Source organism: Ylistrum balloti, unplaced genomic scaffold (assembly GCF_031769215.1).
Source record: "Ylistrum balloti isolate Yb309-2 unplaced genomic scaffold, AGI_CSIRO_Ybal_v1 Utg370376, whole genome shotgun sequence".
Taxonomy (NCBI): domain Eukaryota; kingdom Metazoa; phylum Mollusca; class Bivalvia; order Pectinida; family Pectinidae; genus Ylistrum; species Ylistrum balloti.
This window is the reverse complement of record NW_026782263.1, coordinates 8,235-80,323: the sequence shown is the minus strand read 5'-3', so window position 1 is coordinate 80,323 and position 72,089 is coordinate 8,235. Positions and strand designations below refer to the sequence as shown.

The following is a 72,089-nucleotide window of genomic DNA, read 5'->3' as shown; positions in this document are numbered from 1 at the left end:
AATAAACATTACTTTCACCGCTGGAGACAACATGTATGATGCAATGCAATTTTGTCAACGTGATAGACGACCCAATTTCAATAACTATTTATATGTCAACTCATTTGCATATCTTTGACGTAGTATTGATAAAGAGATTTCCCTCATCAGATATGATCAATATTCCCGAAACGATATTAATTAATAATAAGTATTTCCACTAAGTGCCTTTTGGCCACTTTTTTTTTCGTCTGATGTTCGCTACATGAAAAGGAGATCAATCGAGACGTTATCTTTAGAGCCAATCAACGCTCTTTAAAAGCACGTAATTAACATCCATCCATCCAGATGAATCTTTAAAAGTGCCTTGCTTAAAAGCTGGTCATTTGGAACAGCCTTCTACAGTATCAGAGGTTTTCCTTCTTACATTAAGGAATTTCTAATGTCAAATTTAAAAAAAAAATACTATCGGAAAAAAAATTCATTAAACTCTTCAATCAATATATCGCAAGCGATAATAATCTCATCTACGAAATTTTATATCCTCGAATCTGGAAATGTTATATGATGATGGAGTCCAGGAAGATCCTGCCGAGAGACTTTAGGAATTGTGTAATTAATCCCATATGCATGATAGTCAGGGATGACTGACTTTGGGGTCGATATTTCATGCTTTGAAAATCTTTCCTTTTGACCTACGACTTTAGTGTTTGCGAATGTGTGCTCCATGTACCCAAATTTTAAACAATGGATAGAGGTTTTAAAAAGGCCGTCTTCACTCGTGTTTTAAGCAATCTGAAAGACCAATATATTCAAATTTCAAATATTAAAAAGAAAAAAGAGCTAAAAAAAACATTTTGGACCATATACAATGTAGACTTGAAAAGAAGAAAACTACACGTTTTCAGTTAATCAGAAGCTGTTGTTCGAGTGATATGATGGATTCTGGAAGTGTGAAGAAATAATGAAGTTGTCGTTTATTACTACAAATTAGAATTTTCTTTTTGGTTCTGACATATCTACGATGACCAAACCAAAGATAATGTTCTGTAACACGTGTTGCAGGTGGACAAACAACAAATTTGCTTCTTTCAATACATATTTATAAGTAAAAACAGTAGACTCAAATAATGAGTCCATCCAGCTGTTTGTCTCATCACTCGTCAACGATACTAAGGACCTGAAGTATTGATACCAAGGATTTCGACTAAGGAAATCATAATTAGTCGAAATAAATGTCAACAACAAGATGGGTAAGCACAATAACCTAAAACTGTCACGTCTCTATTGCAAGGAAGGTGTTGTAGGGCAGTATGATACATAATACCTTTCTGGCCTTAACAGTATAGGTAGAGGTCATCTCGTTTATAGTATTTTACAGAACACTTAGCTAGTCAGCAAACCGTCGGCTATTGTGGTTTTGGGTATCTGGGTTAATCAGATGAAATTATAAGATTGTGATAACATATGTGACCAGTATTTTTGTACATATTAGAAATAACCAGGTTGGTCGCCATGCTAGGAAATCCGCTGACAGGGTCATTTGACAAGTTGAACAAACAAACATGAAAGTTAAAATACCTTCAAAATGAACATTACAACACCACAACGAATACGCTTCCGATAAAACGCACCTCTCCTAATTGACAAAACATTCTTCAACTGTTGAGGCCTTGAAATTTAAGCCATCTTTGTAGCTTATTAGAGATTGTCGCTGGAGGTATTTTGGGCCAGTAGCAAATACCGAAATCATTAATAATAAATGTCAGCCTTGATGTGACAGCACACACATTTCACTTCTTCTTTAATGATGCGAAAGCCTAAAACAGAAGCAAATAAAATATTTCCATATGGGAACTATTCTTGTTTGCCAATGACGATGAAAGAATTATTTTAACGCATATGTCTGTGTATCAGCTACGAACCGGTCCTCAAAAACAACAATAAGACCCGAGGAACTGAAAACAAAAATGCATAAAGCCTTTTATAAAGTAAGGTGCTACTGCATTTGGAGGTTTCTAAAACAGAGAAATATAACATTCAATATTGATTTTCCCAAATCGCCTCTTTTGTAACAATTTACGCACTTATCATTGCTGATAAGTCCTGCGAAAGACGAAACAGATGTATGATGCAATTCATGACTTGATTAAACTGTATATAACTCTAAATTTGTTTACCACCTCTATCGTATAAACCCAACAGAATTTGACACCAAGGAAACAAAAGACTCTTCTACATCAGTCACTTATCTATATCTTTCTCTGCAACGAAACCGAAATGAACAGTTTCAAACCAAGTATAAATGGATGATTTCAATTTCCCTACTGCAAACTGACCATTTCTGGATAACAATATCCCTTCATCGCCAAGATATGGTGTCCATATGTCGCTGTTGATTTGATATTCAAGGGGATATTTCAGAATCACGAATTTCGTGCAAGATGTCAACAAATGACAGACAAACTCACGAGACATAGTTTCGAGAGACATGTGGTTACTAACTTGGTTTGACCATGATTTACACGTCGTACGAAGCAGAAGGCAAGTACTCTTAATGGACACCTGGTCTTATTTTCCTTGAACTTTTCCAAAGGTCTCCGTGTAAATATTTATATTTTGTAATCTTCTTGTTTTTTTGTATTTGAAAATATCCTTGTACACGTAACTGTATACAAATGACTAGGTATCACATACTGAACATTTTGGGAACTTATATTTGCTATAAATACACTTCATATTGACATGCAATCTTCCCTGTATTGGACTGGACATAAGATTAATTTTAAACACTCAACAAGTTTATCTCCCTACACAAGACCATGTAGTATGAACAGTTTAAATGCATTATGTCTAGGACATTAAGTTGAACCGAATGTCCTTAAGTACTACAATTATCCGAAACACTTTTATTTCATAAATAAGGTCATCAAGTACGAAAACTGTTTACAATATCGGGATATCTTTTGTACGTGAAAGGATAGAATGGATGATGACGTTTTCGCCCTCATTAGTCGTAATGCACTCGTTTAATCTATTTGTCACGTGAAATGTTTACGCGAAGTAGAGTGTGCTAGTAACCTTGGTTACCTGACAATATCTCTATCTGGACGATCATTATGCTGCCAGATTTTTTTCATGGGTTCGGATTTCTGCCAGATACAGCAATGAAAGTGTTTGGCGCAGTTCGCGTGAGAAAGTCCCCGAGGACATCCGTTCGTAGATGTCAAGACTACTCCAGGACGAGCGAAAAATATTCATTCTGTAGGATTTATCTAACAGTTAATTCAGTGATAAAAACAATAAATAGTAGTTTGGAGTGTTGCAGATTTTTCTTGCAACGTAATATTTATTCAATATTTCCTACAATGACAAATTGTCGATATGATACAAAATTATACAACTCTAATTTCTAGGAATATTTTATTAGGCGGTATTATCCATGCAACAAGTGAAAACATATTGATATTACATATTGATCATATAATTGGTTATCTTTAATAAGTGAATAAACAAAGGATAAAATAGGAGGTGAACGGGCAACAACAAAGTACAATACAAATAGGCAGGTGAAATGTTAAAAGGTACAACAAGAATGGTGAAATTCTGATTTGGAAAAAGAAAAGGTGATGTACATTTAAAAAGCATTCATGATCATTTAAGGATGTGTCATAGCAAAAAGAATTTTTTGGTGATGGCAAACCAAAAGACAATGAGTTAGAAATGAAATTAAATGAGACAATAATAGAATGGCGGGGTATTGGTTTTAGAGTAAATACTTTGCACTCGTTCGGAAAAGTAATGTTGATGTACATTTATGAAGTATTCACGACCATTTCATAATATGTTTATGTTTATTTTGCAGTGTCACTCCTGAAACCAATGTTGATATGGTCCAGTCAGAGAATGGAAAACCGCGGAACAAAACATATATGCATTTATAAACAATACTGCCGCATGCTCTCATTTCATATTAAATATGAATGAATATTGATTATATATTTTATCTTTCACAAAATTCCTAGTATCCTGTCGGTGAAAGCATTACTCGGAGAACATGTCCATCAGTGCCGTACCCAATTATTTAATTTTACTATATTTATGAGATACATATATGGATTAGAGCCGATATACGCTATGATATCAGCGAGTTGTGAATCGACAAACACAACATTTGTGACGGAGTAGAATTCGTTTCGACCAATATAATCACTTCCTGGTACAGATAAATATGAACTGATATCACGTGTTTATGAATAATGTTTTATTGGTATGTACTTTTATTACACTATCATATTGCCATAGTTAAACAGTCTTTATATATTCTGACACTAATTGTAGATCCGGTTATGTGGTTAAACATATCGCTGAAACCAGAACAATAACAACATTTCTATTCTGTTTTTCTTTTAACATATGTCATTTTGTACTTAAATGCCAATCAGCCAATATGTTGTATCCATCAAAAATCATGTCTGTTTATATGTGAAATGATATTAACATATCGCTTATTTCATTTCACTTATCAATCCGTACGTTTTGTTTGAAACATCCTTGCAAGCACGCCAGAATCATACATGTCTACAGCTACTTAAAGATCACAAAAGTGAAAAACAAGGCAAGCAAAGATGGAGAGCGAAAGCAAAAAAAACCCCAGAGATTTCGTGATTGCAGCACTTTAATTTTTGTCTCTTTAATTTGTCCATACTAGGAGAAATAAGGCAGATTTTTCATGAAGGTGAAAAATTCGATCGTCTTAAATGATTACATCCAGCAATGCAACATCTCTGATTCCTCAAATTCGCCCTGCACAAAACACGTTAGAAAGTCATTTCCATCCTGCAAGAAAGCCTCGCAATTAGTAGCCTCAAAACACATGCAATGAGATACGGCACATTGTACGGGTTGGTTGTGATTACTTTATCGAGTGCCGGATGTACGTCAGTATCTGACAATATCAACGGATGTATGACTTCAGTAAATATAGAAGGAAATGTTCATTATATAAACAAAGTTGACATAGTTTTTGTTTTACTTTTTAAATACAGATTTAGATAAAATAATATGCAATTTTGGGTGAATGAACGGCATAATTGCACCTAAAAAGAAACCTACCATTGGATTTCGTATGTATTGATGGGATATTGGTGTTAGTTTTCGGCTGATAACACATAGGTCAACATATGCATATATTTCAATTGCTAACAGTCAATTTCTTTCTATTTTGTATTTGGTATATGTGTGTAACATTACATGTATTCTTGCTTGATAAGAACACTTTGAAAAGATAAAGATATATACAAATTCTATAAAACAAAAAACAAATATTCCATCGACTGCTTGTTTGCCAATAGACAGTGAAACCAACAGATGGATATTGACTACCCATTCAGCAATAAATTTCCCACCTGTTCATGAAAAAGGAATTGCTAATGGAAAGTAAAACAAGTGGAACTAAAACATTAAACACATAAATTTGACTGGTGTGTTGATTGTGCTGTTAAAGCTATTTCCATATGCAAGTTACAAATGATAGAAACTCAACGTGGCTATCATTAGCACAATCTAGTATAGAGCGATAACTGTGATTTATATTTCCTCCAGTATCTATTCTTCATTGACGATATATTTTCATTAGGCGAAGCCAAACAAGTGATTCAAGTGTTCATACTAGACTTAAACATAACAAGGAGGATATTTTTCATATACAAAGTGCCTTTGACACTGCTAACGTTTTGATTAATGTCATTTTATGTCGTTTACGTTTGTCATAATCATACACGGTAGAATAAAGAAAGATGACTGTATTGTCATTATGTTAAAATGTCCCATCGCTAACACGGTTAAATGGCATCTTAGTCACACCATAATGACACCAGGCTATCCGATGCTTTACGCAAGCCCAATTTAAGAACACATTAAGTACGTACCAAAGCTTCAAAAGAATTTATTATCTATCATGTGACAGCAGTCATGCCCGTCCTCTCTCAGCAAACTCTTTAAAAATACTGAAGTATAAGAATTTCACGATTTAGAAAAACATACTGAAATCTCAAAACCATCAATAGGGAGATGTGCGCTAATCCAATTAAAATATAAAATTTATGTTTTGAATGTCAATTGCATTCCTGTATACAGGTTATTTGTGAAATATTGCAAGTAAATCTAATATTGTAATAAATTCAACCCAAAAGATGCTCGAGCTGTTATGTAATGGAAGTATACCATATATCATATCTCAAAGTATAAACTTTGACAAATCCTGGGATGTAAACTCACGTTCAGTCAGATAGATAAAACATTATGCGCACATTGCGGAAACTTACAACATGATGTCGATTTCCTGATATTGTTGTTGGTATACGACTGAAGCGGTGTGTCATGTTTGTATCGACTGTAAATTATGCGACAGAGAGCTAATAATCTCAGCATAAGATCGCTTGCTTTACGTTACAATGTATGGTTTGGTATTTGAATATATTTGCCTAGTTCATCAAGATTCATTTAAAACACGCTGACTTGCCTGTCTCAATTTCCATCAATTTGGTACTAAACAGTAACTATTAATCAAACCCGAATACCACTTTATTTTCTGTCCTCAATACTGATTCACTGCTGATTCGTTTCTGTTCTTCAGACAATTAGATGGTCTAAGGGATTTGCTGGAAATGGGATCGTCTGATGAAGACGGTCAAGTTATGACCTACATTATTAACGATATCTACTAAATGGTCAAATGGTCAGCTAGTCACGTGTTTCAAGTCTGTAATTGATAGAGTGGTCAATTTCAGAACTGCCATCGCCAAACTGAGGTCATACAAGTCAAAAATGTGTGGAACTCTGGGTAAATGGAAAACAATGGAAGGGAAAGAATGTGGAACTTAATAGCCATATTAGCTTTGAATCCATCTTAATCTGTATGATTATAAGAAACATTACAAAATGATAGGAAATATCTATTTTTTCTACTCAATTCCGAGCAATAAAAATGTTATATGTGTACGTTTGAAATTTCGTACTTAGGCGTATTGGTTTGAGAAAAGAAAGTTTTAATGTTGGTACCAGAAAGAGGCTGTCGAACATCCAGACTCAGTAAGAAGGTTTCGGAATTTATGAACGCCATAAAATTCGGGAACTTTTCCTAGGAAGGCAAACAGAAATAAATCATCAAAAAAGTACAGCAGGCAGAAATAACTGCTAGAACACTCGAAGTGCATTTATAATTAATAACGTTTAATGAAAGAAAATAGATTGAAGTCATTAGTTTAGAGGAAGGAAATGAAATATCAGTTTTTAGTTATTAATACAAATTACTGCTAATAATATTTCAATCCTAATGTCAAGTATCAAATTGTAAAAACACGTCGTTTTTAATAGTGTTGATGAAATACTTGCAAGGAAAATAGGAAAAAAACACCATTCAAAATGCTATTTATTCTCATATTTGCTAGTAAAACATAAAAAAAATACACGTCATGATAGCGAAAAACACAGAGGAAATACCGACTTGTCAACAGATTTGATTTTATTTGGTTTGTGTTTAACGGCCCGTCAACAGATTCAAACACAAAATTAATGAAACGATGTCAAGATATCAATAGAAGGAATTTAGTCGGAGACCCTTGAGACCCTCGAAGAGTACAAAGATATTAAGACGATGTGTTCCGGAAGAGTAAATGTCCACAACTGCATCAGCGAAAAAGTAAGTAATGTCAGGTTCTCAAACGGGAGTAAGGTATATATATATCATGTGATTTGGCAGAAATGAGTCAATTCTGTTCGTTTAAGATAAATCTAGACAATTAGTAATATATGCATATCAGCTTAATTGACTGATGTACAATAAGAGATATTTCACAAATATTGTCCTGTGAGATCATGATGGCGACGATCGAATTTCGCTGCTAGTCTTCATCAGCCGGCGACATTCACAAATCTATGTTGTAAGTTTATTTGCCAGCTGTCGACATCTTTCATGGACTTCTTGATATTTGGAGACATGTAAACATCGTAGATAGAGAAACTGGCATATCACTATCAACAAATGGAACATCTACAATGCGCAAATCGAAAACATTATACTTGTCATACGACTTGGTGGAAAACTATCCTTGTTGGTTCCGCTGTGAGAAATGTTTAGGTTAAGCGGCTGATGTGTCAGGTTTTTCAACTCGGTTTAGTGCGTACGATGAACCTGTTCAATATATTTCTTTTTATTTAAAGATATCTGAAAGTAAACTTTAAAGGTCTGGTTTTGTGGTATGTTTTGATAGGATCATCGATGGATTCAGTTTTTTACAAAAAGGACAAGTGACGAATAAGAGTAGTACTTAGTTTCCAAAGGTATGCCAGTGATCTCAGAGATCTTGCAGATGTAAGCAAACGCAAGATAATCGACAACCAGAAATTCTCTCATTTTCACGATTTCATTCTCGGTATATTTTTCCTCAACGATTTATGCTCTAGTATAACGCACAACCATGTACCGCCGTTCATCTTTTTCCTTTGAAAGGAACGCTGTCAAAACCAGAATGAAAGCATTCCTTACCTTTTGGAATGATGAAAGTGCATAAAGTGCAAAATTATGTACTCAAATGTTTTCTTTTTTTTTCAAGAGATGATGCTTAAGACTGATCAAAATCTCTTTGGTTTCTTTAAAATCTGCATTCCGTTAATTCCAATTTCTCGAGTTAACAGTTTCACAAGAAGATTATAACCCTGATATGATGGTGCTTAAAGTAGAAGTTAACAACTCAGAAAAATACTAGGTTTCATAACTAAACGAAAAATAAGTTTCAAATATAAACGAGGATGATATGTATAGTCTCTATGACAGTAATACTGCAGCATGTTCAGGTAGTATTTCAGATATATGAGAAGAAATAGGATCGACAGTTAAAGCATCTCAGTAAATGACTTTAAAGGAAATGACAGTGGACTTGTCTTATTGGACTTTTACTCTTGTACGGTTCGCTGTCTGTAGATGATGAATACATCATAAAAAATCGTGATCAGTCACGGATTTTTGTCCTCACAAAAGTGAACCTGAATACTACAAGCACAAGTTTGTTAAATTGTCAATGATCTACCTGTTAGTGACAATGGTCGGATGGACAGGCAAATTTCGGATTCATCGTGGTTTTTTTATTTAATTCATTCTATGATTACTTGGCTGATGTTTCGATTAAACAATAGTTGGTAAACCATGTTGTCCGCTGGTGTTGAAAGTGTAAATATATTGCCATGTATAAGTGGTTGAAATAGAAATCATAATAGTGTAATTGATCAATATTGGGAATTCGGGGAACGTGATTAGTGTTACAGTATAAGAATAATCGTTAATAAAACCTGTTACATCAAACTATCTTTCATGTGTATCCGCCAGCTGTTAACTTATAATGCTATGACGTACGATGATTACGTGGAAAACCTTAAATCAAGGATGCAGTAAGTCCCTGAAGTATTTAGAGATAACCTTCAAGTGCCCTCTAAACTCCTGAAAGACTCTGATGATCAGAAGTGAGCTACGACAGCTGAGAGAACCTGTATGTTGTTTGAATTAAAAGCAAAATATTGGCATATCACCTAAGACACGAGGCTAGTTACAATCATTTTTGTATCATCACATGTACAACACTGAGGGTCACATTTAGGGCACAATATCAGAAAATGGCGAGAAAACTAAAATACTGCGTAAAGAAAAATCAGCATTATTCAAAACTCAGATTGGATAAAAAAAAATGTTTTCCCAGTAATGTAAAGGTCGCAAGTGAGACATATAAAGTTCTAGAAATCCAATACATTGTGCAAAACATTAGCAAATTATAGATCTGTCTAAATCATCTTCATGGCCCTCAGACCCAAATTAATCAATTCAGGCTATATTCCCTGTGTCTTATTTCATGAATACTGCCAATTATGTAGAGAATACAAGGATGTATTTCCAAATCTGTTATTACAATCATTATGACAATGGCTCGAAAAAGGCTTAAACCTATTGTAACGTTAATATCGTATGCAGCACATATCGGGTACGAGTAAAGCGATAGGCCAAATGGCTCATATCATAGTATGTATAAAACTCTAACATGACGTAGATATCAGCGCCGTGTCCTGATATGATATGGCGTACAATATTAACGGTATATGGTAATGGTTCCTGATATTTTAGGCGACATATCCTATATCAGCACCCAAAACACTCGAAACCGTCTGCTACAAAACATTAGCGTCATCGCAGACAATACACGGGAGACGATGTCCCAGTCTTATCATATGATATTGATGTCGACAGATTGTGATAAAAGAATCAAATCACATTTTCTTTTCACGTTCCTATATGTCCTATGCACGACAATTTCTCTGTATCTCCGATGTGTCAATGGAACATATACTATATGTAGCTTATTGTCGTCATATTATCACCGTCTCGACCTCCGAAGACAGTTAATTGCCTTCCCAGACTTACTGAATTTTGTGATAAATGTACCCCCTTCCTCGTCTGATTTTAGACATTTCTTTCGAGCATTTTTTACTTTCCTGCGTTTAGGATCTAAGTCCAATGTCCCAGAAGGACGAAATATCTGATGTATTGTAAATTACTATTTGTCTTCATTAAATATTTGTTTAAAAGGTTTTAATGGTGCAATGATAACAAGCCGTTGCCCAACAGAGAATTGGAAGTGCTTTGTACATCATTTAACCGTGATATAATGGAGTTTTCGTTGGTATGTTTGTGTTTGTATCTTAGGTAATATCCATAAAACTGAACAGGAAAGGTCCGGCGCTTTGTTGATAAATTCTACCTCGTTCACTAAACAAAATTAGATTTCTTGCTAAAGCAAACTAAAGATCAATAAGTCACAAAACCAAGTGCTACTGGTTAGCGTGATCTGCGCTAGAACTCTGTCGAAGTTTTTGGCTTGTTTCGTGCGGTTGTACCTTACATGGTGATATTGAAAAAAGTGGAACCTAACAGTTTGTTTACCCCTGCGCAGATTGACATCATTTACATAATTATGGATAACAAAACATTAAGATTTATTTATGATTAACTACTATTGCCTTTATTTGTTACACGTAGAATTATCCACAGCGAGGACGCCGCCAGATAGGGTAAGCTGTACGAACCAGATTGACCAAAGATAATATACACACATTACTTGTGAGTACATTTTACAAAAGGGCATATTCTTTTTTTTATTGTTTTAATACACATTCAATTTGTCTTCGCCAAAACTTTGTCATTTTGCAAATAAGTGTTTTGTTTTTGTTTTTTTTAACCGTTTTTCTCTTCGATGTTTTTGGGCATAAAAATACTATATATATGTGTGTGTGTGTGGGTGGGTGTGTGTGTGTGTGGTGGTGTGTGTGTGTGTGTATATATATATATATATACTCAACGGAGACTACGTCAGATGAACATTTCGTCCCAAAAGAAATTTTTATTTTCTTTTTATTTTCACGTAATCTAGCAAAACAGTTAAAGATAATAACATAAACACGTTGCCATGGAAACGCATCCCCTTGTTTTCGGCCTAATTGAACTTTCTAAAACTTAGCTGAGGCCTAAGTGAATAGAACGCATGAAATCGTACTTAAATGGGAGTTGTAAAATGGCTTTAAGTACGGACAAGCATCCACAGGAAGCGATAGGATTAGGGAACTGTCAAATCTATGAAGGTTTGAATTGGATCCGTTGTTCCGTATCATCAACTAAATAGGTCACTGGCGTTATAAGCTGCACACGGTTCCGACAACCATTACCGGTGTATCACATCAATTTCTACGCTTATGTCGGACAATGGTATGGACGATAATTCACAAGAAAAGATATATCCTGTATGAAACATTTAACGAATCGATTCTGAATGACTAAGCATATCAACATTAATCCAGGAATCATGGTTAGACTGCCTTTTAATCTTATTTTTTTTCGTTGGCGAGTCACTGAACTCATAACACGAAGGAATAACTTACCAAATAAAGCAGAGTGGTGATCCGAGATACTTTGACATAGCCTTTTCACGAGAAAACAATTATCAGCAGGCACCAATTAATTTGTGACACAATATAAGTTTGTATCTGAATGTCGCGGTGCGCTGTCCCTGTGTATCAACATAATCTGCATGATTCGAATTAAGTATCATAATTTCTTATGACATCTCCTAGCGATGCCAATTGTGCCGTTCAGTATCCTCACAATAGCCAGCGTCCTTTGATGACTAGGTCGACAGATGAAAGGGCCACAGTCTCACACTTTTATAGTGTCATCTCAACGAAACTTCATATCACTTTGGCATGAGGTCCTCATCAAGTCACATTACAGAGCCTTAACAGGCTAACTATGGACCTCATTCATTACTTTAGCGCCCAATTTATATCAATACCATTGATTTGTTCGTGAGAAAAAATTAATGAACTGTATGCTGAATTTGTCACAAGGGCAACTCAATTATCACTCCATGAAATCGACCGCAGTACAATTAATGCTTATATTTCAGTTAAACTTGTTTTTTTTTTTTTTATTTTACTTAGGGTCTATGAGGTGATGATAAAACAATGTGACGAGGTCTATAAATGCAATACGGAAGAAAATTAATACAAACGTAAGATTGTGTTAAACACGAAATCAGATGTTTCGAAAACATTAATTTTAACATCATTTTATTTGAGTGATACAAATTCTAAATATCGATTAACTCACATTTATTAAACTTCTTTGCTTACGTCGTAATGCATATGACGCCATAAACCTATGACGTCACCATGGAATTTACAGGAACCTTTAAATGTTCACAAATCAACTAAGTAATATTATAAGCGTATGAGGACAACAAGAGGCCAAAGGGCCTTAACTGTGTTATAGCTATAAAGACTTACATACTATATAGTAGTAGGAACAGTTACTAAACAAATGAAACTATGCGGAATATCTTAGCAGAAAAGGACAAAAAAGTAGTCTTCATTTTTTCCTGAGCATTCCCTCCAAATTTCAGCTTAATGGCACCAGTCGAATTTAGAGGAAATTCGAAACGTGATTTTCAAGATGACAGTCCATGCGACCATATTGGATTTCAGACTCATGTACGTTTCAGCTTAATCTCGTTGGTTGAACTTGAGAAAAGTTTGATAAAAGTGTCAATCAATGATATTACGATTGTGCAGTTTTGATACAAAATTTCCATAATGGCTGTCATAATAATTTGTTGAGATTGTAGATAGGAACTCTTTGCCGGCTTTCTTTCCTTAACAATGGAACCAGTGGAACTTGAGAAGGTTTAAAATGTGTTCAAAATGGTGGCCAAAAAAACAATAGTTGGTCAGGACCATCTCTAGATCATTTCAGGCAAGATTCAGCTGAATCCCACAGGTGGAACTTGACAAGTTTAAAATGTAAAAAGTTTACACACAATGTTTGACGAAACAGGATTTCTCTAGTTCACCATGACTTAAAATGTGTAATAGATGTCGTAACATTGATTGATTTGTATTTACATAATGGATAAAAATGGAACAGACAGATACTACTAGGGAAAGATAGCAATCTCACTGACTTGTTTGGCGTATAATCACTACATCTCTTCAAAGTCTGGCTTTTAATGAGTCTGTTGGAAGACGAATGGTATGTTGTAAACAAGTTTGTTTACATTGCTGTTGTTAATATTCCATTGTATATAATTCACTTAAGCAGTACACAGCTGTAAGTTTGTATAATTAACCGTTACCAGTGTAATCGAGTGTCTGCAATTTGGTGTTGTTAGTAAGGTCGATGTGCTAATGTCTCTATAAGGATATACATTCATTATTGTAGGATCCAGTAACATGTTAAGAATGTCCCCTAAGAGACTGGCCTACGTCATTACACTGTTTCTCTTGTTTGTCTATTGCATGCTATGGTGACACAACTAAATGATGGTCGTTGGCATTTTATCCGTGATCAACAATGGTAATTTCTAATTTTATACGTGATCAGCGAATTCATATCGATATGATGTACTGACCTTTATTTGAGTTCGGCATCTCTCTAATAGTATTCAATCAAGAATAAGTATATAAATAGAGTACGTGATGATTGTCAATATCGGAACTCATTAATAGTAACAATATATCATACGTACGTAGGTTACCAGAAAGCTTTACGGTCGTCAAAATGATTTCATTGGGAAATATTCTTTTTTTAAAGATATGAAGCTGAACGTGTTTGATGCTCGTTATTTTCTGACAAGGAGACAAGTAGAATGATAATCAGATCATGTACATTGTCTACATTGTGTTTTTTTCCAGCAGGAAGAACACGCAGTGTCGTAAGTATAGCTGAACATGATAACATGTCTACGTATGTAACTTGGATGGTGACAAAGGCAAATATAGCACGGCACAGGTACAACATCAAGACAAAGATGAGCTTCAAGTGATTCTGAAACACGAATACGAAGATAAATTTACACAAAATCCATCAAGAGGAGGTATACTGTGATTTTATCTATTTATTTGTTTATTAATTTATCTAATTACATGTATTTGTTTTTAGGAGGGAGTTACGTTTTTGCAAGATTCAGCTGAAACAGCCTCTAAGAGGTTTATCTAACTTAAACTTTTTTTAAGTATAATTTTGTTTTGTGAAAGATATCTTGAAGATAACACCTATCCCAATATAGGTTAAATCATTATTTAAATATGATAATAATCAAAGAGAAATCATTTCAAAACAAATTATCGGACGCATTTATTATCTGTAATACACTACATGTTTTTTTTCAAATTCGAAGATTCATAATTTCGTCCAACTTTAGCTCAGAACTACAAACATTTGTCAATAAAAGAAAGATTTATTTAGCTCGGGCATTGACGTCCTCGTGACACTTTGGACACTTTGTGGTGTTCATGGACGACAGAAGAGAAGATATTTATCCTATGGAATACAGGAAAAGCATGACATTGCAGTATTCCAAAAGCAAATTTCCTTCTTAAAGAGACCTGAAAACGACATTAGTAAAGAGAAAAAAGATACTGGCATTTCTTTCAGTCTCTACAAATTTTGCCAAAAATAGCTTCTGATAAATATCAGAGCAGGCAGACGCTAATAAGAATGTACAGTGTTTGGTGCCGCAGTTTAATTCATTATTCTGCTATACTGTATCTGGTTCCAAATTTTGATTGGAAGGTGCTATGATTTTTTTGTGTCTTGTCGTGAAACCTTTAGTTGATTTGATTAACAAACAAATCACTTTCAGGTCATTTTGAACACTGTATTTACTTGCTTGAAGGCACTTTACAATTCCATGTCATTAAAACGCCTTGTCACAGCCATTTGAAAGGTCGTGTCGCAGACTATTAAAAGTGATATAACAAGAGCATTGGGAATAACATCTCTTTCGATAGGTTCGCTGACACCGGTGGTCTGTAATAAAAATGTTTGTTTGTGCCGGGTTTTATGTCATTGCATCAACCAGTGTCATATGTAAATAAATCATGTCTTCAGATAAATCTTGAGAGTTGCGATGTCAATATTAGTGTCTTTAATGTCCATGAAGAAATTCTGCACTGGATCTCATCATTTCTCATCTATTGCGACATGTATGGGGTGAGAGCATGAAAAATCTGTCCCCGATCGTTTGCATTTCTTCCGTCAAACCAAGTATTCAAGAGTTCCATCGCTTTGTGGTCATGTCAGCGTGTCCAGGATTTTATATTCCAGTGTGATGGCACTATAAAGCTGTCTTTGAGCGATCCTGTCACCTGTAGTCACCATCTCAGCCTAACCAACCGGTCGAAAATCCCTCTCCACAATGTCATTCCGCAACCATTTCTCTTTCTTATTAAAACACTGCATAATACACACAGCAGGCACCATTCAATATAGCGTAATAGTCATATAATCTCTAGAGTTCCATCTCACTGCATACATGTCGTAAGAGTATATTTGATCTGCCTCCCTGCCGAAACGGTATGTTTTCTTCTTTGTATACTTCAAAGGAAGATTAAAAGACCAAAATAAACAAATACTTACAAGCATGCTGAGTCATAAACGAATCTCAAATTCAATATTACTGGAAGAAAATATCAACAATAAAAATATTCTAAAACAAATTTTCCTAAATCTTACAAGTAGAATAAGACCATGTGTTCCAGAAGAGTAAGCGTCTACTGCTTAATCGACGACACCTGCCATGTAAATCTTGGTCACTCTAAGTAAGAAAAATCATGTTCCCTAATAGGAGAATTATATGCAACAATGGAACCAACAGACATAGTAATGATTGCTTTGCTTTCGCCGTTGTAACTTTCCAATTTCCTTATTTCTTTTTTTCCCTTGAGACACATACAAAGAAAAATTCACAACGCGATTTCAACCCGTTGAAAATCACAGAAAAACAATATAATTTTCCACTAAAAATTATAATGATGGATGGTGTTTAAATGATGTTATCAAATAACATAGCTTTTTATTCGAAATATTCGTAGCTTGGAGGAAAATAATGATTAAGTTATTGCAAGTTTCTAAAGTTATTGAAATATGTTTGTGATTTAGGTAGCAAACGCTTTTTATATGTATTGAAAGCACGGCCGGAGCGTAATTCGGCAGATCTGATACCAAGAAATCGATGAAAAACGTAATAGCTACATTGGTATAATGACATACCTTGTAGCTTCCTGTGTTTACTGCTGAGAAAACACGATGACGTCATGACATATGCCATTATGTGTAACAGTGACTTAGATTAGATGTTGACTAGACCCAATTATCACCGTCTACTTCCGTTAAACAAGAACGCATTGTTGGTAAAGGTTTGTCAATAACAAGAGACGGCTATGAGACGCTAGGAAACTTGATGGGATCTATTAGAACAATATAAGACATCGAGTGATCACATTACACAAACAGATTTAGGTAGTAAAACACATTTAAACTCGTGTGATTAGCAGAAACATTTCAACACGAACAGTTCCCCGTGGGTAACAATGCAAAGAACAAAATGTTCTTCATGGTGAGTCCATCAGTTTGCTCCAATCCAATTAAACGAAATTGACATGCACTATCATCAAATCGAACTGTAACTATACACGAACAAAGCTATATGATAAAGTATGAACACGTGCCACGAAATGGAAAGATATCAAAATGGTCTAATCCTTACACGGGCATTTCGTTTAAAATCACAACACAAAATACATGGACTGTCTTAGATTTTCGCATCGCCCCGAGGGAGAGAAGGGATAAGATTTCTATCGCCTATGTAACCGTAACAAGTATTTGAAAAGTAACAGAAAAGCAGGTCTGCATAGCGTTCTTATAACTTGTTCAGATAATGTGTCGTAGCACTTTGTACAGTTTAAGACATTTCAGTGTGACACCACTTAAATTCGTTTATCAGTTCCATTTTAACAATGTATTTACAAGACCTTATACACTTTTAACTCCAATACAAAGAAAGAATGAGTAGATTTAAGAAAGTAACAAACAAATCATTAATTGATTTATTGATAAGTGAAATTGAAAAATCCGTCGTCACAAGAATCAAGCAAAAGGTCATTTCCGATTTTATCTAATGTGGAGGCATAAACAAAACATTGGAGATAGTTTCCCTGTCAATTATAGGCTTATACCTATTTACAAATAAATATAAATTTTGTTGCAAGGCGTGTGATCAACTTTTCATGATTTCACACTTTTACTTTTTTTACCGCACATGATGGTGCTAGAAACATTTTCGGATTTTCAAATTGTGAAATGTTTGATCAGTAATATTTGATTATTTATATTTTGTTAGGTTGGTTCATGTACTTTTACGTCTTTACAATAAACAGTGTCATCATTGGATGAACCGTAAAATATCGTTAGTTAATAACACCTTAAACGCTTATTCTTGGAGTTTTAATTTGTTCGATGTATATATATTTGATATTTATATCGTTATTTCGATTGATTTTGTTCAACGAATTTCTATCCACCGTTTATTGACTTGAATTATCTTTTCTGTGTTGGAAGACTGTTTGGAATATAAAGTAAGGTGTAATTTTTCTGCTGATTTTGAGAATAAGATTACTTTAAGTTGTCGATAAGACCCAACAGAAAGAAGAAACCACTTAAATTTCATTACTCTCGTGTCATTGCATATGATGGACAATGAATGGTTAACCTCATGGCGTATGTTGGTGTCATGTCAAGGTTATGACATTTCAGTGCGATAGCACTATAAAACGTCCGTAAGTGACCTTGCCATCGTGAGTGCGTCTGTACCGAAACAAATTGGCTTAACCAAAGTATGTTGTTTTGCTGTTATTTAAATTTTGGTATTTCCTTTGGAGTTTTATATTTTCGTTTTCTTAATTCAATGTGAGTGTCTCTGTAAGCGTCTAAGTCGAGTGTTGGCTACTAAACAATTCTGAAAAACGATAATCGATAGAGACCATCTTTTGGCTACTGACCTTAATTGTTCTGTAAAACAGTATGTGGGTCAATCTCTCTATCATGTTATGTCCGTCTCTGGCGTGGAAATGGTTTTATGCCAGTGGCAATAAAATGTAATTTTATGTCATGAGAGACTTGGGAGTTGGAAGTCTAGGATTTTTTAAAATTAATTTTGGTTAATTTACTAGACTTTCCTAAAATAGATTGAAGTTGTCCCTAGCACGTATGAACTGTAAAATTAACAAATTATAACATGTTTTTGTTAATCTTATTTTTTTCTTTTCTTTTTTCTTTTTATTTATTTTTTCAGTTATTCTCCCAGTGTCACTTCCAAAGTCCTTTAACCTATAAAAGGGAGGAAGTATTAAAAACATGAAAAAACATCATGATCAATTTTCTAATAAGCTTACCCTGTAAACAGCTCTAAAAATACTCAATGCTCTCATCATTAGAAATTCACAAAACCCCAAAGTAATGTAGATACTTAAATATGGTGTGTCAGCGTTTAAACACAGATACAAAATGCCATCATTACAAGTAAATGGCCCATCACTTCCGGGAAAGTGAACGAGTAAAGGACTGCTACATGCTTAAATGCGAGAACAACTTCCTCTCAGTACATTGAAATTCTGGTATAGCCAAAAATGGCCAATAGTCAATATTATAATAAAACATCATTTAGAAAGTCAATAAAGATAAAACAGTTTGATATTTACAATTTATTAATTTCTTCTTTCACATTATTCCAAAGTATAATAGATATAATCTCAGGTAATCACAGAACTTCAAAATCTTGAATAAAATTACTTTGTAAAAGATTTTAAGCTTACTTGCTCCACTAGTCCAAATCATTAACGATAATCTGCAAGTAAGGCATCCTGACGTCACCATTGCATGATTAGCGGCGATCAAAGAATTTCATCTTTTCTATTCTGGCTTTACAAACCTTTTCTACCTTATGTCTCCTTTAATGTCGCGTCACTTATGACTTTAAAGTTGAACATTCGCCCACGTGAGAAAGACAGTGAGTTTTATCGCAACAGCGTGCGTGACATACTGTTTAAGTCCAAAGTCAATATGAACTGGTATTGTACTGTACTAAATGTGAAGGTCAGTAAAGTATAAAGCTGTAGCTGTTGCTTTCTATTGGCAGTATAACGGGGTAAGAAGAAGTCGCTATAATGTCATATAGCATCAAACTAACCATTGGTAAACCCTATTTATTAAAGCATCGTTTCATTAAAGGGCCAGAATGACCAAAAAAACTCCATTTAATTCGGAATGTGAATTTCGCTGCAAATTGACACTGAGTTTATGCTTTTTCACCAATTAGCACTGAATGGCAAACCGTGAAATTATATCGAAGAGTATTCAGAAATGAAGAAACCATGTGATAATGTAAGAACTGGTGCCATAAGACGGGAAGGTATTCAGCTCTCCAACTCCAATATATTTTGATATATTTGTATACTAGGTTTCAACATTCAGTTATCTTTTAATGAAATTATTTATTTTCTTTGTCGTTATTACCGTTTTCTGTATTTCTTATCGTAATCTCAATTAAATCTATACAATCCTCCTGCCTATAGAGTAAGTCTTTTAATCAGTTTTGTTTCAAAAACAAAAAACAGCCATGCTTGTTCGTCATGTATATTTAATAAAAGGTTTGTTATAAATAGCTACGGTGAATTTTTATACCATTACAGTGATGTCGTCATATAAACCCACATTTTTGTTAAAGTCACGACGACCACGATTCCGCTATAATACGTATTGCAGGAAATACAGATATCCTTACGAATTCAATTTGAATACATTTATGATATTAGGTACCTGTTTCGGTTTTATCTTTGCGAGAGACATGTGACAATTAATCCACATGATAAAAATATTTAATTCTTAAACATTAAAACACAGCTAGTCACAGAAATGACGCAGCGATGTCACAAAAAAGGATAACATTCGTTTGATACTTCGGATCCGTAAAAAACGCCTTCGCGACTCAATATCACCAACACATCGACAAGTATTCGTGGAATTTATGTTCGTTCCGTTCTAATCGATCTACATGAACACATCTCGGGGGACTCTTAATCTGGTGAACGACTCGAAAAGACCATTATTGAAGTCATTCTCCTGTTGTAAAGTTACGAATGTGAAAATCTGACTAGCGTATCACAGACATCATGGAACATTTATTGGTGCAACTTTATTGGCGGTAACCGTTTCTGATACCAGTAGTTTACGTCAGCGAATATGCGTCATCGTTCTCTAGTGTTCTACAGAATGGCTAACACGGTTCAGATTACACACGTGTATCAGAATTGGCGTTCTTCTGAAAGGATTAAAATGAAAAAAGGAAAATTATTATCCAAATTTTTGCATTTTTTTTCGATCAATTTTTACTTTCTTTAGCCGTTTCCTAGGTCTCAAATGTTATCACTGATAGAAGGACAACACAGCTGTATGGTGCAGATTAATTCACCCTAATGCTCTATTGTGTCTGACCCTAAATTTGCATTGAAGGGTACAATCCACTTTATCTGGTACAATCTATGGTGAAAAGGCAGCATCATAATTTATATTCATAATCCAAGTATACATTTTTGTCCCTCGGAAATTACTTGAATAACCTAGTGTACAAATTCAGTCCTATTTCAGAGCGCATGGTAGTTATTTTTGCATATGTATCTACTGTGTCCTGAGAAAATGTTACGGGTAAGGGGCATTTATTTCAGAATATCAACCAAATGTTTCCTGTTTTGTAATCCGTCCTACAGGCATACAGACAAGTAATCTGTCGTCGGGAAAGATAGTCATGAGAAAGAAATTAACTCGTCTGTATAGACAAAGCGCCCTAAGGACATGACAAGTCATATATACACAAATTACTGAAGGATGTAAGAAATTACGTCAGTTTCATACCAGAAATCAATATCAAACGACCATAGACATAACATAAAAACCAACACTGGAAACAATTACAGTAGAAATGGTATGGGTTAATTCCTTTGAACTCCTTATTGGACGCTGTGGAAGAAGAATATTTCATTTTTTATCATTCTCTCTGTGCCTGTGTTTTTGTCCTAGTAAATTAGCAAACTCAAGTCATCTAAACGAACTCTAGCAAAATCGAGGTCATTGAACGACAAACACAACAAGGCGTTGGCAAGACTTTGCGCCTAGTAATTTCATTACTTCTATCCCTGTTCTCTTTTTACTAACATGACATTACTTGAAAATACACGGATAAACATTGCTGATGACGTCTATAAAACGATGCAAAGAATACTCTTTCCCTCTTTGAACACCACGTCTTATTATCCTAGCATCTTTACTTTGGGTCGGTGCTAATATTTTAATTGTCATATCTTCGAACCCAATTGTTTTATTTAGCTGTAGGGCTTTGTTTTGTGATGATAATATTATATCGTTATCAAAGTAGGACGTTCAGAAGAGATCAGTAGCTACTTAATTGAAAGTTTTTATGTTCGTTGGATAGTATAACCTTCAATCATTTGCATTAAATGTTCCCATACCTGCTCCTACTTCCAGTAAACGCACACTGAAGAGAGAGCACCTCGATACTCCAAGGGTTACGCTCACTATCACGATATGTATCTCTGAAACATGCCGTAACCAAATTGAAGGTTCCTTGTGCGACAATATTTGTTAGAATCTTTGGCGTACATCAAACGAATCTCGAGGTCGAAAAACGGTATGTTGTAATTGCTTTGAAGTTAGGTGTCGCCCCTTTGTTATCTTCAAAGGAGCATAAAAGACTATGATTGGTTAGTTTTTTTCTCCTGTAACCCTTTATAGATCAATTAAATTACTCCGCTTGAGCCTTAAATTTTGCCATAAGTCGCAGGGGTGCAGACAGCGAAAGTTAGCGAAACCCCAGGAGTATCCAGGGAAAAGGTCGACATCTGAATTTAAACGCTTGAAGCTAAAACGAAATGTCTGTGTGCTGTAACTTATTTATCATTTCAATGAATTTTTCATATGTTTTTCTCTGTAGTTTTGATTTTCAAGATTCAAGGAACTTGAGGTATGATATTAAAAACCTGAAACAGTTTGTTTTTTTTAAGTCAATAAATAATTGAAACGTTTACTGTAACGCTTCCAATAGCTCCTTCAGCAATCTCTTGACATCATTTACACGTTTTTGTACTGCGAGGTTCAATCATCTTCTCACTCTAAAAGAGTTTATCCTACTATTCACTAGGAATACTAATGCGGAAACACATGTTCGCGTGGTAAACTAGACACTGTTGTATGGAATCACCAAGTCAAGTTTAATCAATGTGGGAACATAAGGATAGCAATATAGTCTACTCTCTGTTAAAAACCAAGTGCTCATCAGTATATACGAGTGTTTGAATTGAAGGAAATGCACCTATTTCGGAACATTTTCTAATTGTTGGTAATGTAAAAAAGAAAAAAGTTCTTATAACACAACCAGTAGAAGATTTGAGTGTGAGGTTTAGATGACTACACAGTCACCTTCACCAGACAAATGACCGGTGTGAAATTCTTGCTAAAAATTGTATGGTCATGTTGAAGTAATATTGTTGCATTGTGATTGAGATTACTATTTTGGCAGTCACGAATCTGTGTCTACACATCAAAAACTAGCTTTACAGGAAGTGTAAAACTTACTAGCTTTCATAGCGTTTACACGTTGTCATATTGGAATTAGCAGTATTTTTGGCATTTTTGAGTTGGTTACCATGAGAATCACATATCAGAAATCAGGGATTTTTTTATTTACACATTTTTCTGTTACCTGCTAGTTAACGCACGTAGGGTGCGTGATGGTAAGGAATCGATCAACTTTTTCGTCTGTTATAATCTTATGTATACTAAGGTAGAAAATAATCGTAGCCGAATCGACCAAAATACATTGGTACCATCTGGAGATGTTTTAAAAATCTTTTTGCCATCCCGTCACTTTTCTCTTGCTTCACTTCTTCCACAATGGTGAATCCAAAAAAAAGTTTTAATGATTGCACACTTTGTGCCGCCGTCTCATACCTTCCACTGTTCGAATGGTAGCAGCAATACTCTGTCTGATATTATATGACAACTTCACATGGTTCCCCCTGGATGAAGTTGGTTTCCAGGGTTTGGTGTCCTATTAGCCACACAATACATTGGCTCATGTTCTGCAGGGGTCCGTTTAGTGGATTCTCTCATTATATACAGTCAAATACATCAGGTTTATTTCGGATATTCCCCTCTTGCAAGAGTAAGTTCCCGTGAAATCTGCCGAATAACGACGGTCAATAATTTGATCATGCTGAAATATCATTAATTTACACAACAGCATCACATGCCACCTTTCCACATAATACCAACAACGGTACAAGAGGCAAGATCATTGAAATATAAATTTCATTCGTTTTACAACAATTCCAAAAGTAAATTATTTCGTCTTATACTGATCACTCTTGTTGACCGGGATGTAAGCATGCGAGGGAGCCTGTGGGTGGAACTGGAGTACCCTGGGAAAATCCAGGTGATCGGCAGGTAATCTTATACCTTATAACGCCGGTTTCCGGAATCGAACCCCGACGGCTAGGTGAAAGGCGAGTGCGTTACTACTGCGACCACCAATCATCAAGATCATTCAAAGCTCAGCGTCAGAGGCAAATAAATACCTTGATAAAATAACATCTTTTATCAATATTCAATCATTTACTCGCAACTGAACTTTGTTATAAATAACATTTTGATATCTTGAATTTTATGCTTCTTTCCAGTATCTTATTTTTTTCCTTGGTAACATCAACAATTTCCCCCTGAATGTTTCCCGTGATAGTTGCTCACGTATGGTCCTTACGTTTGGTGTTTCCTCTGTTGAAGAAAACTATCCCAATGCAGTAGAAACCAAATCAGTTCGCATGCACATTACAGCATAATTGGTTCTTTTTGGTATCTGTAAAATAGAATGGGGGTTCTGATGTCTCTTTTAAAGCAAATTTTAGTAAAATATGGCAATATTAAATGACCCTTAAGTTGAAGAAAATGGCCTATATATTCTGTTTAGCAGTCTAATCAGCCAAACAAACACATGATTCTGCTGGAGGCTCCATTATTGGTGATCATTGGACAACCCTATGTAACGTGCAATGGCGTCATACTCGGATGTAGTAGAAAGTTAACCAGAATTTCGTTGTTTTTTTTTTTTTTTTTATTTTCAACGTCGGCAGACATTTTTCTTTCCTAACAGTTTATCGACTTCTGAACTTCGGAGTTTTTACTCAGTTTAAATGGACGGCCTCCCTATGTGTGTGTGGTGTGTGCTTGTGCTAGCTGTGGGGAGCTGCGATATGTTTGCTCATTTTGGTGGATCATGACCAAATTTGGACGTATGGTCTGTTACTAAAACAGAATTACAGACATGCCGTGGAAAGTGCTTCCCGCAACTTGAGTCATTTAAAAAAATCTATTTTAAAAGAATGTGAATAGATACACGATAATAAATTACAAGGACATATAATGATCGTATTGATTTTAACTCTGATAATAACAAATACAGTCGAGATCAATATAATCATTACATTGTATATATCTTTTTACAAACATCTGTAGCAAATGGTACTCAAATTGGTTGTTTGGAGAGGTCACATTTTAAGTTCACAAAGGTCATGTTATCTGTTACCAATAGTAAATTTGTGATAGTTTCTCGACCTTCCTTTCAGCTACTGCTCATCTGATTGTAGTGAACCAATGAATTAAAAGTATGTCTATGATGTACTCCTAGATGGCGTTCACAGCAACAAAAACAATGCTTCTGACTAGTTAAAATTTCAACATTACCCCAATTTAATTAAATTTGCTGTGAATTTATTGGCATGAATGATGTTTTCATACAGAATGGTAACTGAGACAACATTGTTTTGTCTCACTTTTGGTCACTGAGGTGAGCGTCTCACAAACGATAAAGGCTACGGATTACTTCTCCATGACGTGACCTACCTCAGTAATTACAATGACACGTGTTGAGTGAACTTTCTCGTTAGTCACTATAACGCGAAGAGGGTGTGATGCTGCTGTGTTAAGGTGATGATATTTCAGTGTGATGGCAGGATAAAATGAGTCCCTTAATGACACAGTCACCTGTTTTGGTAATCTGATCATATTTTTAATGTTTGACGCCACAAAACGTTTGTAATTAATACAGGTGCGTGTTCGACATTAGGTAACACTCAACTTCCGAAAAAAAATAAATCTAATTAATGAACATTGACAAACACTTTATGGACTGACTTTGGTAGTCACGGACCTCCAGGTAATCTGTACTTTTCTGTGGCAATGTGACCGACATTCTTGCATACCGGCTCAGAGTGAGCCTTTTAGTCGGAACTCTGGAAGTGCAAATCGGTCGAAGTGAAATCGCTTAAAGCAATTGATAAATCAAGATGTTGTCATCGTAGATCAATTTAATGATATTATGTTATCAATATCAGTCTTCCAGGAAATTGATGCAAGTATAAAATTGTGTATCGATTGAATGTTTAAATCTCCAAATTACTTGGCATTATATCGTTCGCTGCGGATTGATTTACAATTTATTTAAACACCATGGCTAGTCTGGTATTCAAACGCTATTGATAAGGCATTGCACTGGTTCACCTCTGCAAATACATTTCTCACGAGAAGTTTACAGATAAAACAACATATCACCTTCTGTGTAGTGAAGAGAATTTAAACACGTGGGATGAGAATTTGAAGATTTCCACTTGGCTACAATGTATACCCTTGGGTTGATGGATCTGTCTACATTACACAGAGGTAAAAAAATTCTATTAATCGCAGTCTGGGAAAGAAAATGCATCTCCGCTCGCTGGATTGTACTATCTACGATAGAGCTGAAAGACAGACAGACATGCAGTTTCGGATTATGGAGAATGAGTACTATGAAGTAGACAGAATAGATTCAGTATGTGAATTAGGTATATTTTAGCTAACTTCGTATCCACAAGCAAAGTTCACATTAGTCGCCTCTAACCAAACGGGCCGTGAGTTAGATTTTTCATATTCCCTTTCACATGATTTTTTATCAAAAAACTGTTTCAAATTAACAAATGACCTGTAGCAAACTTTCAAAGGCTAATTTTGTTTTCATTTAAACGAGTTTTGCGAAACACTACCAAGGTTAGCATTCCTGTCCTGAGGCGATCTGGTACAGCGTTCAATTTATCGAATTAGGTTATTTTATGCAATTGCCCGATAACTTTTGACACATCGTTATTATAAAGATCGACTACAAATCATTTTACTAGACAATCGCAATTTGTTTTAATGATGGGAACACGATTACATTCCAGCCTATTTAATGCTAGAGAGTGTTTGTTATTTGTAAAATGATCAAGATTGATGATAGCACATAGAATCTAATTTGGAAAAGCAATAAACAAATACAATTTAATAGGAGCTATGGGACTGTGTCAACCTGCATCCTATTAGTACAATTTATGTATCAATGTTTTATTAGCTTAACCCATGAGTTTTACCGGAGTCATCTTGCGCCGAGGTGCTGACATAATATCTACGTTATACTATATTTGCTCATGAATTTCCCCGTTATTGTTTGTAGTGTGTTTGGATATATCATTCCACAAGTCATATTTTACCTGTAACACTATTAAAATGGCCAACAAAATACAGGCTTGGGAAGCAGTGACCTCTACTTGACCAATGACCTTGATAGATAAAAAGGCAAACTGCATATTCCCGAAGCATACCTCAAACAATATTTCAGGTACGGATTGAAGTCTTCTTGAGAAGTTATATTATGTGATGGCATTGGCTATGAAGGAATACATGGTACCATTTAAATCTGGTTTTGTTTTGTATTCTGTTGGCACCACAGCTGACACCTGTCCTCATCTGGTGTCCAGGTAAACCATTTCACGTATTTAATGTACAAATGCTGTAGAGATTTAATAGACATGAGTTTTCATTTTATTTCATTGGGAACATCTAAAAGTAGAGGTCAAGTTTGTTCAAATAGTACTACCAAGTTAATGACAATATGTGTCTTCATCTACCTGTGTACAGGTAACTATAGATAGGGACACCAATACATTTTTTCTGTTTACGTTAAAACATGTGACTTGTCTGTGTTGCTGTTATACATGTACTGTTCCTGTCTTGTAACATAGATTAGAGATAAAAATTGACCAATAATGCACGTGCGTCTGTGATGTGCTTGATCAGTTGTCTACAATTTTATATTTTTTGCAAGGCCAGGACTTGTCTGTCAATCAACTCTGGTGGAGGCCTAACATAAGACTCTAGATAACCAGGAGAATGCCCCGCTGTACTGATGTCCAAGAATTCCGATTGCCTTCCTCGTAATATGCGGGCTAGGAAGCTGTAAGCCTGCTGCTTAAATGGACGCTCTGTTACTCTGGTCACCAGCTACCTGAGTAGCAGATGATTGGCTCCAAATACGGTGACTGCTTTGGAGCGTTGAAGGGAATTCCTCAGGGATCTGTACTAGGTTTCCTACTTTTTAATACATTCGTTAATGACATTTTTTATGCAAATTGATTTAAAACTTTAATAATTATGCAGATGACAACACATTTGTTGGTTCTTACAGAGACACTGTAGTTTTTATAAATGATTTTAAAAATGACTGCAGCAGTTTGTGAATTAGTTTAAATCGTACCAGTTGCTGGCCAATCCTGGTAAAGTTTAGACCATACGTATAGGGAAACGTACTGTAGAGGTTATAAATGTTGATTGTATATATAATCTGCTAATGTTGGAGATGCAGCCCTTGATCCTGAATATGAAATTAAGGGTTTAATCATATATTCCGTCTAAGACTTCGAGACCCACATTTGAACCAATCATGATCGCCTGAATATATTTCTTCTAAACTGATTTGCTGGCTCTTAGTACAACATATTAGCTCAATGAAAAGTGTGTGGTGAATGGGAAAGATACAAGTAAGGGCATGAAGATTTCATGACGACAACTCACCCTCTTCTCAGTTAATTACCAAAAATGTTCAGTTACAATCTGGAGCGTAGGATAAAACCTGTGATGTTTATCAGGTAATTAAGAATTTATCGCCTTAATATATTATTCATAGCATAGCATTTAATTCATATCATTTCAATTATATTCGTTACTATTTTATCACCTTATTTTATAATTGTCTGTATAAATGTCTAGTTAAAACCCTTGTCGCCAATGTATTTGTGATATGCAAATCTTTCCTACTCAGGATCTCGTCTTATGCTAAAGATACTAAGAGGAAAAAGAACCCAACTTCAACTAAATAATGTAGTAAGATCATATTTATGAGCAATATACCTAAATGTACAATGCAATAGTAATCTTCGAATATTGGATCATCCGTCCTCAAATTTTCTGAGATTTTGAACAAATTAGTACTTCATTAAGCCGCCAGGAATTGGAATACCCTAAAGTACACAAAGTTGAAATAATAGCAGTTGTCAGACCGATCCCTAATATCGTGCGTGTCCTCCCCGAACAGATATAATGTTTCTAATTCCGTGTAGTATGAGGTTCATAAGGACACTGACTGTCCGTAGAGGAATGTAATTTCGTTCCTTGGTTGGCCAATTGGCGGAGGTTTCTTGGGTTTTTTGCTCGATTCCGAACTCTTCTGTCTAACTCATCCCAAACATATTTCATTGGGGACAAATCGGGGCTTTATGGAGGCCAGTCAATGGGGCGATGTTCTGGGTTGAAAGAAAATTCCTACGAACTCTTGCAACGTGTGACCTAGCGTGAAGATGCGAAAACGTCAAATGGTGCCTTATAATGAAAGGCACCACATGAGGCCTCAGGATCTCATCTTGATAGCGCGCAGTCGTTAAATTCCCTTTACTGATCACTTAAGGTGTCATTAAATCATGGGAAATTCCTCCCCAAACCATACGCAACCACCCCAAATTTATTGTGCTCCAAAACACAAGCGTCTGCAAGACCCTCTCCTCGTCGACGGTACACAAGTTGACGACCATCTGACCGAAATAAAGTGAATCGTGATTCATCCGTGAAGAGCATGGTCCTCCAGCATCTCATTGGAAAACGCCTGGACACATGTGCCGTCGACCATCGCATACGACCAGCTCGACGTTGAGTTGCCAGTTGCTTGCGTGCCGTTTAGACTGCCGTTTATCTCCTGTCACTCAAGTGGGCAAACCTAATGAACCGATTTTTGACGTCGCGACGTTATACGTGGACGTTCGGATGTCGGTTTGACATCTTCCCTTGGCGTTGAGACGTAAAACTAACAGACTTATAGTGAACTCCGATGTGAGTAGTGACCTGATGTTGAGTGCTACCTCCAATGAGCATTGCGAGATCCCGCCCTCTATCAAGTTAGGATAGTCGTGGCATATTGGTAGAAACAATTATTGATTGCAAATGTAACGGTAATCACACGTCTTGGTGATAGACAGAAATCAGCACTAGTTTGAATAAAAGAAAACGCATGCTTTTGAACAGTAACAGTATATTTCTAATTTAGGTGCAGCAGATGTGGATTCGTTTTTGGTCACGAATGACGGATTTTTAGTATTTATTGAAGGATAAGATAAGGAGCCCTAACATTATTCTTCTTTTTTATACGGATATGAATACTAAATACAAAACATTTTACAATTGAAATTAATGCATTTTTTAAAAACTTTTTAGTTAGCTGACAACGTTAACATCAATACCTTTTAAATTTAACTTTTGTTATTCAATTCAATATTTCATGATTCATTAATTCGCTTACTTAGGTTATTCATTCACATATTTACTTGCTAGGATTTTGGAGGGAATACACTTTCATCTATAATTTATCTATCAACCGATTTGTCGGGTCGTGAAACTGCAAATCCGTAACAATAAAGAAATTTACTTCGTTCCTGGCGTCAACGTGTTGTGATTCATAAAAACCTTAACAAGACAATCTGGTAACAATTTAATTATAGATATTTGACAGGACAATAAACCTCGTCCACTGATACTGACCATGTCCATTGGAATCGTGATTCAATAGAAACAAAGAAACTACAAACACTCCGGCGCGTACTTATTTACTAGATCGACAATCATCACAAGTTGTGCTGTATCATACAGTATTTTGTTTGATATTATCTTAAGTATATCTAAAAGATTATAACACAAAAACGGATGTAGTCACATTGATGAGAACTTTATTTCTTAGGTTCTAAGGTTCGAATTTTCCTATTTATTTCTTTTTTTTTACCAAAACTGTTCACAAAGGTTGGTTGGGTTTATCGCTCAGTGAACAACCAGGGTCATTATGAGAGGGAATCTCCTTGTAGTAGCTGAACATGATATGGAAGTCAAGTCGTGTGTCATCTAGAGCAATTAGGGTAAAATACCGTTCCCAATGACACAAGCACACCATGGGTATTCAAGGAATGGACTCTGGATTTCTGCATTATTTTGATTTTCAACGTTTCAGTTTTTTCCATTTTATTTTCTCTTTGTTAATTGCGAAAAAAATATCATTTAACCATTTTTTCAAATATTTTCTTATGAAACCCTTTTAACACCCGAACATCTTTATGTGTGATAGTAAACACTTATTAATAGTTCAACATCTCTAAGCTCAATCTATCATTAATCCTACTTCCATCATGCGGAGACAGAACTAGAGTTCTGTATTACTAGGTCAAATCAATAAAAAGGATTGATTGGGCCAATATAAAATATATACTTTGCCCATTTACAATGTGTATTATTGCACCATAGAGATTTCGACAACGCCAATCGACCTAGAATATTTCCCTTGTGTTGGAGAGCGAACAACAATCGTTCGAATCGCCTGCCATTGTGGATTTTAATGTAATATAGTAGGGTATTCGACATTTACTGTGTATTGTGTACAGTAGGCTCTGTCATGATAGCGTAGATCAAGAAATTCGACAACCACACGGTAAAATCACAAAGGAATATATGATATTATATCGTAAATGTGTTCATTGTTCGTTACTGCACAATCCATTATAGGGCCCGTTAACAATTTACCCTGGGCCGGGGATTAAATCTGAATACACACGGGGCCCCGGTCTAAATCAGAATAAATCTGGGGTCGGGGACTAATTCAGAATATGTGAACTGTATAGGTTTTTTCACCTTATTCTGCTATTCTACCCAGATATCCTCAGTGTTCCTTTACATGAATGTTAATTGAATGCAATAAAACAATATATATTAATGGTACATCAGTTGTTCCAAACTTTTTTTTACATATGAAACGTCATAAATTGGGTCCTGTGTCATGACATACGGCATCTATGCACATAATTAAGCATGACAGAATGTTGTTTCTTCCTAGATACGAGCTGTAGATACATGTAAATAACCATAACTTTTAAAAAACATCTAATCATTTCTCTCTTCCATCAAATATGCCGTCCTGGTTGGAAAGCAAAAATTTGAAAAGTCAACCAACTCCTTTTTTTTTCTCCTGCCTACTGTACTCATTATCTTCGCGTTTTTCCAGTGTTCTTGAACAAACCGGATGTAAAGATGTGTACTTTGTTTCTGGTCATTTCACGAGAGTGTACTTTTGAAGTTGGCCTTGATTTGACTCATCGCTATAGCACGTCGTTTACTTGCTGCCTTGCCTTGTCTGTTTGGAGGAAAGTGCTTCTACCAATCAATGATGGCGTACACGTACATTTTAGAGGTATTTAAGCTGCCAATAATCTACTTGGTACAAGATGGTTGGGAGCATGAATCCTAAATCAATGACGGTTATTATAAGTCCATGGAAATGAGCCTTTTATTTTCTTTATAGTTTGTAAGCTATACAGCTGGGTCTTTGCCAAGGGATTTGACCATCTGTCATCGACGAAAAGTTAGCAAGATTTGGTTAAACTTACAACATTGATCAATAAGAAATACGATAGACAGCAAACACCGGAAATGTTCCGAACATGACAGGCATAAAAACCATTACTAGACTGTGTCAAATACGTAAAAACTAGGCCAAACCAATAATAGTCCGTGTCAAAACTAATAACGATGAAAATGAATGTAAAATAGACAGCTAATGGCTGAAAGGTCGATATGTAGCATGTAAGTGTACTGCTATACGCTTAAGAGATAGTCAGATACTGTCTTCAGTACCTCTGTCTCTAGGAACCATATAAAATAAAAAAAATTCGATGCGTCCCAGGAATAAAATTGAACTGTCAGATGACTTGATAATTCTTCGTTATAAAAGTAAGATTTATTTCATCAACTTCCAAAATGTCATTATAACGGTGTAGTAGATTATTGAAGAAAGCTGACGAGCTCAGAATAAAATTATGAATAATATCGCTTTTGTTTAGAACACTTTAATGAAGGATATAATAATCGTGTTTGGCATGTGGCGCAATGCAACCTCATGAGAGTGTAAGAGCGAGTTACTCCTCTCGTTTGCACATTCTACCCCAGGAAGACTAACTTTCGACATCTCCCGTCGCGGTTTTCGACGCTTTCCTAAATAAATTGGTAAGTTTAATAATCAAGACAGGAATTTGCACTTTTCTTACTACGTTTTCTTCCTCTGTAGATACGAGATAATGTCCCATTTTTTTCATAATCGTTATCTAATCCGGATATGTTCTCTGTTTTTATAGTGATGTGTAGTTTTGCTTTCGAAAGCTGCGTTTTGATACAGTGATCACACGTAACATCGATACGAGCTGGCTCCGTCTCCAGTTATATAATGTATCTTTGACATAAGTTTACCGACTATTTGTTTACTAAGGAATTTGTCAGATTTTGTTTTTCTATTCTTCAAGCTGAATGTAATTCTGTTTTTCTTGTCCCAAGATGAATTTTTTGACAGTCGGTGAATGTGACAGTGTAGTCATCGAAACGTCACACATATTGGCTGTGGTGTAACATCCATTCCATATACATTGACATCATAAGGAAATGTTGCGAGTTTTTCTGTTTGCTGACAGAAAGTGTGAGATGGACACTGATGGACAATGGGTAAAATATTAGATTCTGTAAAGAACAGATCCGTCTCTCAAGAATGTGTGGCTTACTGTCGTCTGGAAGACTAAATGATTAACAAAAAATATATATATGGCTCTCCCGGCTGGGTTGGTTGGCGACTAGGAAAATCAAGGTGCAAAAACACGACCAAACAATCTGCATAACTCATCAATTTTACCATTAGGATGTCGGGGCCTTAGAATTTCTCGAAAGTTTCAATCTTATTTAACTAATAACGACGTTGGAAAGTTGTGAATTGGCATAAAGAAAGAAATTCTGACAGAAAAACAACAAAGAAAATACATTGACATGTCAGAAAAAACATTTCTTAAATCTCTGAAATTGAAACGAGGGCAAAATTTTGATAAAAGACCATGTGTTTCGAAAGTGTAAGAGTTCTCCGCTTCGTCGATGTCACTTGACATGTTAGTTTGGTCAATCCAAAAAAGTAATATAACTTTTCTAGAAAAAGGTTCCTAGAAAATTGACGGCAATGTAATTAAATCACGATACACGTCTTCACTCACTAAGAAGCTTTTTTGCAGTGTTCTTGTTCTGGAACAGTCATAAGAGTGACGGACACACAGGATACAAGATGGCAGGAACTAAGAAATGCCAATTTATAATGGAATAATGTGTAATCTTTCTTATAAGACCATGCAATCAGATTTGTGTTAAATTTTTTTTTAAAAATTAAAAGACAGTAAATATGGCATCCATGCATGTTTCTCGATTTCAAAATGAAATTCAACACATAAATATTTTTTTCCTCGTAATAAATCAGATATCGTCGATGCGCTGATTTCAAAGTCAAATTTGATATTTGTATATTTAAATACTTGTATTTAGATTCAACAAAAGTCAGGCGCGAATCCCTCGTTTCCCTCTCCCACCGCCCGACTCTGTTTCTACCTTCTTCCTTTGTTTGTTTTGTATTTCTATATGTATACAAATGAAGTCCAATGTGAAGAGTGACAGGCATTTAACTAACGTAGGTTCCGGGGAGGAGGGGGTGAAAATATTCTTAGGATTTTCAGTAAATGAAGACAGTGTTTTTACTAAAGATTAAACTTGAATTTGCTTAATAAGCTGTTTACATAACTCGATCGGACTGAAAATAATAAATCGTGCGAGTTTCATTCGCATGTTACTCAATATCGTTGCATTGCCTTGAAGGTGACAACGATGTACATACGATTGATTATGATAATATCATGCCAATATTTTAGCGGCGTTAAAACGTCAGGAGTTGGTAGAAAACAAATCTCTCGAGAATATAGCAACAATAAAATTCAAAATAACTCGGGCTTATTGCCTTCTTAAAAGTTCCTACACAAATTGATTCTGTCAGCAAATTTATCCAAACAAATCAGTCTACATTACAAGCTCGCGCTAACCAGATTATACATGCATCAATTTATCGAATCCCATTTAATTGGCCGACTGGTTATTAGAATCTGAAAACCACCAAATGCTTCCATTCAAAACTTTGAACTACTAATGCAAAACACAAATAAAGCAATAAAATACACTTAATACATCATTAGGAGATACATATCTATAAAGATGTCGATTGAGCTATTCTAGGGCCGACTGGGTTTCATTTAATGAAAGATTCCTTCGGAAAAGTAAACTACAGATTCGAGCTATTTCAGAGAAAGCGGTTTGTGAAATAAATTCTAGATTTAATTTTCAGAATGTTCTTTAAAATGTACATTTTTGAGTTTCGATATTTTTAGGATCACATATCATTAAACATCTTCTGTGACTATAAATGTTAGACATTAAACATCTGTAAGTCGAGTCCACAATAGTAATGAAGATGAGGCGTGGATATCACATCCTTTGTAAAAGTGCTACTTTCATTGTCCTAAAGGGAGATAACTCACGAGAACAAAAAAAGGAACCTAATTTCACATTTATATTTCAGAATTATTACTTTTACTTATGGAATTGGCTCACTTTTTGTGTAAACTAATTGATTTTTGGAAATCATGAAGGTGGTAAATTCTACTTCACTTTCTTCAAGTAGACGACTGTCATTCTCAAGCATAGCATTACTACTTATTTGTTAGCAAACCAATGTATTCCCGACTTTTCTTTGTAGGGGGTATTAACCTGAATCATCCCCAGTAGTACATTCTATTTCAACAAGATTTGTAATGATGTAAAATAAATATCCACAAATATTTTGGATTTAGTGGTTTTCAAGAACATAATTAGTAAAGGTTTCAAAAAGAAAGAATTTAATTTCTCCCTTCCCCTTAATCACAATAGCAGAGGTGTGAGTCATTTTTAAATATAAACAACAAAACAATTTTGTACATTCATATGATTTATCTATCACTTTTCTTTCATTAGTATAGTTTCTACCAAAAAAGAAAAATTCACTATTTCTTTAACAATAAAAAAACAATAACAAACAGTTTCTATCTATCAATATATCTTTGATGTTAAGGACAACTAATCTTACAACCATATACTTTATTTATACCAGATTTTACTACAAATAAAAACTGTTGACTGTTAGAAAACATACTACCAGAAACATTTTAGTTATGAGTTCCTTCACTCGCACTACCATTTAAAAAAATATTTATAACATACAAAATAAAGACTTCATAACAAAAAATCATAAACCTCGAGATACTTGGTGCGTTTATACAACTTTTACCAAAACAGAGACAAAACCATTGCACTAACAATGACATACTTAACATAACCGCAAATATAAAAAAAAAATTCTACAAAGAATTCATATAAAGCTGGTGACAGAAATGTTTCATGTTTATGTAACATGAAAAAAAATACCCAAAACAAGGTGATAAAGAGGAATGGTTATTAAAAGATGAAGCAAAAGTTTTCATATACATGCATATAGATAATAACAACGTTCTGAAGATTTAGACATTGTGCAATCATTTGCTCAGATCAGTAGACACATGTCTTATAAGCAACTTTCAATAGTGTCTTGGATTTCCTCTTCAGAATTTACACCTAGACATTCTTATTTGTTCTATGCTCCTAAATAATTATTGACATGTAATCGTTGTATCACCTGTCACCTGGACCACACATTTTACACACAATAATGGTCAGACTGGAGCTCCAGAACAGTAATATTCACTGTAATACACTACGAGATTGTCTCACTATGTTGAAGGAGCAAATTTCCAAGGTATGTAGTTACAAACAAGATGAGCACTTCACACCAAACTTTCAGATATTCCTTACTCCTGGTGCAGGACATACTGGAGAGTCCTGAGAGATTTTGTCTTCGTGATGCATTTACCATTTGTACTTGAAGTTGACCTTGAGCAGATACTTCATGTTGATCTGGGCCACATCGTAAACAATGTATCTAGGTGACCGGTCAAGGAAAAATATCGCTACATTTCACACACACAAAAATCAGCATAATCTCAAAATATTTCAATCAGATCCATTTTCGATGTTGTGGCATCTACTTTTGAGAACAGCCTAGCAAATTCTATCAGTAATTCCAAACCTGAACTAAGGAATATGTTTTAAATCAGTTTCAGTGTTTAATTGTGTCCATTCATTTAACATTTCCTAATGTCTACTTCCAAACTGCTACAAGAATAGCACATTTTTTTGTTTTTGGTTTTCACTTTTACAAAACCATTTCAACAATGTCAAATTATTACCTTTCATGAAGAAGAATTTAATTTCTTTTTGGTGAAATGACCCAATATACCCTTGTTCTAGAAAAATGGTATTAAAGGTGACCTTGATCTTTTACCTTCATTAATTATTCATAACGTCGCTACAGCTGACGTGACTGTATGTGCTGATTCATACCAGCACATGTAAAAAAAGGATACTCATTATACAGGAGACTGGATCGCCCCTGGGAAGAGGGTACACCTTTACCCATAGGGATAGTGGAGCCATCCGGGAGAGCATAGGATCCTGTGGGGTCAGGGCATGTCATACCAACACCTGAAATTCAGAACGTATGATGAAGTGTTATGTGATAAAACCAGACCTTACCCTGACCAAATAACAAATATCAGGTATTCTGATGGAGAGATAAGTCTGAAATTAAAATGAAACTATGTTTTACTCTATGATATCACTTCATGTCAATACATTTTGGTTGCCTGATGAAAAAATTCTGCCTTAACATCACAACTGCAGCACCTTAAAAATATCAATGAAGTAGATATAGTTTAATCTAATGAAGACTTTGTGTTCTGTTTACAACAATAAAATCCTGAAGACTTGAAAACGTTAACGATAATTTGTTTACCTGCTGTGTTGATTTTACATGTCTACATATATATACCCTGTAGGAGGTATTTTTCACGAGTCACAATTTTTGTGACTTTCTTTTAAAATGAACAAATTATGTTTCAACAAATTAATGAACGATCTGGATGTAAAAGGACATGTAATATACCCATTCATCATTATGTAAACAATCTAATTTTTGAAGTCACGTTAATGTTCTGTGAATCAGAGAACAAATCACTGATTTAATCATGAAGATTGGTTCAATTTATTTTCTATACAACTAACAGCTCTAAACATAATTAAATTTTCACACTCCAGTTGTTGAGCGACACCATTTGGGAAAAAAAGTAATCAATACTCTGTTGCTACACAAATATGTTGGACTTCTTAATAAATCAAATTTTAGCTGATCATTAACATGATGCTGTCAATTCTAGTTTTCAAGGAAAACAAAAAAAAAACAAATAAAACAAAAACAAACCAAAAAAAAATAAATAAATATGGTCGATTTCTGACCACTTTGTTTGATAATCAGTAAACCCTGGCCAAACAATAGTTACTCATTCATGAAAATGTCTTTCAACTTGTGTTGGTCCTACAGGGGCTAATTAAATGATTGTTAAATGATAGATATGTATATAAAAATTACTGTTTACACAGTAATTTTTCCACTTTGTGGCGTTGTTCTACCGAACCCCCACCTTTATATTAAGTGTGAGAATTATATAAATACTGTATTTTTTATAATATTTGTATGCATCTTGTTAATAGTTACATATGTTTCCTATAATTTCTAATAACTTGTCACCTTATGGTGGCCATTTTCAATTCATACTAATCTTTTAGTTTTCTGTATGTGGAGTATACATAAATGATAGATATGTATAATACTGAGAATTATTAAGACCTTAAACAAAGTAACAACAATATATAGCAGTTAAAATCCTCCCTGATAAATGAATCTGACATTTACCTTTGGTACTGTGTTTTCCTTTAGGTAACTTGTCAATATAATCTGCTCCGAACCTTTCATACCTGTTCAGTAAAGATCAACAACAGTTAGAGATTTCCTAATATTTCTCAAGTCATACCTGTTCAATAAAGATCAACAACAGTTAGAGATTTCCTAATATTTCTCAAGTCAAAAAAACATCTCATGAGTTCTGCTTCTTCACTACAGATTCGGGAGAACTCTCAGAAAAGCTGATATCTGAATGTGTTCATTTGCATTAATATCAATGAACCATATTAATTCAAGGAAATTCAACTAAGATCTGATCTCCGACTGATAAATTCCTTTCAAATGAAAATCTTGACAAACGATGTAAAGAACTATCCCACTAAAATACATTTAACATTTCTGTTGGTAGATACTGTAAACTAGTTTTCTGAAATAACCTGGATGGGGCCTTGCACAAGTTAATCATATTTTTTGTATGAAGATCCTCTGTAAAATATCTGAGAATTTAGCACATACTTACATATTACCAAGAGCTACTTCACAAAGTAGCATTATACCGACAGGATCAGTCTTCGACGTCCGACAATAGTTTGCACTCTTTGAAACCATGTCCGCAAAGTAAACTCCTTTACCAAACATGTATCCAGTCTGAAATTTACGAAATATTCCGCCATTTTATCGATCAAATAAAACCCTGTTGATTTACAGTTATCATACTCTTTCTACTATATATAGGACAGAGATCAGGTAGTAATCAAAACCACCGTTAAATGCCTTGTTTCATAATCATATCACACTATAGGCAGGATGCTAGCATAAAGATATATGATATAGCCGGTTGTTTTCGTTGGGATTATATTTTCGCTTTAACATGATAGTGAAAGTTGAACTTATGAATAATAAAACAGGTGTTATGAGACATTCCATTTCATCTAGGTCGTGAAATTTCCATTCGTGTAATATAATTCACAAAAATTTTGACCCCTGAAAATTACCAGCTGTACATTAGTGGGAGAAATTCTAATCCAAGATTCATAATTGTGACTAACAGTAGCCACACAGAAACTTAACTTTTACCATACAATTATCTTATACAACAAAACATCTTGTTAATGAAGGACATGAAATTTTACCTATATCTTCTGACAAGGTATATTCTAATAAAGTAAGTTTTTGGTTGTGATCTGAAATCAATTCATTTACAAATCTGATTATTCAAATTTATTTTTGTCTCCTTACCACTGGGGCCTCAGGTGGGGCAATCCTCAGACCCTGAGAGAGGATACCAGCGTAATTGGTCGTGCGTGAACCGTGCCACAACAGCTGTCGGTTAGGTAGGTCTCGGAACGGTGAATACCTCACTCTCTCACCATCACGTATGATTTGGAAGACCTATTGAAAGAGGAAAGATTTTCATGAAAACTACATTTATGAAAAATGGTGAAGATTGATACATAGGTAACAGTGACCTAAATTTGATATATTGGCACAAGAATTTATAGGTCACATAAAGGTGTACCACAGTGACTATTTAAAAGTTACCTATCATACCTTGATTTTTTTAACTTTGGTATCATTGTACTGAAGATAAAGATGACATTTTGTATGCTGATGTGTATGAGCAGACAAAACTGGAAAGACAACACTGAATGTCTGCTCCTTTGAGTGATATAAAGTTAAAAATCATATAAAAAAAAGAGTTTGGCAATTTTTCAGATCTGTATTAAAACTGCTTTAACATGGACTCGAGTATCCTCTAACTTTTAACAGAACAAGTCCCAATGAACAATATTTCTTGGTTTTGAACTTACATCTAACACCTCCAAATCGTACTGGTTATGGGTCGCAGCGTGAGTATTCTTTACATACTCTAATAATCTCTCACATTCCTCAGATGCAATATCCAAGTGCTGAAAAACATATTAATACAACAATTTATCAATAAAAACTCCCCTTATTCTCATATACATCTAATTTATAACTAAATATCAGGAATATTCATGCAATAAGAATAAAAAAAATTACTATCTTGCTCAAAAGGGTAATAACAAATTGTAAATGTGTGGACAAAATAGAGATGCCTTATGTCATTTTGATTTTTCATACAAAATTCCACAGTCAAATCCCTCAACCTAGTCTTAAACATCCCTTCATTGCATGCTAGTAAATCTAGCTACACTCTAAACAATACCTCAATTTCAGTGTTAAGTTTCCTATAGTGAGCGTCAATTGGATCCTCGCCTGTATCGCCGCCCTTCAGCATGCTGTATGCCACTTCAATGTCAAGGAGATTGTTGATCATATCTGTCTTAGCCTATAACAAAGGATTAGTTATTACCAGAATTATTACCAAATTTCAACTCTTGAAAAACTTTTCATTAGAAACCACAAACCCTGAAGTCAAGCAACACATGTCCCTTACTGTGCCAATATTAGCATTTTTGAAGAAAGTTATCATCTGGAAAGCAAATATCTGTTTAAGCAACGGTGACTTTTGTTGTTGACCTTTTGACCGCAAACACAATCCAACACTAGGTCTCCTACAAAACCAACACCGTATCAAGTTTTAACCCAATCTTTCATCCCAAACTAATGTCATCATCTGGAAAGCAAATATCTATTTTCAGCAACAGTGAACTTCAAAGATTACCTTTTGACCCCAAACACAATCCCACACTAGGTCTTCTACTAAACATTGTATCCAGTTCTATATAAATTGGTCAGCTCTTTCTCAAGTTATCTTCTGGACGTTTCAACACACAAACATTTTCTGTGACAGACAATCCAACATACAAATATTTTCTCTGAGAGACATTTCAACATACACACATTTTCTGCGAGAGACATTTCGACATACAAACATTTTCTGTGACAGACATTTCAACATACACACATTTTCTGCGAGAGACATTTCGACATACAAACATTTTCTGTGACAGACATTTCAACATACACACATTTTCTGTGAGAGACATTTCGACATACAAACATTTTCTGTGACAGACATTTCAACATACACACATTTTCTGCGAGAGAAATTTCAACCTACAAACATTTTCTGTGACAGACATTTCAACATACAAACATTTTCTGTGACAGACATTTCGACATACAAACATTTTCTGTGTGAGACATTTCAACATACAAACATTTTCTGTGACAGAAATTTAACCTACAAACATTTTCTGCGAGAGACATTTCAACCTACCAACATTTTCTATGTGAGACATTTCAACCTACACACAATTTCTGCGAGAGACATTTCAACCTGCAAACATTTTCTATGGGAGACATTTCAACCTACACACAATTTCTTCGAGATTTCAACCTACACATTTTCTAATCCCTTCTTTAACTTTTCATGTTACTATTAAGTTACCTTCAAGCATGCTATTACCATAGTTATGGGTTACAAATTCCAGATGGACTGTGTATCTGTATATATACTTACTTTTATTATTTCTATGGTGTTTATAAGTGGAGGCTTCTTCATGCCAAAGTCATGTGGTACCAATGTATAAAATCGGTTTGTGGCGTCTAGGAACTGTGTCTGAGTACCACCTTTACCAATCAGCTGGTCACCGACAAAGAAGAAAAAAACTGATCATATACCAGAGAAGTTTTTCTCTCCATCTCTTATCTGTATATCTACTTCTAACAATGATGGTTCCAGGTTCCTTCATGTTATAGTCAGTGCTGTATGCCAATATTTCTCACAAAACTCACTTTCTGAAACTGATCTCAGCCTAGCTAATTAAAAATAAATACATCTGTATAGCAAACAGTGTAATACAGACCAGATATCATTATTTCACATTTAATATTAATATGAAATGTTTCATTCTTCTGTGCAGCCTTTCAGATCTGATCTTAAACTAGTCAATCATGTAACAGACAGTAATCTAGCTATGAAGATACTGAGCCAAATATCTGAAGCATATTACCATGGGCCTAAATAGTACGTAACTATATAGTTTTATCAAAACACAATTTATACCTGAAACTGAATCAGAGGTCATTCATTTAATCTTATTCAACAGCCCAACATTCCAATTTCCTACTTCCCAAATACCAACACACCAAGTCCTCATGAGAAGTAATTTAAATCAAAAGTTTGTGGCTGAATGGAAAACTCACACAAGTGTCACTTTTATAAATTTCTGGAAACGTTGTGATTTAAGATACAAAACTGTATTTCATTGTGTTATTGTGGTAAAAGTTAGTTTAAGTTTGCAGTAAAAAATGTCTTACCTCTGTGAGTTCTGTCAGCACAGTATACGCAGACTCAATCTGTCGCTTTGATAACTTTCCCAGAGGCATCTTCTTCAAATCAATCTAAAACAAAGATAGTAAATGTTGTTATTGAAGAAATTTCAATCTCTTTAAATATATATATATTTTTTATTTGCCAATCTCTTTACATACATGTACATTTCTGATTTGCCAATCTCTTTACATACATGTACATCTTTTATTTACCAATCTCTTTACATACATATATATTTTTAGTTTTTGCCAATCTCTTTACATACATGTACATTTTTAGTTTTTGCCAATCTCTTTACATACATGTACACTTTTTATTAGTCAATCTCTTTACATACATGTACATTTTTAGATTTGCCAATCTCTTTACATACATGTACATCTTTGATTTGCCAATCTCTTTACATACATGTACATTTTTGATTTGCCAATCTCTTTACATACATGTACATTTTTAGATTTGCCAATCTCTTGACATACATGTACATTTTTTATTTGCCAATCTCTTTACATACATGTACATTTTTTATTTGCCAATCTCTTTACATACATGTACATTTCTGATTTGCCAATCTTATTACATACATGTACATTTTTAGATTTGCCAATCTCTTTACATACATGTACATTTTTAGTTTTTGCCAATCTCTTTACATACATGTACATTTTTTATTTGCCAATCTCTTGACATACATGTACATCTTTGATTTGCCAATCTCTTTACATACATGTACATTTCTGATTTGCCAATCTCTTTACATACATGTACATTTTTAGATTTGCCAATCTCTTTACATACATGTACATTTTTTATTCGCCAATCTCTTTACATACATGTACATTTTTGATCTGCTAATCTCTTTACATAAATGTACATTTTTAGATTTGCCAATCTCTTTACATACATGTATATTTTTAGATTTGCCAATCTCTTTACATACATGTACATTTTTGATCAGCTAATCTCTTTACATACATGTACATTTCTGATCTGCGAAATATATTCACTGTTACACAATTAGAAAGAACTTAATACATTAAATTCTTTTCAATTGCATTTGTTGAAGTAATCACTTCACCAACCTCAAATTCCAACATGGCTTTCTTCATGCTTTCCACGTCAAATATCATACAGATTAGATCTTGTACAGCTTTGGGTAGCTTGGATGTTCCTCCAGCCTTAAGCGTGGTAACTGCTTCTTCATCATCCTGGATAGTACAAATAACAGATCAGTTGGATCAAAGTCGAGGGTCAAAAAATACAAAGGAATAGATGACCTTTGAATAACTGCCATGTCAATGTCTAAAAAATAGTGAACTTTTAAACAATACCTAAATATTTGTTTCAATTTTCATCCAATTTCTTTACCTCTGGAATCTGCATGTCAAACACCTTTACAATTCTTGTAGAAATACTGACCATTATAGGTGAAGTTAAAATTTGCACCAACTCTTTAACTTCAAGACACTTGTTTGATAAAGAAAAATCTAAAAGTGGACAAAATGTAAAATCGAAGTAGAAATATTTGTCAAAATCCTTAAAAATTTGTTTCATTCTCCTATGACACTTTGTTACCATCACACTAAATTTCAGTATCCTTGTGTAAATAGAGCAAGTTATTACCAGAAAGTTAAAGTGCCCATGCCAAATTTTGACAAAAAATTGTAAGGTCCTAAAAACATTATTTCTAATATAATATGTCACTGCTGTAAAGTTTTCTACAATATATCTATGTATCTCTGTCAATCCTTACAGTATAAGTTATACTGCTGATGGCAATGATTTTAAACAGTATATGCTGTATTGGCTTTATGATAACTAGGGTTGCTTTCACTTAACCCGGTTGAAACAGTTCAGGTGGTTTGAAATTATTCCACTATAAACGAACACACATGTACAGGATGTTGGGACTAATATATGTAAAGCTCAAAATGTAGAGTTTCAGAATTTCTTGTCAAGCATAAAACAATTAACTAAAATTAGGATACCACCCATTTCACTCATACTTAATAGCACAATGTTTGCAGAAATATGTGAATGCACTGTACCCTAATATATACTGAAATTCTGAAAACTAATAATAATCTGCCAGTTCATTTCAGATAGGTATGGCTGGATCCCTCAATCTGCATGTGCCAAATATTCCGCACCCCAGCCTCAAACTTAATAACGGGTCAAACCGTCTCAGCCGCTTAGGCGCAAGTGATCTAGTATTCTTCAAGCTGGGTAGCTAATTACAAAAATGAATTTTACAGAATGTACCTGACCATAATCGATCTCCAGAGGGTAGAATTTATTGGCCTGTTTAATGAAGTTTTTGCGGTTGGCCCAATGATTGCCCGTTTTTTCCAGATATAGAGTCTCCATAGCCTTCATGACATCATAACGAGAATCAAACTTTTCCATCTTATTGCTTCCAATCGTTGTCCCTACTCTTCCCCAGGATCGGAACAACCACCATCTACAAGAAACAGTTGACAGAATAGAACCCATGTTTTCTTCTCAATATTTTCCATAACATCTCATAGAAACAATTAAATAATTTTTTAATCAATGTATACAAAGCACATTATAACACAATTTAATGCAATTCTGTGCTTACTGCTAGCTCAACTTTTAAACAATTCAACTGTCTCCAAACAAACCATTCAGTTATCAACAACATAAAGCCTTCGAATCCTGTATAAAATCCTGTCGACCAGAATTTTTTTTTCAAATCAAGCAACCCTAATTGGTCAGATTAAGAAAATTATTAATCATTCAATAATCACCAAACAGAATTATACCTTCCACCGCCATCACGCTCCAGAACTTGTATTTTGTAGAAGGAGTTAGTTCCTCTTACGACATCTACCAGTCCCAAGACAGCATTGTATATATTGCCCTTGTCTTCTAAGATGTGTGCTGAACTTTCCAGTCCTGTATAATGACAAAATATCAACATAAATACAGATTGTAGAGCGGATCAGACAAAGTACAGACAAGAGACCTAGCGACCTTGATGGTCACCTGAGATAAGTAATATTGAATATAAAGGTTAAAGGATAGTTATCAAGTGTCATGAAACAGAAATTGTGACACTGAATATAGTAAGCCAGTGTCAATACATGCATACCATCAAAACTGTCATCTTATACTGAAAATTCTTACTTCCAGTGGGAAAAATACGTTTGCTAAAAAAATCCAATTTGACCCCTTTTGGCCACGCCCATCAGCCCCTGGGAGCCAGCTAGGATCAAAATGGGCATACCATCAAGCCGTCATCCTTCATTCATAATTCTAACCAACTTTGAAATATTTCCAATGAAAATTAAACAAATTATGCTCAAAAATCTAGTTTTCCTATATAAACTATAATAAACTTTACCCCCTCCCCAAGGGGGGAAATGCGAGACCCTTGGGCCATGAAATTCACAATTTTGGTAAAGCACTTTATGATGCTTCCATTCATGAAGAGTATTTGATCCTACCATATCTGGAACTCAGAAGATTTTTGAAATCTGAGTCAATTTGACCCCTTTTTGGCCCCGCACCTCATTCCCCTACATCAACTACACATAGTAATACATAGAGAGTGTAAAGGAAGTAGTAAAACGTACTCTATGTAGGAGTTAAATCAAACAGAAAAATTTTAATTTGATAGAAATGGAAAAAAAAAAATCAAAAAGGAAAAAAATAGATATATCTATAACATTGTGCTAGACAATATCCATGTTAATATGTAATGGCTAGAGACCAGATAAGCCATTCTGACATCTGCTACACCATCAGTTGAAGTTTCTCACCTGAATCAGGATCTACAGCGGCCCCACCCTTCACTGTCATTTTCATCGTCTTAGGGACACTCTTTGTGTACATCTTATCTGCAACAAAATTTTAAAACATTCCTTCCACAGAAAAGCAGATTTTTAAATTCCCTACGCAGAAGAATTGAGAGATTTCTCATAGATAATTTTATCGATTAAATCTATTTATTTGTTTTAATCTTTTCAAAACTTATTCATCCCTTTTTTAAGATATGTTTTTAGAGATAAGATGCTGTATTAATTCTTAAGACATGTGTCTTTTACAGGAAAGATGTTGCATTCATTTTCAAAATATATGTTATGTTTCTTAGAGAAAAGATGCTGCATTCATTTATTTAAGACATGTGTCTTTTGGAGGGAACATGCTGTATTTATTTTAAAGGTACGTGTCTTTTAGAGGGAACAATTGTGTCTAGATTAATTATTACGATTAAGATTAATTATATCAGCAATGACTAGTACACATGTGTCTGTATTCATGTCACCTAGAGCATCATTCTATTCATTTCCTGGTCTGGAAATGCAGATCTCTGCATACAAGTTATATATATCTGTGTATAAAGCTGTCTGCCTCGTATCTGTCTGCAGGGTTTACTCGATACATTGCAGTCATCAGAAGGCATTCTGTTCTAGGAAGATTGAGTGACAGCTAAGTCAAGTAAGACAGAGCTGTGTATCTGGAACTACTTCCATTATATACTTTTTACCCTTGTACTCATTAAAGTTACAGAAATCATGCTATGAATGATTTTCCAAAATCTCTACATCTACCACTCAGCATGAAATGAGAATAAGGATACATTTAACTTAATATCTGGCATTTGTCTCAATAAAAATGCCACCCATAAATTTAATTTTATTCATTAAAATGAAATTAAACCTACCTTAAGTCCACCTCTAATAGCACATACCTGTCTATAAAGAGCTATATAGCAAATACCTGTCTATAATAGTCATTGAATCTTTATATATGATACACCATGAAGTTCAAAACCTGAAACTCTTGTCCCATTTACTTCTGATAATTGAATCTAATTGCATGCAGTAACCATTGAAAGTATTACATTGACACGTTTGCAGCATTAATAAATCCCTGAGTGACTTATGGAAAGCTAGAAATATGTATTTATACCTTACTTCAGTAAAACAACCCTACAGTACAAATCCCATTAATGTAAATTATGACATCTCTAATTGAAACTGAAAACTTAACACAATCAATAATTTTCCTTGTATGAAAAATCCTACCTGCAGCATCTTTGTAAGCTCCGTAACTCTTACTCATCTTCTTCTTTTCCCCGCTCTTACTTGATGAGGGTAAGCTAACACGAAGTGTTGGCTGAAATACAGAACAAAGCTCGGACTAAAGACTCTGTACATTACATTTGAAACATTTTAAATTGAAACCGACCAATGGAGAAAGGAAACATTTTGTTTAAAAGAAATAGATGATACAGATATAATTTATATATAACCTACATCTGCCCCCCATGGAGCTATCGAGTGACTCTGGATCATCAACAATGCGCCACCTTTCTGTACACTGTCCAGAAATCCCTCGTCCACCACATGAATGTCTGCCTTTTCCGCATCTTTAATTGTCTTAGACTTTTTGCCAACCTCCTCTACAAAGCAATAAACAGGGTATCTGTATATCATTTTTATGAAATATTAAGATAGAGGCTTAGGGTACATTGTACATGACTTGAAGCAGTTTGTCTCAGAAAATTTCTACTTGTAATTTTTAAAGACAAGGTTATTGAGTGATGTCATGATTGCAAATATGTCATACCTATGGCATGATTACACATATGTAATACTTTTTCTATCGTCAGTGTTTTATAAGGCAAAATATGTCAGTTGTTTGGAAAAGTCAGATAACTAATGAGAAAGTAACAAACGTTTTAACAATCTGTTAAATGTTTTTAAATAAAAGAGAAAGTTTTTGAAAGAGAGAATAAAAATTCTCTTTCTGGCATTTATTTAGCATGTCTCTGATGCAGCTTATTTCTTTGAATTCAAAAGTAAAAAAATAATATAGACATGATATAAGAACAAGATGCTTCATACATATCTAGTCATCATCCTTGAACTGGGTAACTCAGAGCCTTCAGTGTATTTAAGAAAATTTGAGTTAAAGTATACACACAAGCATGACTACATGTAAAATATCATAATGGACTATCTTCTGTTTGTGAAAAGTTCAAACAGATCACTTGTGTTCCAATTTTTACACCACGACAGATATGAAGCTTTAGAACAATCACAATCAATGTGTCTTAACTTGATTGAATTAACTAAAACATGTCACTTTGGACTCGTAAAAAGTAATACCTGAACGAGTAAGGAAAAGAGGCCCGAGATTGTTCTGGTTTTACACTTACTCTTTGTTGAAATACAAGCTGCAACATCAGATGCCATTTTATTGACAACAAAACCACCAAGCTTAGTAATCTCTCGACAGATTTCCTCCTTCGGTTTCTCAGTCTTTCCTGTGACAATGAACTTCATTCCCTCGAGTGACTGTGTAGAAGATGATGATGATGATGATGGCCTATAATAATTAGATGAAGAGTTAATTTTATATCTAGTCACTTTATACCTCAATCAATCATGTGAGTTTCAGGGTGTTCAATTTCTACTCTGTTTGAAATCAGAAAAATGTCTCAGACATTGACCCCTAACTTCTATGCATACAAGTCTCTCTGTTTGACGAAGAAGCTGTCAAATGCAACCTTTGAGCCTCCAATCTTTCTGATGACCACCATAATATGAAAAGGTGCAGAGGTTGATGATATACATAGGATAATTATGTGTATGAAATCTGTTTAGAGATTTCCCAATATGACAGATTGTTGGAAGGGAATGCAACAGGACAGACATGAGAAACACTCTAAACACTTTTTCCCCCACCCCTTTCCCCTCAATTAAACAGCTGAGTCAATAAAAAAAATTCACAATATACTGTTTATCCCAAAAATTGTGACCCTTATGCTGTGAAATGCTGAGACAACCATAGCTGGTGGTGAAGACAAGTGGCAAGGATTTATCTATACCGTTCATGACTATATGCAAACCTATCTTTACTTACCCAGCTCCAGAATCTACTGTATCCAATGAACCGTCCAGAGAACTAGCCACCGCTGCTGAACTAAATGCTCGTTCTCTTTTCTCAAACTTGAAATTTTTTCTGAAACAGAAATTTTATGTATTATTATTATTATGACATGCCAAGAACTTTGTGATGATCTGAAATATATATAATGTATTCATTCAAAATTTATGTTTCTAACAATAAAACAGTTTATATTCTAATTGCATTATTTCTAATGGACCAAAGTCTTTCTTTAAATGATTGTGTATTCCATTTCTTTATGAAGATCACATAGAGTGCATAACACTTTAAGTTACAAGGGCAGCATAAAAAAAATGTTTGTTCTTGTGATCAGTGATCGTTAAAGATTAGAAAGTCTTCCAAATATAGTATCAGAATATGTGTATTAGGAAATGATTCATTTTCACATATTATTACTGAATGTCAGATAATCTCTTGTTATTTTTGTGGCAACGTTTTTAGAAGATAAATTTTCATCTTTCATTAAAAGTAATGCATATAGTATTGTGGCTATCAAGAAGAAAATAACATAAAAATGCTTAATTTTCATTTTATTTAATTATCTTAAATCTGCATACCAACAAAATAGTAAAATTTTGAAAACTGACTTTTACTTTTTTCCTAGCATGGAAAGTTAAGTTTAGAGGATATTTTGCTTGGTTAAAAATGAGGGGTTGCTCTGCTTTAATTTTGGTAATTCTCAATTCTCCAAAGTTTCTTAAGTAAAAAACAAACTGAAATATTTGTTTTAAGGTCCTAAAAATCAGAGAAAGTGGTCCCACATGTCAAAATTCACAAATATATCTGTAATTGGTGTTGATGATTCATGCCAAAAAATTGTCTTAGAAAGCACCCTTTGTTACTTACAGATACCACTATAAATAACAAACCATATAAGTACACAAAAGTAAAAAATATTACATTGAAATTCATTCTATACTAAATTTTGGGTCAAACATACAAATTGATATTGAATGCAGGTAGGGGAAGGGGAGTAACTCTTATATTGATCCTGGATAAGTTCAGGAGAAGGGCAGTAACTCTAACAATGGCAACAAAGGAAGTGACTTCAATATCATTATATCGCTAATGTGAATCATTAGAATTACAAGTATCAAGCTCACAAATATAACGGTAATGATGTAAAATTACCTAGGTACCTTTACATTTGTTCAACGTGTGACCTTAGCTACAGTATCAAAATCTGTCGCTGATAACAACAGGAACTGATACTAATACATAATGAAGGAGTCGAGGTCACTCATGGGTGATGTGTATGATGTGGATTGAACTAGAAGGACTATCAGAGTTGGTGTATCAGGATAGAATGGCATATAAACCTAAGTAATGGTCAAGCTGACGGTTAAAGACATATATCTATAAGATCTTTATATGATCATTTTGGTGGATGGGTGTGATGGGAGGGTAGTAACTGATCATATTTACAGTGCTGATGTTTACTTACAGGAAAGGCACATCATGGAATTCCTTTGGAACTTTAAAGCTCTTGCGTTTGGGTGTCTTTGTGATAAACATACATTTGGTCCATTCTGTCATGTTACCAGTACACTTGTAACCGAGGGCTCTGAAAATCAAAAACATTGCAGTCAGTAAATTTAGGTTTTCTTGAAAATTTTTTAAACTATAGTGCCTTTTTCTGTGTGAAAAACTTGTTCAAGTTCTATTTTCAAAACATTACCATTTTTTTTGTAAAAACAAAAAGTAATTTTCATTGCAGGGAAAGTAACACTTTATCGATTTGATATTCTCTGTATTTTAGAACAAAAATGCTTCCAAACTTACGAGTACTGAAGTTGTCCTTTCTTACATTCAGGACACTTCTCGAGAGCTCCAAAAACCATAGCATCTGCACACGCATCCAACAGCTATATAATGTAAAAAAAAATGTTAGATCTCTGCTTGTTGCATCACAGTTACATTCCCAGCCACTAAGTAGTAGGTTTGAATTAGTTTATATTTCAAATTCCCAAGGAATATTCCTTTAAATTTAATATTACAGTATGATCAGTGTCATCCCATTTACATCTTTCAGTTACATATCATAATACTATCAAAACATTGTCCACTAACATATTCTGCCAAAATATATAAGGATCATTGTTAGTTGAATTTGCAGAAATTTCCCAATGCGACCTTTGAACCTTTAACCAGAAACCTTGAACACTTTAATATATTATGTAGTGCTTGATGTTAAGATTCTCCGGGATAAGTATAACCAAATGATCCCCCCTGCACATAATCAAATAATGGGGGCATAAACAATAATAAACATACTGTTCTTATGTTTATACCAGATATAGAGCTGAAGAATTGTGGGCAGTGATGTAATGTGCTTATAGTAGGAGAAGGATTCCTCATGGCAAAAAACAGAAAGCCAGATGGCAACAAATGAGATTTACTGCCAGAGGCATGCAAAGTGAGGAAGGATAGATCACATTTGTATCTTGAAACAATAGTAATCAAATTTGTTATTGGTTAAGGGTTTGAGATGGATGAACAGAAGACGAACACACAACTTACACAACTTTCACCTGTGGGTAATGCCTGGTTATTTAACTGTAACATTATCTTTATTGCATTGTTAGACACACTCTTAGTCAGTAGATCTCTGTACTTCCAAATCAGCTGACTTTGTTCCTGAAAAAAAATAACAATGATTAAATAGATCAAAACAAACATAAAACAATAATACTGCTATTCCATTCAGTAGGCAGCAGAAATTTGTTTATTTTTAGATGCTGTCATAGCAAAATGTGAGAAACATCAACGTATCATAATATAATCAGTGTACAGTCAAAACAATGAACATCAGCGTGATAATAATTTTTGTTTTCACCGTATTCACATAACAGCAAGTTCAAATGGCCATCATACACATTCTTACTTTATTCTGAGGACTAAGGCTTATTGTAAGACAATGAAATAGGAAATGTTTGTAATTTTACTGCCGAGCATCAATTGATATGGATAGACTTATTTAATACCAGGCATGGACTTAATACCAAATTAACTACATTTAACATATAGTGTCTTTCACCTACACGAAGATTTTTTTCCTCTTCCGATTCTTCTTTCTTCACTTTTTTACCACCACCATTCTCCTTTGTGTCACCTTTTCGTTTCTTACTGTAAACAAATTTTATCAAACAAGATGGACATCATCATTATTCATCTAGAAAGCTGAATATTTAAAATCCATGTATCTTACAGTATCAAAATGAGATCAACCAAGATGGACATCATCATTATTCACCTAGAAAGCTGAATATTTAAAATCCATGTATCTTACAGTATCAAAATGAGATCAACCAAGATGGACATCATCATTATTCACCTAAAAAGCTGAATATTTAAAATCCATGTATCTTACAGTATCAAAATGAGATCAACCAAGATGGACATCATCATTATTCACCTAGAAAGCTGAATATTTAAAATCCATGTATCTTACAGTATCAAAATGAGATCAACCAAGATGGACATCATCATTATACACCCTGAAAGCTGAATATTTAAAATCCATGTATCTTACAGTATCAAAATGAGATCAACCAAGATGGACATCATCATTATTCACCTAAAAAGCTGAATATTTAAAATCCATGTCTCTTACAGTATCAAAATGAGATCAACCAAGATGGACATCATCATTATTCACCTAAAAAGCTGAATATTTAAAATCCATGTATCTTACAGTATCAAAATGAGATCAACCAAGATGGACATCATCATTATACACCCTGAAAGCTTTACATTGAAAATTTAAGTTATAGAAACTTCTGAATTCTATGGATTCATTGGAAACATTTTTCAATAAACCCAATCATCAAAATCTAAACTTGGATGCCTAACAGTTAACATATAATTTAAAATAAGAAGACAGTGTATATGAAATTGTGTTCATGTCATTCACAAATGCCTTGAAATCAAATCAGCTATCAAATGTGGTTACAAAAACAACCTCAAATGTGGAGTTTCATACTTCCCTATTTCACTATAATAACAAGCTCATCGCTATGGTAACTAGCTCATCGCTATGGTAACTAGTTCACCTTATTTCACCTTTCCCCAGCTTGGTCAATGAGTTTCATACTTCCCTATTTCACTATAATAACAAGCTCATTGCTATGGTAACTAGCTCATCGCTATGGTAACTAGTTCACCTTATTTCACCTTTCCCCAGCTTGGTCAATGAGTTTCATACTTCCCTATTTCACTATAATAACAAGCTCATCACTATGGTAACTAGCTCATCGCTATGGTAACTAGCTCACCTTTTTTCACCTTTTCCCAGCTTGGTCAACAGTTCCTGTTGATCTTCTTTCTTTAGTCGATTAAAACCGTTAATTCTACAAAAAAGTAAAGAGTACATCACATACTAGAAACTAGGGAATAATACAATTTTACACAACATACTAAAACCCCAAAATCATAGAATTTTCAACAGATCTATTCTGAACAAGGTCCATGTATTCTGTTTTATCGTAAAACTTTGACTGGACAATTGTACAGAGAAGTTCCAGTTGACTGAAAGACAAACTGACAGTATACCCTTTCTGACTTTGTTTTGAAGGTTATGATTATATACATCTACATGACAAATGGCTCTGTCTACTTATCAATAATAAATGGCTTTGTCTGTATATCAATCTCATTGGTTAACTGTAAAGATGTAAATGTAAAAAACCAACTAGTTCTGCACTCATAATGTTGTGTTAGGATGTTCTGCACTCATAATGTTGTGTTAAGATGTTCTGCACTCATAATGTTGTGTTAGGATGTTCTGCACTCATAATGTTGTGTTAGGATGTTCTGCACTCATAATGTTGTGTTAAGATGTTCTGCACTCATAATGTTGTGTTAGGATGTTCTGCATGGATTATTTAATTTCTGAACCATACCTTTAGCATTATTGATAACAGACATTTGTGATTATAAAAGATGACATATAAATGAAGATTTCCAGAGTTAGTGTTATAGACTGAGGGTATCCAACAACTAGTTTTATCCACTGCAGTCCCCACACTGTACTGCTGAACCATCCAGAAAATGAAAACAGAAACCTACCAAGTGAGACATCTGTAGTTTTCAGGGAGATCTTTTGTTTTGAAGACCTTAAAGTTTTATATTAAAAGGCCATCAAAGATATGCACGCTTTTTGTCCTCAAAATGTTGCCTTTTTGATAAATCAGATGGACCCATTGAATCTTTAAAATCAGATTGACCAGTCATTCTGACTGAAATAAAGGATCCTTGGGAAAAAGACATACATGTTATACTAACTTTTCTGGATTTTTATCTTTGGTAAACTCAAGGTCTTCTCTTTCTTCTACAAAACAATCCACATGATACCATAGATTCTGGGGGCCATACAATTTGGCTCTTTCACTTTCAAAATCTTTCACTGCAATGCGAACAGCATCCTGAAATTGAAAACATTGAAGGATATCAGTTATCTAGCTGATCACAAAATAATCTATCCACAATATTTTGGGAATAATGCACACAATGGTAGTATTAACAGGAGGACTTTCCTGTCTTTTGACTAAGACCTATAGCAAAAGTTGGAAACAGGAACAACTCAAGTCCAAATTAGCATCTGTCTATATGTGTAAATCATTCCTCCATCCTCTGATCTCAGCAGAAAAGTTTCATTCTAAAGATTTTCTCCCATTTTTGGTGAAACATTTCAACGTTTGGTTTCATTTGATAGATAAGTAAATCTTTTTTGCTTAGAATATGCTATTAGTTCCAACTGTTGAACATAAATATTCATTTTGATTTTTAAAGCTTGTCTTGAAAGTATCCACAGACTTTTTCCTACCTGTGCTATTTTGTCTCCACATCCTCTACAACCACTGCGACCAGACTTGGCATATTCAGTTACATAATTCCCAGATGTAGAGTCCCCTCCCGCATCTCCTCCTCCTCCTCCTCCACCACCTCCTCCTAAATATCAAGTTCATGTTTAAGTGTGTCCCTTATGTTGAACACAACCAATCAGTATTCATTTCATCTTAATTACTCACTTGTACATACACAACTTTTAATTAATGCACTACCAACCATTTCATTCCATGCTGTATTTTTCCTTTCTTTACGAAAAATTATCCCAGAGTGAATTATATTGTCATTATAGCATTGCTCTACAAGGAAACAATTAAATTGTGTACATCCTACAAAAAATTCCTTGTAATTTGACGAACCCAGTACTTGATATTCGGCTGGAACTTTTGACATACTAATAAATATTTCTTTAAATTCACACTGAACAAACCTGCTACTTTCTCTTTGATCTTTTCTTGGTCTTCCCATCGTAAAGCATCAAATCCTTGAATATGGTTAGCATCCTCTACTCGGGCACGTTTCCAAAAACAAGCAAAATGAAACCAGTTTGGAATCTGCAACACATACACAAAAAAGTTTTAAGATATATTAGTAAGATAAAATGTTGATCAATAGATAGATGTGGGTGGGCTTATTACCAAAAACGGGCACATTGCCAGATAATATGTTACCAAACATGTTACAATGACAATACATGTTACAATCTTATAATTGATGTAGATATAAATTGAAATGCTACATGTATTCAAATTCTATGCTCCATCAAAAAAACAAGGGGCAGTAACTCTTTCTAAGATAGTCAAATGAAACTGCCTTTCAGGAAAACATCACTTCATGTTCAGGTGAAAAGGACTGATTGAAAACGGTGGCAGGATATCTCCAGACATATAAAAAGTTTACAGTGGATGGAGGACACCATACCATAATATGTCCTATCAAAATGATACTGATATATTTTGATAATGTATTGGTATATGTATTTCAAGTTAACTTTATAAAACGAAAAGATCATACTCTTCTCTGATCGAATTTTCCATGGAACATTTACGTACAGCTCACCAATCTAAACAAAATGTATCTAATACACACCTTTCCATCGAACATAGGCGACTGAAAATATAAAAGAAAGATATGTTATTATCGTCATCATGATACAATGTACATGTACAACCATTCTTACTATTCAGAACTTGTTAAACATTGACAGAAAAGTAACAGACACCAACTGTGTTAACAGGAACCACATCATTACACAATTACATATATGTACAGAGTAGCAAAGGGTTATGGCCACAGTTTCACATCACAGGGACATGACTTACCAAGGTCCAATGACTTAAAGAATCTTGCATCCCTCAGTAGAGTGATTGAGACACTTTTGGGTATCTCAACCCAAGGGAGAAATGAAAGGCGTTTTAAGTTGTTTCACAAATTAATTATACATATACTCTTTCTTAATGTGTTCAAAATCCCCTTTCTCACCCACAAGGGGTTAAATGATCATTCTTGAACAATTTTGGCCTAAAGTTTTTTAATTTATAACTTCAGGGCCCGTCAAAATCAATATAATTTGCCAATGAAGGATTTTTATTAACAAGTCAGTTGTAAGAGTAGATCTCTTCCATGTAATTCTACTACTTATCAAATAAAACTATACTTTTCCAGGGATTAATCCTGACAAATTTTACATCCAAAAAATGGTAGTTTTCCCCAAGTGATATATTTTACACTCTGAATATTCCATCAAGGAAATATCATACAAACATGGTAAAATTTCCTCAAAACAGCTAATTAGTATATTTCACTTCCTTTATTTTCCAATCCTGTTATCATGAAAATGAAATACATACAAATCAAACCTCTACATTGTCAATTTCATTTTTGTAATCTTTATGTATATCATATACTTTTACCCTATCCCTTGTTTGAATTGTGACCAAAAAGGCTGTCAATTTCTAAAAAAAAAATAAACCAAAATTTCCCTTTTCCACAATGATTTAGTGTTCCTAAAACTCTAAATTAGCCCATGCTTTCAATTGGGAATTCCACATTGCTTTTGTGAGACTTTCTTGTGCAAAATTGTAAATCTGTGCCTCTACGATTAAATAAAAAATGACCACAAGTTTTTTGTTGACCGTGATTGTAGTATAAACAGCTGTTTTAAAAGCCATTCACAGAGTTATCTAGAGGTACAAGGGTGATGTCCAAGGTTATATAGGGATCTTACCAAAAAATATTGCCTGGTATATTTGTTTCTAATCAGTCAGCCAATTAAAACAAAGACAAATGACAGTTGTCATGAGACATCTTATCTGGAAGAAATACTTTCTTACATTATTGTTATATTTTCTTTAGTTTCTCCGAAACAAAAGATGGCTTACTCGGTGATGTTTACTCTACAACTGAATGTTAGCGTTTTATATAACTAGCTTGTCTAGCTAGGTACGAATGTGACAAGGTCTGATAGACTTTAGTTTGCAAGATATGGACAATATATTCTCAAGTGAACCTGAATGAGGTAAAAATTGAACAGTATATGGCCGAATGCCGGCGATTTTTTCTGAAGGTGGCGAATTTCCCTCTGGTATATTTTTGGTTACCTTTACTAATTATTGTATACCATACATGGTCACATTCTACATAAACAATGATAAATGCCTCTGTAAGCATAATAGTTGGCTAGCTGCAAATCAGAATATAGAGATATAACACTTCAGTATCCACATCATACCGAGTGTAAATATAATATATATGGATATGTGTTACTTTATTAGAGAACAAGATAGATATATCTAGTGGAGTGTTTGTGTTTTTCGGCAATGTCTAACATTTCACGGAAGCAACAATGTAAACATGAAAAGTAAATTCTTGCGAGGGCGATCGAGGCTATGAAATTAAGGTAATTTACATGATCTCAATGTCATACGGCATAATCACCTGAACCATAATTGCCAAACGAAGAGAATCCTTAGAGATTGACATTGAACAAGCTTTACACGACGATCGACCACTCTTGGCATATTCTGACTTGAACGGAAGGTCCTGGTGGTCAGCCATGCTTGCGGTTGTTGTGGAATGGATTGCTTACCTTTGCATTTTAAGAACCGTGTGCAAAATCCGCGCCAAAGTTTTGAAATCGCATTGTATTATAAGCTTGAAACGCTTGTCAATTCGAAACAAACACTGTAACGACACAGATGAAGCATTCGGAAATCTACTATTCGTAACACCTTGGACGACTCTATGTGTTCATCATAGGGGCGCTTTCACGTAAGCAGTTGAAACGGCTGGATCGGTTTACCCTGCAAGAAAGGCAACAGTGCAAATCGGACCCGAGGCTGGAATTTGATATTTGGCACGTGCAATTTGAGGGGCCCAGCTGTACTTGTCAGAAGCTAATATGCTGAATATCATTAGTTTTCAGAATTTCGCCATAAAAGTAGGATCGGTGCGCTCACATATTTCCGCAATACTGTGTTATAAAGTATAAGTGAAATGGATGGCATATTAATTTAGTTAATTTGTGCTTGACTGGAAATTTCGGAACTATGCATTTTGAACTTTATATATATCAGATCCAATATCCGGTACAAATGCGTTCGTGTATAGTGGAATAATTACAGTCCACCTGAACCGTTTCAACCGGATTAACTGAATGCAGTCTAGCTCGCAGGGAACTGTCTTTTTTAAATGAGATCTTGACCAAGGCAGGGATAGGGATGTGCAATGCATCCATGGTCTAGATGAGCGTAAAAACACACAATATCTTATCTGATACGATAATGTAAAAATAAGTGAATTGCACGGAACAGGGGGAAAAAATCAAATCGATTTGGAGTTCATAATAGCTCCCCAATAGTTCAGATATGTTGTCAGTAGCATCTATAAATTTTATACTGGTAAGAGAGGCTGAATGGCTCCTCTAAGATTTTCAATGTTGCACATTTCAACACATTTCCTGGATTTTGTTTGATTTATTTTGTATTTACACAATCAAATGAATTGCGGTCATGGTTTAAGGAGATAGTGGGCTGTCCATTTTGTCCTTCGTCCAAGCAGAGACGTATATACGTGATATATACGTCTCTGGTCCAAGCGTGTCCCGTCGTCCGCCTATCTAACTGAAACTCTTGTCATCTTTTTGAACTGAAAGACTGCAATAAAAAGTAAAATCTTCCTATCTTTTCAACTAAAAAGGTTTCATGTTTTTTGAGTCCTACTCTTGTCATCGCTATTTTTTGAGTATTGCACGATGGGTATACTTGAATTAAAGTTCACGGTAAGGTGAGAATACCCGGACTAAATTGTATCCGAACTGAGCACAACATTCAAAATAGTGAAACTAAATATCAAAATATTCCTTTATCGGTATAGATGCCACTCTACAGTAGTGAAATACGTGTTTACATGTATTATCACAGGTACTCAAATCATTAATTACTAGTCCTTAAGATGATCCTTTATTTAAGGGAAAAGATAACGTCGTGATTTTTTTCGCAGTACGTCGTATAAGTGGACATTTTACGGCATAGGACAAGTATTTTTTATTACATTTGCTTTATCTATATAAACGGTGTTTTATCTTTTTTTCAGGTGATAAACTTTTTTATGACGATAAAATTATTTTACTTCACTTGTCAATACCGAACCTGATAGGAGAGATTTATGACAGGTGTCTTACAATGTTTCACGAGTGACTGAATCAACCGAGGCCAGGTAGTAAAATTAAGACATTACTCACGGGTAATATTATTTCTAATTAACATGTTAAAAATGAAGTAAGTTGAAGTAATTAAAGGTCGGGTTGACGATATTTTTTTCTCTGTGTGGCACTGAGAACGATAACCAGACGGAATGTGAAATAAATTGTTACCATGGCCTTACGATTTATATGATTACGTCATCAGTTCAGGTAAAAACAAATCAATTTAATTCAATTTATTTCCGTAAGTTAAACAACATATTGGATAAATGACAGTTAAAAGTACAAAGACATTCACACTCTTACCATCATGCACACTATGTCATCATTCATTATGTTGGTATAATATTTTTGAAGAAAACCACAAAAATATATATTAAATTGTGACAATAAATCTTTCCCACGTTTATTTGCTGATGTTACTTTTGATACTTTTCTAAATTAATGAGTTCTTTTATATTTTCGACTTTGAGTAACTGAATGAATTCAAACTTAATATGCTTATTAAGATAATGTGGCTTAATAAATTTGGTGCGAATATCTAGATAACACTTACATTCAATATTGTCTTCTGTATCGTTCTCATCACATAAAACACATTTTCTTTCTTCCCTTAACTGGCTTATGTAGGTATGACTGGAGTTAAATACTTTCAAACATATGTTGGTATAAAATCCTTTAGATTGAAGAATTAACTTTCATAAGACTTTCCTGTGGAAAATTGTCAAATAAACGTTGTTTATAAACAATACTATGAAATTCAGCAGAACTGTTATTGCTATCTTCAAACATATATCCAAGGCCGACAGTTGAAAGGTCACGTTTTAAATTAAGGATCCAAGGGTCATTGTTTTGTACCATATCATCATAACATGATTTGAGTACACAAATATTAGAAAATTTTAGCTTTAGCCAATATTTGAAAATTCTAAGGGACATCTTCATAACTCAATGTATAAAAATGCAATAATTGTTGATTTTCTTAGTCCTAGTAATGACTTCAGAAATGTGATACAGAGTTTATCAAATTATGGAGTTTTGTGATAACCCCAGATTTCAGAAACGTACATTAAAACACTATATGCATAAGTGTCAAAAACAGCAAGACAAGATACAATATTAAAATTATTCTTTCTCCAAATATTATTCGTATAATGCTTTTCGTCCTGGTTCTGCGAGTTTATTTGGAGTTTTTGTCATCAGTACATGTAAAAACAAAACATACGCGCTCTCCGCTGAAAAACACGTGTTTCGGACTGGTTTGATAGATGTGTTACTGCACACGTGCTAAATTGTGACAAGAATAACATATCATATCGACGGCACACACGATACAATTTTGGATCTACATGGCTACATGTAGGTATATATCTCACTGGTGATGTCTCCGACATTGAAGTTCGGGGCGAAGTCGAGACAATTGACCTCACTTACATATTTTTTGATGGTAGACAATAGACCATGATATTTATGTTTATGTTGATATGTTTGGTCAAACTGAAAGTAAGAGTATCCGTGTCCTTTATCAAATCATTTATCATATTCACCCCTTTACTGTACATTGTTTAGTAAAATACAGTTTTCTCACCAACAGTCAAGTTTTTACGATGGAGTTTTTTAAAATAAACTATCCCTGGATCTTCCTAACCCTATCTTTCCAAAACTTGTTTTTACATTTATTTTGACTTACTTAACATGATCATTTCCGCAATTGGGGGGAGGGGGCATATGAAAATCAATATGATTTTTAAATGTTTTGCCATTTACCCGAATTTTGATATAATTTCCTTACCCAGCCTAACTTAAATGAATCTATGGATAATTTTATATTTACCATTTTGAGATCTCCATCACAATATCTTTGAATTACAATATCTCTCTCCACTTGGTTAGTTTTAATGTTTAACTTGATCAAAACCTGATCATCAGGAGTTTGTAAATAAAGGATCAAACTGTGATAACATTAAATATTTTATCAGATGAATTTTCCCTATCGGAGTAAAAAAATTTTCCTACTCCATGTAAGCGAATTCAGTTGTATTCATTTTCTTTATCAAAGCTATGTTTTGGAATCTCATGAAGATAAACACTGAATTCTATATTCCAAGAAGTGTAAATGTATTCTTTCACCAGTGTACGTTTAGATCAGGTAAAAAGTAGCCTCGCTATAATTTTTGCTTCCTGTCCCGACCCCCTGAGTTTTAAATATATTTAGTTTTGATATTGAAATTCTAGCAGAAGTATTCAGTTCTTCAATTGATTCATTCAAAGGTCTTTCTGTACCATCTAACATTGGAGACGTGTTACCCACATACCGAGAAATAAGAAATGGAAAATTATTCACACCTATATCCTTAACATTTTCATTATTTCTTACACTTATGCTTAATATTTTAACACGAAGAATAAGAATATATGGGGCGATTGGATCACCTTGACGACAGACTCTTTTCATATATGGAAAAGATGATAAATCGACTCCTTGATTGATCGTTTAACTAGTGTAAGTGTGCAGAATTCCTCTTAATCTAAAAACACAAGGTTTTAGCGACACGTGTACAGGTCGATAGTTAACGTGTCGATGGAAAGATAAAACCTTCCATACTTACTTGCACATAAATTCTCGCTACGTTGCTGGCAATGACACGACAAAAATTATAAAGATTGTTAGATACTAAAGAATAATGATAGTCAGAACCGGCTTCGGACTGTGTGTGTCCTTTCACGCCCCTTTTGCCACTTCTATTCTTTGCTGATTTGGTGTCCCCTCCGGAACACGTATACGGCAGTGTTGACATACTGAAAACGAGAAGTGAACCGATCCAGTGCTAGTAAATACCAGATATACATGACAAATGAATTTCCTCTTACGGAACAAAGACAAGTCAGTCAAGAGAGGGGTGCTGTTTATTCCCGTGGTTTTATAAATAGTCTGTCGGAAGGTCGTAAATTATCATCAAACTCGATGAATCCTTAATCAAATTCATTTTCTATATAAATAGAAAAGTAATTTTATCGGAATTTTTCCAGCACGGTCCAGAATTCTATTTCGAAAACTTTGACGAGTCACATTACTGAAAGATATAGTGAGTCTTCAGAAATTGAGAGAGTCCCTCGGAAACTTGAATAGTACAGATGCCGTTAATCGCAGTTGACACTGCCGATCCGTTGGAAATAAGCCGGGTCCATCCTTCACTGAATTTTTCAACCCCTAACTCGAAACACTCTATGGATGGTAGGTCCACGGTTGTGATCAGTCATTGTGTTCCAGTGGTTGGCTTCCTTCTTCACAATAACTCCTAGTGCGTAGATCATTCTCTGTATATGGTCTGGTATATGCTAAAGTTTCAATGCCTCCTCTATCAGTATGCGGGGAACTGTCCCATTCACATTTGCCATGTCTAACCAATTGACAAATTTTCTCTATCATCTGTCCAATGCATCCAGAAAACCATGGGATTCCTCCTTCCTGGACTGATGTGTCCACATACTGGCTGACTCTCATGAACTCATGAATGTTGTTAAACGCCATGCCAGTACGGAAAAGTATATATTTCCTTCCACAATCAGTAGAGATATCGCCTGGAATTGCCCGATCTCCTTGGAGTTTTCCTCTTTCGGTACAAAACATCCATCCGCTGTCTTTCAACACTTAGGTATGACGCCTTTCTTTCAGATAACTCTCAAAAATAACCACAGCCGTCTCAGTACCTTTGGACATTTCTTGTTTACCTTGTATGATATTCCATTCGGTCCGGGCGCTCATTCATAAATTCCTTCATTGGTGGAGCTTTCTCTAATTTATCGCATGACCCTTAATGGTTCATTCCTGAAGGCATCCCCATGCGTCTCTGTCAAATGTCTCTCCACACGCTCCTTGGAACATACATGTCTTCCTGATCGTTTCCCTTCTAGAATTGAGCTTGTAAACCGATACGAGTTAGCTCTCTTTTTCCCTTGTCCCTCCGGCATTGTGTATTCTCTCTGATTTCCTAAACCATTTGAGCCTTTCCCACACCCCCTTTCTCAGATGACAGATCAACCTTCTCTAACTCTCCTGCTCTCTTGTACTGCCGTGTCAGCTCTCGCAGGTCCTACCTAATTGCCTGTATCTCTTTCTCTCTCCTGTTTATATGCTTCTCTACTGGTTGTTTTCTTCCTCTTAACAGTACCGTATCTCTCCTTCCCAACAGAATGTACAAAAACCATGAGTCCAGAATTCAAGTATCCGAGTCTCAAAAGTCGGGAAACAATCTCAACAATGTTTTAAAAAATGTTTGAAATGCCTTTTGAGAGCACTGTTGTTAAAATATTACAGATCAAGTGCTAGAATCATGTACAAGAACATTGAGTTTTTAGCTGTTAGTGGCATAGTAAGAAAAAAGTAAAAAAAAGAATATGCCAACATCAATCCTAAAATTAACCTTTCATTATTATAAATACCAAAAGTCATTGTTAATGTATTCCCACAACAGGAGCTTCAATTTGAAATTTTAAAATTTAATTTCTGAGATCTATTTGATTATGTAGTCGTAATATTTTACTATATACAAATAAAACATTTCAAAATACAATTCGCTAGTCCATTAAAAGTTAAACATTCTTTAAAATTACAAAGACGCGATTACAACTTACGGCATGTTGGTTTGATATCTTTGTGAAATTATCAAAGATGTTTGACGTTTAGACAGCAACAGCGGCATTCAATCATAAGATATACATATTTTATGCACGTTTAGCCGCACGAGCTTAGAAGCCCACTAATGAATTATCATGAATTGAAGTTTTCTTCGTGTCTAGCAAGTTTCTCAGGAGCATTCATCAAACCAAAATACCAGTACATCACTTGTCAATCAAAGTGGCAAGTTTATAAGAAAATCTTGCATGCGTATATGTATACATTTGCAGACGTTACAAACTTACAAATGAATTCAGCCATGTTTAAAAGTAGCCTACCCACGAACATATGAAAGAAAAAACACAACCGACAAATTTGAAACATCAACAAAGTAAATATCTTTTTCTTTTTTTCTTTTTTTCTAATTTTGCTTCATTCACACTGCACTTTATACATTCTTATATCAAATTAAAACCATTTTTTCAATAATTATAGACTAAATTTAATTAAAATCCATTTCGCATATCTTTCTACTTTTATCAGTGATATTTTCTTGACTCGAATGGAATACTTCGTCTATTGAAATGAAGATATGAATGAGAGAAAAATGCATGAAGAAGACTTAATAATATGGTAAGATATCCGACAGTTAAAACAATGTTTGGCACTCTATCATCCTCGTTTCTCCAGGGTAACTCATGGAGTATTGAGGATGGCGCTCCATCAGTTCCGGTTATATGTACTGTAAACGTGCATAAATTTGCCCTGCATAAACATAAACAACACGTGGTTTCAATTTTCAAGAAAATAATGACATGACGTCATAATGAAATGTCGTGTCAAGCTTATTGTGACGTCGTACTTAGTTACATCTGCAGCTAGTGTAACGTGTAGCAGCGAGCATTTTCGGAGCAGTAAGCGATCGCAGAAAATTCTCATCTTAAAAGATAAAGAAAGACCTTATTTAGAAGAAAACATCCTGATATTATTATGAAGACCATGGACGAGGTATGTTTCAATTCTTACCACTGATTCACCGTCCAAAACCTCTCGTATTGGTTGAACGATGTGTTCACCAAATACACCGTTAACTCTCTATTCTAGTTTTACGACCGTCACAGTGATCTCTTTGGGAAATATTCTGTTTCCTCTTGCGACAGTGTGTCTGGTGGTTCCATCGCTGTGTACCTAGTTAAGATAGAGTGACACTGTTTACTTGGATTACAGAAGGTGCTTACCCTTTCGGAACGCATGGTTTTATTCTTCTCGGGCCATAAATGTTTCTTTTTTTCCTGTTTCGGCCCATTTTCACCGATTTTGAGTTTAAGATTAAGATTTCGTTAACATGTCCTTTTTGATCGATGCTACCGTCCCACAGTGGACAACTCAACTGACTTACGTCAACGGTACGTTTGTCCGTCCTTGTTATCGCTATTTCTTGAGTACTGGATATTTCTCAAATTTCATTTGTAGGCTACCCTTGGTCCCTAGTTGGTTTGATTTTGGACCGATCATAAAAAACAAACTGTCAGACATACAGCCATCTTGGATGTTGAATATTCTGAAAGTTTGTTATCTCTATTTTTCGAGAAGAACTAAAAAGTCCTCAGATTTATATTTAGGTTACCCTTGATTACAAGTTGTGACCGTTTAATTTTGGGATCAGGAAAACAAAATGGCCGACTGGCAACCATAATGAATTTTGACAGTTAATGTTTGTTATCACTATCTCTTAGGGAAAACTTTTACTCAAACGTGATGTGTATATTGTCTTGGTCCTAATTTGCGCCCATTCAATTTTGTGTCTGTCAAGAAACAAATGGCTGACCGGAGACTGTCTTGGATTTTAATAATCGAAGTTTGTTATATTATTTCTCAGAAAGTTTTGTTAAGATTTTTCTTTGATTTTATGTATAGGGTTCCCTTGTTATCAAATGATTATGAGTAAAATGGGGAGAAAGCAAAGTAGAGAAAATATTGTTCTTGCATAAAATCAGTATATTATGTAATTTAAGTCCTCATTTTGAATCCTTTCAAAGGTAGTTTTAAATAGACACTGGTGCAATATCCTGAGCAACTGGATAACAGCAGCGAGTCATTAGTATAAAAACATCATTATTAGCCGACATCAGCTAACAAGCTAAGAAGATGTAACGGATAATAAAGATCAGTTAATGAAGTCTCTCGCTGCTTTGTAAGCTAATATCTACTTTACCGCCGATGTTTAATTTCTAACGATAAAGGCAGACATCCTCACTGCTAAACTCCTTAACCTACTTCGGAGTGTCCCCATTCCAAACATTAAAAGTGTTTATATATACTGTAAGAATAACTCCATATCAAAAGGGATAGTCATTTTCTAAATACCCGTAAATTCAGTTTACCTTGGACCTTTTATATCCAAAATGCGTTCCACTTACTAATGTTATGTTATTTGTCTTATATTTATCTTAAAATTGATTTGAGAGGCATGCGACAGATGTGTATCCATGTTTCACGTTTTCTTGTGAAGGTATTTCTTATTAAATTCTTTTAACCAGCAGTGCCATCGTCATCCTACCAGTCGGCCACACATGAGTGACTTTTACAATAGAAAAGGACGATACTTTCATAGTACAGAATACTATGGAAATAGAACGACCTCTGAAGGAGAGAGGAAAACCCCGACATTCGGAACCGCGTATGATAATAGCGCTCTAGCGAGTACTGGCCAGCAACTCTTTAACACCAGCGGGTGTGATGGTAGGCCATATAGCGGATATAAACGATATCCTGTCAATGACCTTGACATCGAAAAGTGCACAACATACCCCTGGTTCTACGGTGCTAGCGAGACCGACGCCAGCAGGCACTTCTGTAACCGGACTGGCTCGTCGTACCAAGCCTTGTTTGACGTAAATAACATCAACAGCCACAGTAATGGCTTGTACAAGAGGCCAACCTCGACACTAGTGAATAATACGGACCATTGTATTGACCAGACATTGGCAAAGAATACCATAAACCATAGTGACGTCACTGCATGGACGGAGAGCACACATAATTTGAGGAATGAAACAGCAGATAAGCAATATATAACCAAAACAAAATGGATGAACAATCAAACTGGGGAAAGAATTGAAAACACAACTAAAGAACACAAAAATATATATTGCGACAATGGCCCATACAACATTTCACTCAGGGGATTGGCATCACTGAGCGACCGTAATTACTCCGGGGCATGCTACCAGCTACAGTCACAGGTAAGGCAATTACTGAAACCTGTGCTCCTTGTGATGGTCCATACAATTGATTAATGCATGTATGACACTACCTATTTAGCTTAATTCACAGAAATCAACTCATTACAAAATCAACTGACATTGCGTGACTTAAATTAACTTGAATTGATCCCGTTAAAGATGTTTGGATTACCTTGTTGTTGTACTCCCCGAAAATATATAGATGACTTACACAGTTGCGGATTTGTGCGTCCATTTTTATAGCCGCCGTGTCGTATCCGGAGCATAACCTTGCACACAGTTAAACAAGTAGCATAAAATTGGTGTATACGTTGGTCATGTCATGGCAATGTGGAATGCAATCAGAATAGGATAATGGAACTAGGTGCATACATTTAATTATACTAAAACAACAAGCGGTGTACCGTATTTAGGGCCAGCAACCCCTTGAGAGTTGTCCCTTTGTTAAAACTTTTGTGACAAGGGTATAACTTTGCCTTCCTTTAAGCTATGATAATCTAACTTTGTGTATACATTGTTCATACTAAGACGATATGCAGTCAACCAAGTTCAGGGCCTGTCATCTATTAATTACAGATTTAGTGCCCTCTGTTAATATTTTATATCTGGACCTTAACTTTCCTTTCATAAAAGTATACATTGGTTATACTAAGTGGATGTGCAGTTACCAAATTCATAACCCGAAGCCGCTTCATTGCAGAGTTATTGTCCTTTGTTTCAAATGTTTCCAATAAAATTATTTTCTGAGAGCATTTATCAGATTCATTGATACTCTTGTTTTACAGAATGAAACAAGTTGGACCACAGATGGCGCTTCACGCAAACGTAAATTTTCTGGTGAAAATGAGACTACATCAAGCAGTGACAAAGTTACCAGAACATTTAATGTGGATAAGCGCGCCCTTTACAGTAAATTTCGTGTGGTTAAGAAAACAGACCCGCCACCAAAATGTACTGAAATTCCAAAGTCAAAACCAGTCTTACGGCGAGTCAAACTGGACGATAAAACAATTGTAGACGTCAACAACGTAGATGGTTTACCACATTACACCAAAAGGTCAAATATTGTCCCAACCTTGAGCCCTACGAAGCAAAACGAGGCAGATGCCGCAATCGGCAACATCAAATTTATCACTCTGGAAAACATGAAAGTAGTTCGCCGGAAGCTTGAACTAGTGTTGGCTCTACAACAGGACCAAGAACGACAAGATAGACTCAAATTAGAGGCCAAGGTCGTCGCCAAGGTGAAGGTCAATGCTAAAGAAAGGTCAAGAAAAGAGAAGAGACGCAGAGATCGTAAATGTCAAGTGAAAATTGGACTTTAAATGAAAAGCTCGTACGTTTATGATGGTTTACGTGTCCCAGGAAATTAATAAAATCCTAGTTGTGATCTTTGTATTTGTCTCATTGTTTTATTCTGTATGTTTTCCGAGGAGAGAGGAAGAACGGGGCGACATGAAGTATTGCACATATCCGTCCGACCCCCCCTCACATCGTTTCCTGTTCCAGTACGAATCGTTTTCATTTCAAATTATATCAAGGTCTACATGAATTCTGGTTTGCAGTTATAGACAGGTTCTAGTGTTGTGATAGATTTAGTCTGTTAATCTTCTCTGGTCACCTGCCTGACTCGCTACGTTAACCAAACACCCTGAAATACCACTTAATGAAGATGATTACATTTTAATCAAAACGTAAGTGTTTATGGACATTTCATTTACTCTCATTACATCGATTTATTTTTGGAAAATAATAATGCAAAAAAGAGAAAAAAATCAGGGAAAGAAAAAGTCATAAATCATTATTCAGATAAAGGGATATTGAAATTACAGACGATAACGGACATGTTTTATGTTCTTGCGATGCGAGCAATTGATTGAACTTTTATTTATAATTTACGGTAAAATAATGAGAACCTTTCAAACCCCTGGGATTTTATCTAGTTTTCAGCTAGTCTCCGTTTTTATATCACAGTCTATATATTCGCTATATGTTTTTAAAATAATTACAAGGGATCTTTCGGGGTTTCTCACAAATGGTGCGGTTTACAGCATCAACCGGTTCACTTCACAAACAGAGAGAGAGAGAGAGAGAGAGAGAGAGAGAGAGAGAGAGAGTCATATACACGATGAGAGAGAGAGAGGGGGGGCAGAGAGAGTCATATATACGATGAGAGAGAGAGTCATATACACGATGAGAGAGAGAGAGAGAGAGGGGGGAGGGAGGGAGGGAGGGAGGGAAGGAGGGAGGGAGAGAGAGAGAGAGAGAGAGAGAGAGAGAGAGAGGGGGGGGAGAGAGAGGGGGGAGAGAGAAGGAGAGAGAGAGAGGGGGGGGAGAGAGAGAAGGGGGGGGGGGAGAGAGAGAGAGAGAGTATATTTCGTATAAATCAGACACTGTACGCTTTTCAATGTCTTCGAGCTATTATATCGTTCATCACATCACGTGCCTTATCCCACTTATACAATAACGATAACATAGGAGAAAATGTCTTTATTTCATTGGCAAACAGAAATATCTTACAACGGTAATCTGATTATTACATTTTATCCATGCCTTGACACGACATGCTGGCACTTCATTTCAAGCACACGACACATGGAAGAAATTTTCCTTCCTCGTACGGAGGACAAGGCAATGACCCGCATCTTGCTTTGACACCATAAAACAGTTTACCATTCTCATTGACCCCACCTTTAGATATTTGAGGGTCTTGATCAACACATACATACTGTGACGACGCCTTGTGGGTATGAGCTCCAGCAGCCAGATTGCCATGGAATGCCTTAGTCCATCCGGGGTAGCACTCGATCCGACCTGGGATCATGAGCGAGGCGGTGTATTGATTTCCAATACAAACGGCGCACGGTACATCATCACTCCAAGTAGATTTTCCAAAGAGATGACCTGGCGACTGATATTCAGCCCCATACATATAAGCGATGTCACTAGCTTTGTAAGAAAAATCCTTATGGGGTCCCCATACAGGCTCATGTGGCATACAGGCGTAGTCCGAGGCTGCTCCAGTGTGTTCATAGAACGAGCCACCAGCATACCCTATAACAACAGATTATAACATTTTACCTACCATACAGAAGATATCAACAGTTTATAATTCTATATACAAATAATGATATATAAAGTAATACGAAAGAAAATTTAAGTTCGGCATGCAGTACTGATAATCTATCCTTGAATATACAGGTTGATGAAGAATTTGGGGAACTTTTACGGTTGTGTTAATGATCTGATTGGAAAATTTATATTCCCTTGTGTTATATGAAGTTGAAAGTATGTGTTGTCTGTTTGTATGGCTGACTGTTTCGTAGTTGTTTATCTTGTTAGGAAACATGACATTACTTGCTTAGTTCGACCAAGATTAACACGGCAGGTGACACCGATGAAGAAAAAAATAAAAAAAAACTAAAGCACCTTCTCTAATTTCCTTTGTACCTTTTCCAGAGATTTCAAGTGAATCTTTTTTCATATTCTTGTTCATATTCTTTCTTAGTTTCATCGAATTTAAGTCTTAATTAAAATTCATTTGATATGTCTGTATTTTGTCCTAGTTTCATCGAATTTAAGTCTTAATTAAAATTCATTTGATATGTCTGTATTTTCTGTTGCTATTGTTTTTGAATAACAAAACAAAAACAAGTTCGGACATAGATAACAGGAAACCACATTAAACCAAAACTTAACAAAATTGTGTAACTTTCGTTATCGTGTGATTTAAAAAGTACCTCGAGTGTTGGTGTTCTGAACGGATATCATCATGGTGACCTGACAATGGGATGATTGTATCCAATTAACAGTCTAGCATGTTCATATCACTTTTTGTTTGCGG

General features: G+C 34.9%; 2 protein-coding genes and 1 non-coding gene across 3 annotated transcripts in view; all 3 read right to left on the bottom strand.

Moving 5' to 3' along the window:
- Positions 1-35,866: 35,866 nt before the first annotated feature.
- On the bottom strand, positions 35,867-58,737 carry LOC132554074 (poly [ADP-ribose] polymerase 1-like). The gene is made up of 27 exons (XM_060218372.1): positions 58,618-58,737; positions 56,770-56,790; positions 56,111-56,234; positions 55,658-55,782; positions 55,117-55,256; positions 54,108-54,182; positions 52,875-52,959; positions 52,354-52,470; positions 51,616-51,698; positions 51,278-51,397; positions 49,789-49,887; positions 49,082-49,251; positions 48,177-48,322; positions 47,946-48,036; positions 46,677-46,754; positions 45,678-45,810; positions 45,154-45,352; positions 43,974-44,099; positions 42,876-42,959; positions 42,076-42,198; positions 40,816-40,938; positions 40,436-40,534; positions 39,864-40,016; positions 39,145-39,272; positions 38,637-38,698; positions 37,252-37,369; positions 35,867-36,767 (listed from the first exon to the last, which is right to left on the bottom strand). The coding sequence occupies exons 1-27, from the start codon at positions 58,735-58,737 to the stop codon at positions 36,695-36,697; spliced, it is 3,015 nt and encodes a 1,004-aa protein (XP_060074355.1). The 3' UTR covers positions 35,867-36,694.
- LOC132554081 (small Cajal body-specific RNA 8) lies at positions 47,259-47,389 on the bottom strand. The gene has a single exon (XR_009554382.1). It is a non-coding gene; the product is annotated as a small Cajal body-specific RNA 8 (non-coding RNA).
- A 12,083-nt stretch (positions 58,738-70,820) lies between the features above and the next one.
- LOC132554077 (short-chain collagen C4-like) overlaps positions 70,821-72,089 on the bottom strand; it is a 3,911-nt gene continuing 2,642 nt past the window's right edge. Inside the window, exon 3 of the mRNA XM_060218375.1 lies at positions 70,821-71,299. Within this exon, the coding sequence (XP_060074358.1) occupies positions 70,821-71,299 (479 nt within the window). The remainder of the gene's footprint in view (positions 71,300-72,089) is intronic.

Bases quoted from the DNA above. Each gene is read 5' to 3' on its own strand.
- LOC132554074 (XM_060218372.1), bottom strand. From the start codon at position 58,737: ATGGCTGACCACCAGGACCTTCCGTTCAAGTCAGAATATGCCAAGAGT. The intron at 49,252-49,788 runs GTAAGTAAAGAT...TAATTATTATAG, and splicing joins ACAGTAGATTCTGGAGCTGG to GCCATCATCATCATCATCAT. The intron at 48,323-49,081 runs GTAAGTGTAAAA...ATTGCTTTGTAG, and splicing joins AGCTTGTATTTCAACAAAGA to AGGAGGTTGGCAAAAAGTCT.